The sequence below is a fragment of the Manis pentadactyla genome, chromosome X (assembly GCF_030020395.1).
Source record: "Manis pentadactyla isolate mManPen7 chromosome X, mManPen7.hap1, whole genome shotgun sequence".
NCBI lineage: Eukaryota > Metazoa > Chordata > Mammalia > Pholidota > Manidae > Manis > Manis pentadactyla.
The window spans coordinates 71,508,936-71,581,024 of record NC_080038.1 but is presented as its reverse complement, the minus strand read 5'-3'; the positions used below and the strand labels follow the sequence as shown (position 1 = coordinate 71,581,024).

The window sequence follows — 72,089 nt, the reverse complement described above, 5'->3', positions numbered from 1 at the left end:
CAGAATTACCTAAAGGACTGATAACAGAAGAGAAAGCACTTAATGTCTCTCACCAAAGATAAACATCTTGAGGCCACTTAACAATTCTACACCCCATATCCCTTTGTCATACTCCTGAAAAATCTAATTCACCTATAATACCCCTAATCCCAATCCTTAGGGGTCCTCTTTGAGGTTGCCCACACTCCCCTTTCACTGAGTTTGCACCTCGTTTTGCATTAAATAAACTTCTCCCTGGTCAACTTAAAATGTTTTGTCTCTGCACTTTTCCAGTGGTAAGTGTCTTTGTTACTTTGATATTTCATTCTAATTCTCCAGATTGAAGATCAAATCTTCACTCTCCCTGTCCTATTTTAAGATAAATAAGGATGGGCTGCTGAGAGCTCAGATCTGGGCTTGCAGTTTCCTTTCGTCTGGTGACCTGGATAGACCTGGAGCTTACGGTCATGCTTTTTAGTATCCTGCCTGAAAGTCTCCTTTCTTTGCCTCAAGGAAGTTCACAGAACATAATCTCACTCCATCCAGTGCTCTGTAGCTCCCCCAAATCCTGTGGTGGTAGGGACTTGGTTCTCATGCTGTGCAAATCCAAGCAGACACTGGAAGCAGGTGACATTGCCATAAGGAGGTATCAGGGGATGAACTTCCTTTATTATTCTGTTCTGTCATTCCCTGACACTCTCGCTTTAATGAATTCCTTCCTCACCTTGCACTCTGGCTTCCCTGCATCTCCAAACCGAATTTCTCCCAAAATATTTTGTTGCTGTGACTTGGAGAATGCAGTGTTAAGTCACCCTCACTATCATTTTCTGTTGGGCAGCCCTTTTGAGCAAAAGCGGGCATGGATCAGTCACACTCAAATGCCACAAAGGCAGACTGTAGCTGGAAATCTCCCATGACAGGATAAAGTGGACACAGATTGGGAACAGAAGCATTAGGCTCCCCAACCACCTGCAGGATAACATCTGTGCAACCAGGCACACAGTAAATCACACCCAAGTCCAACCCCTGGCTGACTCCAAATAGGATTTTTTTGCTGCTCAACACCATTTCCTTTCCAGTTTCTTACTGGTTGAGCAGTCTTCTGGCTGCTTGGCACCTTTTCCTTTCTGGTTTTCAATTAGACAAGCTTTCCGGCTGTTTGGCACCCTTTTTTTTCCCACTGTGTGTGTGTGTTTCCATTTGGTTGAGCTTCCCTCTGGCTCCTACAAAGACCTTCTCCTGGCCTTGATTTCCACTGTCTCCATCTCTTGAGATCAACTTAGATCACAGTAAGCCCCCTGAGCCCTAAACTAGGAAGTTGCCACAGGACTTTAGTCCTCTGTCCTGTTATCAGAGATGTCCAAAAACTGGATTCGATTTTCATGTCTTGGGATTATGAGACCTCTGGGATAGACCCTGGGATGCTAAGCTCTCTAACCCATTCATTTCTTCCTAGGTGGGCAACCAGGAGTCCATTCTGACTACCACACCATTGGGCTGTATCCTTTCTCATTGGTCCCAGATATATCCAGAGACACTTAAAAGGAGACAGCTAACATTCTTCTGCCTAAAAATTCCTTTTAACTGCTATTTATTATTCCACCATATAGATATACTATGTTGTATTAATTTAGTCTCTAGTTGATTAATTTTGTTTCTAATTTTTTGCATTAGAAATAATGCTGAGTTCCACCTTCCTGCACATGTGTCCTTAAGTACAGTGCATTTATATAAAATATATAACTGGAATGCAATTTCAGGATCACTAGGGTTAGACATTTCCAATTTTACTCTGTACTAGCAAATTGCTTTCCAAATTGGCTATATAAATTTTGCGTTCCATCATCAATGTATAAAAATACTTTATTCCCCATATGCTAACTGTATTTGATATCTTCAGACTTTTTTCCCAGATTTAATGAGATAAAATTGACATGTCACATTGTGAAAGGATACGTTGCAGAATGTGTTATTGTTATGGTGAGAACATTTAAACTCTACTCTCATAGTAACTTTGTACTGCTAATCTGATATAGCCCCTCCTTTCTCACAACTCTTAAATCCTTATTAGCATCCTTTATGGCCTTCCTTAATGTCATATTCCCTCAGGGTCTGTTTATTGATAATGACAAATCAGGTTAATTTCTACTACAGTTTCTGTAGGATTAATGATTTAAAGGGTTATCCCTCTCAGTTTGACTTCACATTTGAATAGTTCTTGTTGAGGAGAGAGACTAATACTTCTAGGAAGGATGAGTTTCAGTGGTGGGTGTGATTATGTCAGTGGTCTTTTAGACTAACATTTAATCATACCAGTAATGTGCAGTGGGTAGCCAACATACCTGGAGACTAAGGTGTTCTGATTAAATTAGTTCAGATTTGGATTTAACTAAAATCCTTTTTTCTTTGAAAACTTGGAAAAATGAATGAAAATATTTCTTAGCCCACTTAAGATAGCCTGGTGACCATGGTTGAACTTTTGCTGATTTTTCAGGACTTTATAGTCATACTCCTGAGCATCAGTTTCTAGTCAGAACTGCAGATGGCACTGGAGGTAGAAACAAGTAAGCTAATTCTGTTGTGTCCTGAGTACAGGATATACCTAAAAAGTAATTATTCTTTCATTTTCCTATTGCTGAATCATTGATGTCAAATGTGCTGTTTTTATGTTTACTTTAATTACAATTTTACTATACTTGCAATTGTATAGTTTATGTAGTATGGTAACTTTATTTCTCCTGTGTGATTTTATAACGGCTGTTCCTAATAATGACTTGCAGTCAGCACATACTCTATAAGTTTGACACTTCTCAAATGTCTCCTAAAAATGCCAGTGACAAAAATATAGTCATATATTGGAAATTGGCTACAGAAGGACAGTTTAAAATTTGCCATCCAGCATCATCATGTGCTCCTAATACCATCTACTGACACATAATAATTGCTCAATAAATGTGGTTGAAAACTTGAATGAATGAGGTTCACTTTGAATTTACAAGTTAGTGTGATTCCCTCTGGAAATGAATGTTTGAGAAAGGACCATCATGACTCTCTGAATGGATTTTGATGGTGCTATTTGAACAGCATTGTCCCTGGATCCTCATTTGTCCCAAGCAGGATGAAAAAGTGGTGCTCCTCCAAGAGAACTACACATTTATCACAGTACATGCAACAGAAAGTCAGAAGTCTCCATTTCTTCCTTGAGCAATTATGGAGTGTGCTTGGAAGAAATGCATATAAAGGTATCTGAAAGGGGCATATTCATCCAAAGCTAAATGTTCAGCCTGAAGCAGCTGATCAATAGAGAAGGGAAATAATTTTAAAACAGAGTGGCTGGATTAATGTGGTCTGTACAATTATCTGTCACCTGGGAGCTATTTATTTTGAAAAAATTACTTCCATTACTGAAATTGTGTCGTCCCCTGCTTGTGTTTCACCTCAACAGTATATAGAGGTGGATTAGTGCAGATTTATTCTCCCTAGAGCTAAACACAGAGAAGATATGTGAAAGGTTTTCTTCTTCTCTGTGGTTTCTGAAACTTATTGAGGAGAAATTTAGAAGTAGGGAAAGCAGCAGAAGCTTAGCTTAGTTAGCATGTGAAGAAACATGACAACTTTTGGGGTTTGGAATTGCAATAACTTAAAACTGGTGAAAATGTTAAAATCTTACTCCATCCCCCTTCCCCCTATTTTCATGTCTTCTGCCAGCTGCATTTCTTAGTCACTAATTCATGCAGTATGTTTTGCAAGGAACTTTAAAGCAATATTTTCCTTGCTGCTATTCCATACATTTTCAATGATGAACTAAATGATCTATGTAGGAAATATTTACTTTGAGGCTTTGGTTTGGTTCAAAATTGCCAAGTGATCAAACCCAGGCAATGAGTCCACCCATCTCAGCAAAGGAAGCTTTGAGTATAGAATAATGTGCAGAGAAGCTGCTAAAAAATGATTGCAAATTATATTTGCAAATGTAGTGACCTTAATGTTCTCCCTGTCTAAAAACAGGTAGAAAGCTGAATTGTTTCTGAATTTTAATTTTTGTCTTTAATGTCTTCCTCAAAGAGAATACAAGTGAAAGTAGATGTTAAGGTTTATCTTTGCTGGGTCTAGTTCTTTTCTCCAGTTGTTCCCTATAATTCCTCATTTCTTTCTAAAACTTATTCAATTTTATTTTTAGAAAATATCTGTGAACATGAGACCTGAGTTCTGCATTCTTGGTAACCCTACTCTCTCACTGTAGGATGAGAATTTCTGGACCTTTAAAACCCTGTAGCAAATGAGAAGTGGAGTTGTGGATATGTAGGAGTATTTTCTTTTAATCCAGTAATATTTGTATCTTGGAAACTCTACTCTGTATGTGCTCACTTACTCTTGGGCATCTTACAGTGTCATCCACTTATATGATAATTTTTGTTTGAGGAACGTTATGTTTGCTATACTCCCCCCATCAACAAGTCCCCCCCACATATCCAATTACAGTCATTGTCCATCAGCGTAGTAAGATGCTGTAGAATCACTACTTGTCTTCTCTGTGCTGTACAACCCACATCGTGCTCCTGAACACATTATACATGTTAATCATAGTGCCCCTTTTCTTCCCCCCGCTTATCCCTCCCTTCCCAAACCACCTCCCCAGTCCCTTTCCCTTTGGTAACTGTTAGTCCATTCTTCGGTTCTGTGAGTCTGCTGCTGTTTTGCTCCTTCAGATTTTTTCTTTGTTCTCATACTCGACAGATGAGTGAAATAATTTGATACTTGTTTTTCTCTGCCTGGCTTATTTCACTGAGCATAATACCCTCTAGCTCCATCCATGTTGTTGCAAATGGTAGGATTTGTTTTCTTCTTATGGATGAATAATATTCCATTGTATGTATGTCCCACATCTTCTTTATCCATTCATCTACTAATGGACACTTAGGCTGTTTCCATTTATTGGATATTGTAAATACTGCTGCAATAAACATAGGGGTGCATATGTCTTTTTCAAACTGGGCTCCTGCATTATTGGGGTAAATTCCTAGGAGTGGAAATCCTCGGTCAACTGGTATTTCTATTTTGAGATTTTTGAGAAATCTCCATACTGCTTTCCACAATGGTTGAACTAATTCACATTCCCATCAGCAGTGTAGGAGGGTTCCCCTTTCTTCACAACCTCACCAACATATGTTGTTGTTTGAATTTTGCATGGTGGCGATCCTTACTGGTGTGAGGTGATATCTCATTGTGGTTTTAATTTGCATTTCTCGGATGACTAGCGATGTGGAGCATCTTTTCATGAGTCTCTTGGCCATCTGAATTTCCTCTTTGGAGAACTGTCTGTTCAGCTCCTCAGCCCATTTTTTAATTGGATTATTTGCTTTTTCTTTATTGAGGTGCATGAAATCTTTATATATTTTGGATGTCAACCCTTTACGGATCTGCCATTTATGAATATATTCTCCCATACTGTATGATGTCTTTTTCTTCTATTGGTGGTTTTCTTTGCTGTACAGAAGCTTTTCAGCTTGATATAGTCCCACTTGTTCATTTTTGCTTTTGTTTTCCTTGCCCAGGGAGATATGTTCATGAAGAAGTCACTAATGTTTATGTCCAAGAGATTTTTGCCTATGTTTTTCTCTAAGAGTTTTATGGTTACATGACTTACATTCAGGTCTTTAATCAAATTCTAATTTACTTATGTTTAAGGGTTAGACAATTACACAGTTTCATTCTCTTACATGTAGCTGTCCAGTTTTGCAAAACCAGCTGTTGAAGAGGCTGTTATTTCCTCATTGTATGTCCATGGCTCCTTTATCATAAATTAATTGACCATATATGTTTTGGTTAATACCTGGCCTCTCTATTATGTTCCACTGGTCTGTGGTTCTGTTCTTGTGCCAGTACCAAATTGTCTAAATTACTAGTAGAGCTTAAAGTTGGGGAGCAAGATCCCCCCTGCTTTATTCTTCCTTCTCAGGATTGCTTTGGCTATTCAGGGTCTTTTGTCATTCCATATGAATTTTAAAACTATTTGTTCCAGTTCATTGAAGAATGCTGTTGGTATTTTAATAGGGGTTGCATCGAATCTGTAGATTGCTTTAGGCAGTATGGCCATTTTGACCATATTAATTCTTCCTAGCCAAGAGTATGGAATGAGTTTCCATTTGTTAGTGTCCTTTTTAATTTCTCTTAAGAGTGTTTTGTAGTTTTCAGGGTATAGGTCTTTCACTTCCTTGGTTAGGTTTATTCCTAGGTATTTTATTCTTTTTGATGCAATTGTGAATGGAATTGCTTTCCTGTATTCTCTTTCTATTAGTTCATTGTTAGTGTATAGGAAAGCAACAGATTTCTGTGTGTTAATTTTCTATCCTACAAGTTTGCTGAATTCAGATATTTGTTCTAGTAGTTTTGGAGTGGAGTCTTTAGGGTTTTTTATGTACAATATCATGTCATCTGCAAAAAATGACAGTTTGATTTCTTCTTTACCAATTTGGACTCCTTGTATTTCTTTGTTTTGTCTGATTGCCGTGGCTAGGACCTCCAGTACTATGTTGAATAAAAGTGGGAAGAGTAGGCACCCCTGTCTTCTTACAGATTTAGAGGAAAAGCTTTCAGCTTCTCATTGTTAAGTATGATGTTGGCTGTGGGTTTGTCATATATGGCCTTTATTATGCTGAGGTACTTGCCCTCTATATCCATTTTGTTGAGAGTTTTTATCATGAATGGATGTTGAATTTTGTCGAATGCTTTTTTAGCATATATGGAGATGATCATGTGGTTTTTGTCCTTTTTGTTGATGTTGTGGATGATGTTGATGGATTTTCGAATGTTGTACCATCCTTGCATCGCCCAGATGAATGCCACTTGAACATGGCGTGTGATCCACTTGATGTATTTTTAAATTCGGTTTGCTAATATTTTGTTGACTATTTTTGCATCTATGTTCTTCAGAGATATTGGACTCTAATTTTATTTTTTGGTGGGGTCTTTGCCTGGTTTGGGTATAAGAGTGCTGCTGACTTCATAGAATGAGTTTGGTAGTATTCCCTCCTCTTCTATTTTTTGGAAAACTGTAAGGAGAATGTGTATTATGTCTTCTCTATATGTCTGATAAAATTCAACAGTGAATCCATCTGCCCCGGAAGATTTGTTCTTGGGTTGTTTTTTTATTGCCTATTCAATTTCGTTGCTGGTAATTGTTGTGTTTAGATTTTCTGTTTCTTCCTTGGTTATTCTTGGAAGGTTTCATTTTTCTAGGAAGTTGTCCATTCTTCTAGGTTTTCAAGTTTGTTAGCTTATAGATTTTCATAGTATTCTCTACTAATTCTTTGTATTTCTGTGGAGTCCGTCATGATTTTTCCTTTCTCATTTCTGATTCTCTTGTTGTGTGCAGATTCTCTTTTTCTCTTAATAAGTCTGGCTAGGGGTTTATCTATTTTGTTTATTTTCTCAAAGAAAAGGCTCTTGGTTTCATTGATGTTTTTTCTAATGTTTTGCTTTTTTTAATTTTATTTATTTCTTCTCTGATCTTTATTACATCCCTCCTTCTGCTGAGTTTTGGCCTCATTTTTTCTCATTTTTCTAATTCCAATAATTGTGACTTTAGACTATTTATTTGGGATTGTTCTTCCTTCTTTAAATATGCCTGGATTGCTATATGCTTTCCTCTTAGTAGAACCTTTGTTTTGTCCCACAGAAGTTGGGCCTTTTTTCTGTTGTTGTCATTTGTCTCCATATTTTGCTTGATCTCTATCTTAATTTGGTCATAGATCCATTGATTATTTAGGAGCATGTTGTTAATCCTCCATGTGTTTGTGAGGCTTTTTGTTTTCTTTGTACAATTTATTTCTAGTTTTTTATGTTTGTGGTCTGAGAAGCTGGTTGGTAGAATTTCAAACATTTTGAATTTACTGAGGCTCTTTCTGTAGCCTAGTATGTGGTGTATTCTGGAAAATGTTCCATGTGCTCTTGAGTAGAATGTGTATCCTGCTTCTTTTGGGTGTAGATTTCTGTAGATGTCTGTTAGGTCCATCTGTTCTAGTGTGTTGTTCAGGGCCTGTGTGTCCTTACTTATTTTCTGTCTGGTGGTTCTGTCCTTGGCAGTGAGTGATGGGTTGAAGTCTCCTAGAAAAAATGCATTGCATTCTATTTCCTCCTTTAATTCTGTTAGTATTTATTTTACATATGAAGGTGCTACTGTATTGGGTGCATATATATTTATATTGGTTATATCCTCTTGTTGTACTGACCCCTTTAACATTATGTAATGTCTTTCTTTATCTGTTGTTACTTTCTTTGTTTTGAAGTTCTATTTTGTCTGATACAAGTACTGCAACACCTGCTTTTTTCTCCCTATTGTTTGCCAGAATAATATTTTTCCATCCCTTGACTTTTAGTCTTTGTATGTTTTTGGGTTTGAGGAGAGTCTCTTGTAAGCAGCATAAAGATAGTTCTTGCTTTTTCATCCATTCTATTTCTCTGTGTCTTTTGATTGGTGCATTCAGTCCATTTACATTTAGGGTGTTTATTGAAAGATATGTACTTATTGACATTGCAGGCTTTAGATTCGTTGTTACCAAAGGTTCAAGGGTAGCTTCTTTACTATCTAACAGTCTAACTTGACTCACTTATTAAGCTATTATAAACACAGTCTCCTGATTCTTTATTTCTCTCACTTCTTGTTCTTCCTTCTCCATTCTTTATATGTTAGGTGTTTTATTCTGTATTCTTTTGTGTTTTCTTTGATGGCTTTTGTGAGTAGTTGATTTTATTTTTTGCCTTTAGTTAGTATTTGGTTGATCTGCTTTCATTGTTTTTATTTTATTTTCTCTGGTGATATCTGTTTAGCCTTAGGAGTGCTTCCATCTAGAGTAGTCCCTTTAAAATATCCTGTAGAGGTGCTTTGTGGGAGGCAAATTCTCTCAACTTTTGCTTTTCTGGGAATTGTTTAATCCCTCCTTCATATTTAAATGATATTCTTGCCAGATACAGTATTCTTGGTTCAAAGCCTTTCTTTTTCATTGCATTAAATATATCATGCCATTCTCTTCTGGCCTGTAAGGATTCTGTTGAGAAGTCTGATGATAGCTTGATGGGTTTTCCCTTGAAGATGAACTTTTTCCTCTCTCTAGCTGCTATTAAAACTCTGTCGTTGTCCTTGATCTTTGCCATTCTAATTATTATATGTCTTGGTGTTGTCCTCCTTGTATCCCTTGTGTTGGGAGATGTATGGGATTCCGTCGTCTGGGAGACTATGTTCTTCCCCAGTTTGGGGAAGTTTTCAGCAATTATTTCTTCAAATACACTTTCTATCCCTTTTTCTTTCTCTTCTTCGGGTACATCTATAATGCAAATATGGTTCCATTTGGCTTGGTCACACAGTTCTCGTAATATTCTTTCATTCCTGGAGATCCTTTTATCTCTTTCTGCCTCAGCTTCTCTGTATTCCTGTTCTCTGATTTCTATTCCATTAATGGTCTCTTGCACCTCATCCAGTCTGCACTTAAGTCCTTCCAGAGATTTTTTTATTTCTGTATTCTCCCTCCTAACTTGATCCCTTTGCTCTTTCATATTTCTCTGCAAGTCCATCAGTATGGTTATGACCTTTATTTTGAATTCTTTTTAAGGAAGATTGGTTATACCTGTCTCCCCAGACCCTCTCTTGGGAATTGTCTGGGTAATTCTGGAATGGACCAAATTCTTATGCCTTTTCATGGCAATAGAGGTAGTCATAGGCAAGTGGCATGTGTGTCAGCTAGGAGAACAAAGTCTCTTCCTGCTTGCTGGTCACCCTTCTCCTCTCTGCTGTCTGTGTCAGTCACCCTCACTCCTGGAGCAGTGTCTGGGTTAATTTCCTTAACTACCATGGGCGGGGCAGCCCAGAGTCCTGCAGGGAGATGCAGTCATGCCGGGTGTGCTCTCCTGCAAGAACGGCGCCCCTTCACACCCTGCTCCGGCTTCCTCTCCCTGCACGGGACAGCTGTGTGCCAGTGGCAGACCCTGGGTCTGGCCCAGGCAGCTTCACACCTCGAGGAGACCCTGGGCAGCTGTTGTGGGTGCACCCGCTCTCAGGCTGTTCTTCTGCTTTGGTGGGGATGTGCCAGAGGGGGAATGAACAGCAGGCTGTTTATCGCTGTGAGGGGCTTCAGAGCTGCACTGCCTCCCATGGGGCTGGGGCACCTGAAGCTCCTCAGGACTCCTAGCCAGCTGGGCTGAGTGTGCTGGGACTCAGTGATTCCATCCATCTCTGAGGCCCCTGTCCCTTTAAGACTTTCAAAAAGCACTCAGTTTTCTTTTGTCCCAGGGGAAGCCAGCTGCGGGGACCTGCTCACAGATTTTACTTTTCCGTTTCCCTAATATCCATCACTCCATGCAATGTGTGTCTGCACTCCCAGTGCAGATTACTAGGTCTGGTTATTTAGCAATCCTGCACCTCCACTCCCTCCCCGCTCTGACTCCTTTCCTCCCACTGGTGAGCTGTGGTGTGGGGAGTGCTCGGGTCCTGCTGGGCCGCAGCTTGTATCTTACCCCCTTTGTGAGATGCCGAGTTCTCGCAGATGTAGATGTAGCCTGGTTGTTGTACTGCATCCTCTGGTCTGTCTTTTAGGAATAGTTGGATTTGTTATATATTCAAATATATATATGGTTTTGGGAGGAAATGTCCGCTGCCCTACTTTATCTCTTCCTGCCACCATCTTGGATCCTCCCCTCTTATATAATAATTTTATGTAACCCAAACTAAGATAATCCTCCACATCTTCTTGTCTCTTTTGGGGAGAATAAAACACACACAAAAAAACACTTTCAAGTCATTGGTATAGATGTGTATGAAACATACAAAGCTGTTAAGCAGAAAAGTTAATATGAGTGGAGGGAAAATAGGCCAGTAAAGTTCACTAAATGGGACTCAAAGAGGGAACCAGATAAAACTAGAGAGCCAGAAAAAACTTATAGTGTTAATGAATTAATCAGCTAAAGCTCCAAAGGCCGGAAGCAACTTGGAATGTTGGGATATTCTGCAGGTAAAGAAAAGTATATGACTGCAGCCTGTCTTTGTTGTATCAATTAGACTATGTCACTGTAAGATTTATTTTAGCTTGCTAAGAGGCCTAGCTTATTCTTTAATAACCTGTATGCTATTTTAGCTCTTCCTTAAGCTCCTAATCAAGTAATTTGTAACTAGGGTAGGAGACAGACCTCAGAAGTGTAAATAAACGTGTGGAAAAAAATGCTGAAATCTCAAATGAACATAGTCACCCAAATAACTCTGTTCTTATGGAAAAACTCCAAAGGAATTATAAATCACCTGTATACATCACGCTTTATGCTGACCCTTTCACAAAAAAACCCACAAACCCTCAGACTCCAAACCCTTAAGTGCAACAACCTTCCTCTGCAGTTGCTCACACTCACCTTTCTTTGAGTGTGTCACTCTCTGTCCTACTTCAGATAAGTAAAGAGGGGATGCTGAGCACTCTGATTTGGGCTTACAAGTTCTCATAACCTGGGTGACCCAGACAGGACTGCAGCTGTATGATCATGTTCCTTAGTAACCTCTCTGAAATCTCCTTTCTTTACCTTTGGGAAGTTCTCAGAACATAATATCACTCCATCTAGTGCTCTGAAGCCACCCCAAATCTGGTGTGGTAGGGACTTAGTTCTCACAATGTACAGATTCAAGTGGGCACTGAATGCCAGGTGATACTGGCTTCAAGAGTTGAAAAGAGATTATGCCCTTAGGCCAAGCAGCAGTTCAATGAGCTTCCTTTTCCTCCATTTTTCCTTTATTCAGGCTTTATTCAAGTAAGCCTGCCTTTATCTACCTTAACTCCAGCCCACTCCTCTTCTCAAGTGTATTCAAATAAAACTTTTACTCTGCTTCACTACTGTGTCTCTGCCCTTCAATTCTTTTTGGTGGTGTGGACAAGAACTGAGAAAAATTAACTCAATCACCCCCAACAAAGCAAAGGAAAATTTTTCTATAGGAGTGTATTTTCATGAATGCAAAATATGTCACATAAAACAATAGTTGAAATTACAGGTATGAACTTAAAATGGTTGAACCAACTTTCAAGTAAGTGATTTGTTTACTTATTTCTATGGTCTATATGCTAAAGATAAATGTGATATAGGAATGAGGTTCTGTACTGACACAGGGGCCTGGCTTGCAATAAGAGGCATGTGAAAGAAGAAACCAAATAAACTGATTTAAAACAACCAAAGAAAGTTACTGAAGGAGGAATTGGTAAGGTATGCATAGAAAAGACCCTGCCACCTTTGGGAACTGGCTTCAGAAAGCCAATGTTAGGTTGTCATCTTCTTTTAAGATATTTACATTATAGAAGAAAACTCTACTTAAATAAGATAATAATTTATAATAATTCTTTAAGTAGAAAAATAACAATTTTTAAAAGAGCAATAAAAAAAGAATTTGCTGTGGGGAAAAGATGGCAACATGAGAATGAGGGAAAATGAGGCAGAAACCTCCTCCCAAAACCACATATAACATGAAAATACAGCAAATACAACTGATTCTGAAAGAATGACCTGAAGAATGCAGAACAGACTGCCTACATCTGGGTAAAAGTGAAGACCTCTCAGTAAAGGGTAAAGTAGCAAAGCTGCAACCTGGTGGGACCCAAGCCCTCCCTCCACTCCAGTTCAAAGGTGGGAGGAAGAGAAACAGAGTGGGGAAGGAGTAGAAGCCCTGGATTGCTAAACTCCCAGCCCTGGCGATCTGCTCTGGGAGCCCAAAACCATGTTATATGGTGCTCTGGAGATTAATGGGGATTGGAAATCAAAAACAGGAAGTATACTCAGAGAGAATGATATTCCAGTTGCTTGTGTTGAACAGGTATGCACAGCTGGTTGTTCCAGGACAAGAGAAAAGTGAGCACTTTTAAAGACTCCCAAACAGTGAGAGGGACATTAAAGGGGAAAAGATTATGCAAAGAGCTTCCTACTCAGAAAAAAGGGCAGGGGGACAAAATTGTCCCAGCACACTCAGGGCAGCAGGTTGGGAGCTCTCAGGAGCTTCAGATATTCCTTCTCCCTGGTTGGGAACTGCAGCCCTGATGTCCCCACTGTGGTACAAATCCTGCAGTTCCTTCCTCCTGCCAGGCAACAGTCTGCACACCTACTGCCCAACCATCATGCCAGGTCAGCTGAAGGGTGATCCCACCTACGGCAGATACAGTGGAATAATGCAGACGCTCCCTGCATGCTCAGCCATCTTGAACTGGCAGTGAAGGCAGGCACTGCAGCTGGGAAGCAGGAAAGTGCTGTTTCCATGCAGTAAGCATTGCTGCCACTCACCTGTGAACCCAGACAGTGCCCCAGGTGTGAGACAGCTAAAGACAATAGAGCTTATGGACACTGGAGAGCACCACCTACACGATGTGATTACCTCATAGGAATCACTAGAAAAATGAAACCACAAAAAATGGGTAAAAACAAAAAATTCAGCAGATGCCAGAAAGAGGGCTAAGTGAAACTGAAATCACCAATCTCCTAGATAAATATTTCAAAATAAAAATCATAAACATGCCCACGGAGCAACTGAAAAATATTCAGAATCTTAGGAAGGACTTCAAGAAAGAGATAGAAACTTTAAAAAGTACACTATCTACAAAGAAATACACAATGGAGGGATGTAAAAGTAGATTAGATGACATAGAGGAGATGGTAAATGAAATAAAAATTAGAGAACAGGAAATCAAAGAAGCTCAGGAACAGAGAGAAAAATTGATCTCTAGGAATGAAAGAATATTAAGAGAACTGTGTGACAAATCCAAATGGAATAACATTTGCATTATAGGGTACAAGAAAAAAAAGAGAAAAAAAGGGATAGAAAATCTCTTTGAGGAAATAATTGCTGAAAACTTCCCCAGTCTAGCAAAGGAAACAATCTCTTAGGTCATGGAAGAGATCTCCCAACACAAGAAATCCCTGGGATGACAAAACCAATACATATAATAATTGAAATGACAAGGAATAAGGACAAGGACAGAGTATGAAAAGCAGCCAGAGAGAGAAAGAAGATCATGCAAAAGGGAAAACCCATCAGGCTATCATCAGACATTTCATGAGAAACTTACAGGCCAAAGGGGAGTGGCATGATATATTCAATGCAATTTAACAGAAGGCCCTTCATCCAAGAATGCTCTATATGGCAAAATTACCATTTAAATTTGATGCATGTATTAAGAAATTTCCAGATAAGCAAAAGTTGAGAGAATTTACCTCCCCAAAACCATCTTTCCACTGTATTTTAAAGGGACTGCTCTAGATGGAAGTGTTCCTAAGGCTAAATAGATGTCACCAGAGAAAATAAAATCACAGCAAAGAAAGCAGACCAACCAAATACTAACTAAAGGCAAAATATAAAATCAACTATCCACAAAAGCAGTCAAAGGAAACACAAAAGAGTACAGAATAAAACACCTAACATATAAAGAATGGAGGAGGAAGAAGAAGAAGGGAGAGGAATAAAGAATCATCACACTGTGTTTTTAATGGCTTAAAAAGAGAGTTGAGTTAGATGGTTAGATAGCAAAGAAGCTACACTTGAACCTCTGGTAACCACAAATCCAAAGCCTGCAATGGCAATAAGTACATATCTTTCAAAAATCACCCTAATTGTAAATGTACTGAATGCACCAATCCAAAGAAACAGAGTTACAGAATGGATAAAAAAGCAAGACCCATCCATACGCTACATTCAAGAGATTCACTTCAAACCCAAAGGCATACACAGACTAAAAGTAAAGGGATGCAAAGAAATACTTCATAAAAACAATAGGGAGAAAGAGACAGGAATTGCAGTACTTGTATGAGATAAAATAGATTTCAAAACAAAGTAAGAAGAGACAAAGAAGGATATGAAATAATGATAAAGGGGTCAGTTCAACAAAAGGATAAAACCATTATAAATATCTATGCAACCAACATATGAGCACCCTATGTGCAACAAACCTAACAGAATTAAAGGGGGATATAGAATGCAATGCATTCATTATAGGAGACTTCAACACACCACTCTCTCCAAAAGACAGATTAACCAGACAGAAAATAAGGAGACAGAGGCACTGAACAAGATATTAGAGTAAATGGACCTAAAAGACATCTACAGTACACTTGACCCAAAAGCAAAAGGGTACACATTCTTAAGTTCACATGGAACATTTTCTTGAATAGATCACATACTAGGCCACAAAAAGAGCCTCAGTAAATTTTAAAAAATGAAATTGTACCAAAAAGCTTCTCAGATCACAAAGATATGAAACTAGAAATGAATTGTGCAAACAAAAGAAGGCCAACAAATACACCAAGGCTTAACAACATGCTCCTAAATAATCAATGGATCAATGACCAAATTAAAACAGAGATCAAACAATATATAGAGACAAATGAAAACAACAATTCAACACCTTGAAACCTGGGGGATGCAGTGAAAGAAGTTATAAGAGAAAAGTATATAGCAATACAGGCTGACCTCAAGAAAGAAGAACAATCCAAAATGAACAGTCTAAACTTACAATTAATGAAAACAGAAAAAGAAGAACAAATGAGGCCCAAAGTCAGTAGATGGAGGGGCATAACAAATATCAGAGCAGAAATAAATAAAATCGAAAAGAATAAAACAATAGAAAGAATCAATGAAACCAGGAACTGGTTCATCGAGAAAATAAGCATAATAGAATAACCCCTAGACAGACCTATGAAGAAAAATTGAGAGTATACACACATAAAAAGAATTAGAAATAGGAAAGGAAAAATCACTATGGACATCATGTAAATACAAAGAATGATTAGAGAATACTATGAAAAATTGTATGCTAATAAATTGGATAACCTAGAAGAAATGGACAACTTTCTAGAAAAATACAACCCTCCATGACTGAGACAGGAAGAAAGAGAAAATCTGAACAGACCAATTACCAGCAATGAAATTGAATTAGTAATCAGAAAATGATGCAAGAACAAAATCCCAGGACCAAATGATTTCACTGCTGAATTTTATAAGACATTTAGAGAAGACCGAATAGCCAACCTCCTTAAAGTTTTAAAAGTAAGTAGAAGAGGGTATATTTCCAAACTCATTTGATGAATCCAGCACCACTCTAACACCAAAGTCAAAGACACCCCAGAGAGAGAAAATTAAAGACCAATATGCCTGATTAACATATATGCAAAAATACACAGGAAAATATTAGCTAACTGAATTCAAAAACACACCAAAAAGATCATACAGCATGATCAAGTGGGGTTTGTTCCAGAGATGCAAAGATGGTACAATATTCAAAAATCCATCAACATCATCCACTTCATCAACAAAGAGATGGACAAAAATCATATGATCATCACCAGAAATGCAGAAAAAACATTTGACAAAATTCAACATCCATTCATGATAAAAACTCTCAACAAAATGGATATAGAGGGCAAGTACCTCAGCATAATAAAGGCCGTATATGACAAACCCACAGCCAACATGATACTTAGAAAAAAACTGAAAGCTTTACCTTTAATATCAGGATCAATACAAGGATGCCCACTCTCCCCACTTTTATTCAACATAGTACTGGAGGTCCTAGACATGGCAATAAGACAACACAAAGAAATAAAAGGCATCCAGATAGGTAAATTACAAGTTAAACTGTCACTGTTTGCAGACGACATCATACTGTACATAAAAAGCCCTAAAGAATCCACTACAAAACTACTAGAACTAATAACTAAATTTAGCAAAGTTGAAGGATACAAAATTAATACACAGAAATCGGTGGCATTCCTATACATAACAATGAACTAGCAGAGAGAGAAATCAGGAAAACAATTCCATTTACAAGTTCATCTAAAAGAAGCAAATACCTAAGAATAAACCTAACCAAAGAGGCGAAAGTTCTATATCCTGAAATCTTCAAGACACTATTGAAATTAAAGAAAACACCAATAAATGGAAATACATCCCATGCTCATGTATAAGAAGAATTAATATTGTCAAAATGGCCATCCTGCCTAAAGCAATTTGCAGATTCAATGTAATACCTATCCAAACACCAACAGCATTCTTCAATGAACTTGAACAAATAGTTCTGAAATCCATATGAAACCACAAAAGATCCCAAAGAGACAAAGCAATCCCGAGAAGGAAGATTAAAGTTGGGGGGATCTCGCTTCCCAATTTAAATTTCTACTACAAACCATAGTAATCAAGACAATTTGGTACTGCCATAAAAACAGACCTATAGACCAAAGGAACAGACTAGAGATCCCAGATATAAACCCACACATATATGGTCAATTAATATATGATAAAGGAGCCATGTAAATACAATGGGGAAATGGCAGCCTCTTCAATAACTGGTACTGGGAATACTGGACAGCTACATGTAAGAGAATGAAACTGGATTGCTGTCTAACTCCATACACAAAAGTAAACTCAAAATGGATCAAAGACCTGAATGTATGTCATGAAACCATAAAACTCTTAGAAGAAAATGCAGGCAAAAATATCTTGAATGTAAACATGAGCAACTTTTTCCTGAACACATCTCCTTGGGCAAGGGAAATCAAAGCAAAAATGAACAAATGGGACTACATCAAACAAAAAAGCTTCTGTACGGCAAAGTATACCATCAGTAGAACAAAAAGGCTTCTTAGAGTATAGAGAATATATTTATTATTGACACATCCAATGAGGGGTTAATATCCAAAATATATAAAGAACTCACATGCATCAATACCCAAAATGCAAATAACTCAATTAAAAAATTGGCAGAAGATATGAACAGACACTTCTCCAAAGAAGAAATTCAGACGTCCAACAGTCACATGAAAAAATGTTCCACATCACTAATTATCAGGGAAATCCAAATTAAAACCACAATGAGATATCACCTCACAGCAGTTAGGATGGCCAACATCCAAAAGACAAGCAACAAAAAGTGCTGGCGAAGATGAAGAGAAAGGGGAACCCTACTATACTTTTGGTAGGAATGTTCAACCATTGTGGAAAGCAATATGGAGGTTCCTCAGAAAACTAAAAATAAAAATACCATTTGACCCAGGAATTCCACTCCTTGGAATTTACCTGAATATAACAAGATCACAGATTCAAAAAGACATATGCATCCCTATGTTTATCGCAGCACTATTTACAATAGCCAAGAAATGGAAGCAACCTAAGAGTCCATCAGTAGATGAATAGATAAAGAAGATGTGGTACATATACACAAAGGAATATTATTCAGCAATAAGAAGAAAACAAATCCTACCATTTGCAACAACATGTATGAAACTAGAGGTTTATTATGCTCAGCAAAATAAGCCAGGTGGAGAAAGATAAGTACCAAATGATTTCACTCATTTGTGGAGTATAACAACAAAGCAAAACTGAAGAAACAAAACTACAGCAGACTCACAGACTCCAAGAAGGGACTAGCATTTACCAAAGGGTATTGTGTGTGGAGGATTGGTGGGGAGGAAAGGAGAAGTGGATTGAGGGGCATTATGATTAACACACATAATATAGGGGGGTCATCAGGAAGTCAGCATAGCACAGAGACAAGTAGTGACTCTGTATCATCTTACTATGCTGATGGACAATGACTGCAATGGGGTTTGTTAAGGGTATTTGATAATATGGGTGAATATAATAACCATAATGTTGCTCATGTGAAACCTTTATAAGATTGTATATTAATGATGCCTTAATAAAAAAGGAAAATAATAAAAAGTATAAGCTGGGCCTTTTAGCAGGCTAAAGTAAATCTTACAATGGCATGATCTCATTGACACAATGAAGACATGGGTGATGCTGGGATACTTTTCTTTATATGGGGAATATTCAGACATTCCAACCCAAGTTGTTAATAGCCTTGTGAACTTTAACTGATTAACTCATTGACTCTGTGATTCTTTTCTGGCTGTCTAGTTTTAACTGGTTAGCTTTTTGAGTCCCTTCTAGTGGGCTTTTCTGACTTTATTCTCTTTCCACTCCACTCATATCTATTCTTCTTCCTAACAGAATTAATTTATATGCACACTCAAATAAGTATATATCTAGAATAATAGAATACATTATCACTTTTAATTTTGGCAATTAAAAAATCATAAAATATGCTACCCAGTGTCACCCTTATTTCATAAAATAAAATGCATGTTTTTAGAACAAAAAAAATGTGAAGGAGGCATAACTTTAAAATAAAATATGGAATAAATCTAGAGTTATGAAAAAAATATTGCATTATCCAGGAAAAGTTATTTTTATTGATGTTGAAAATCTTATCACAGATTGGTATTTGAAAGAAATACTTTCTGGAAATAGTTTACTAAAAAAATCATTCATGTTTATCTGAAATTACCTTTTAACTAGGCATCATCTATTATTATTTATTATAGAAATCTTGTATCTAATGGATAAAGCAGAGTATTCCCAGATTTTTAGATGCCACCATACTGTACATTACTACTATGAGCACTTGAAGCAATTGTAAAACCTCAGGTTTGGAAAGAACCACATTTCTATTTCTGTTTAATTCCACACGTGACTTGATACAGGGTTCTGTAGAGTTGGTAGTGTCTAAAGAACATCTATTTTAGGCATATGGGTACCTGCATTTTATATAACTGACGTTTTACTTAATATTTTGGCACACCCATATGTCCAGTTTCTCTTCCCAGTCTGAGTCTGCTCCATTAATGCTATTGGTACAAAGGCTTTCCTCAGTAAGTCCTCACTGCAGCCCTTAGAGCAAGCTTTGGGTTGGTATCTGATTTTGGAAAATCGAACTATTTTCCCTGGCATCCTATAAAAATGCACTGGGAGCTCATTATATATGTTGCAACTATCCCAATTTTAAGCTACTGTGAAAGACAAACAGAAGAAGGGGAATATCAACTTGGCTTGTTAAATATCTCTATTTGCATAACATAATTTGTTGTGTAAAATCCATTTATTCTGCTAATGCTCTCAATATATATTTTTTCTTTAAAATGGTGAGAAAGTGTAAGAGTTTTATTTCCATATGAACAACCCAAGATTTTTTATGGTATTAATCTCTATGATATGATTACCTATTGAGTACATTTTAAAAAGAATAGTTTAAACATAAATGTACTAAAAAGTAAATCATTTCAGTTTTTGTGCCTTCTGAGTTTCTCCTATGGCTAACCACAAGGGGTTAAATATCAAATACAAGATCTTTATATGTGAAGATCAAGTAGAAGAATAAATGTATAAAAGGTCTTTGATTAATAAAAATTTACAGTTTTTTGACTTTTTGAAAAGATGATTTATTTGACCACGGGTCTGTTTATTTTGTCAAACATAGTTTCACTGAGTATTGGAATTGGCTAAATATTAAGTAATTCCATATTCTCTCCTGAATTTGGAACTGAGAAAATGGTTCTATTGTTTTCCAAAACAGCTTAGCTCTCTTGATTTGCTGGATCTGGAGAAAAGCTAACAAGAACTCGCCTGCAAGTGTCACTTTAGCAGGAAGGTATTTCAGGGTGGATAGCAACAACTTTTATAAAATTTGGTGTCTTAAGGAAACTGATGGTGCTTGGCAGATATTTTTCCTTTTCACTTTTTCAAGTAGTGCAATTTTTCATCTTCATTACATTTATTTTAAAATATCTTATTTAAAATAATTGACCTTAAATTGCTATATTCATAATAAATATCTGTACTCCATTATCTCTCTACATAAATATCATATACACACACACAACACATACACACACACACAGAATAAACTAAAATTTTCATATCTCAATGGAAATATGAATAATTTTATGCAAAACAGATATAAGCAAAGCATTCTTTTCATAAATTCATGGGTAGTTGCTTTACATCTCTAAACTATTTTCCACTATTACTCATAAAAGAATATTAACCTTAAATGATGGGAGGAAAAGTGACAACCATGTAAAACAGAAATTCAAAATGGAAAAATGTTTCAACAACTTTAAAAGCAGATACTTTCTCAAGTGAAATATGTCCTCTGAAATATTATACAAACCCAAATTCAAGAGAATGTTTTTCAAAGTTAGGTAAAAGTTGAATACAAATTTGGATATTATATTCCACATTTCATTTAAATCAGCCCACTAAGGAAGTCTGTAGCAGTTCTGTTTGTACAGGTTATGGGGACAGGAGCCAAAGTTCTGGGGATTCCACACAGGTATATGACACATTAAATAAATATTTCAAACCTATGTCAAATTCACATGAAGAATATGGGAAGCTAAAGCAATTATGAACTGAGGTTTTGATGTTCTCTTTCTTGTATCATTTTTCTACCTAAAATTAAAATTGGAAACATTGTAATATATACAGTGAGTTCCAAAAACTTGGTGTATAGGAAGCCAGAGCAAATAGTCACTTTGCAAAACTATCTTCTATAGCTTATAAAAGGCATTACTGTGTGCTCTATCCTCTTTTTAAATGTGTTGGACTATTTCGTTATCACCTATAGGTTAGCAACTTTGGAAATACTAAGACTTCTGTGCTAAAATTCCATCTTATTATTAAGTTCATTAATTTATTTATTCAACAAATAGTTATGGAATGTCTACTATGTTCAAAGCAATTGTATTTTGGGAAATAAATGTAAAAAAATATGCCATGTTCTTTGGGTAGGAGACGGTTTTACCTAGTTGGGGGAGAATAAACACAGATTCAAGAAAGATTAAGTCATCATACAAACAAGACATATTATAGGACATGCCAAACAGTACATACTATTGGATATCAGAGATGAGGTAGAGTAGACATCTGGGACTTGTGCAAGATCCCCAAATGGCATGTATATCTGTCATCTTTTATATATAGATAGGTGATACTGGCATCAAGATCATAGGATAGCAGTGGCAATTCATGGATAATAATCATTTTAGGAAGAACAAAAGTGTCTTTGGGAATGATCCAGGACTGAACCCTACAAACTTTACTAAAGCACTGAAAGGGCATAATTATATTTTCAATTGTTAGAATAGTTCAAGATCATCTACTGCTCCTGGATCAAATGGAAATTTGTTCAAATTATAACAACATGGATACTTATTTTATTCCATCTAATCACATTAAGTAAAACCCAAAAAGATGTCAACAGGATTATGGTTCTATTATAGAGACAGCCCTTGAAAGGTACCCTTTGTTAAAACAAATACACAGGTCAATAAAAGCCCATCAGTCATGAGAAATTATATAGTAGACATTTAAAAATGTGCTAGATTATGCACAGAGGCTTATTTTCATACATCAAAATTCACACTTTCAAGTCAGATTGGTTTGGACTATATGCTTTGAATTTTCCTTGGGGATAATTTAGTTTAGGGTTTTAATTAATAGAATATGTGATCTTAGTACTGGAAGGAACCATAAGAAATTATCTGGTCCAGCCTTTCACATTAAAGTAGTCAAAGTTGGACAAACAAGTCAGTTCTTAATGTCCTTGAGGGTTTAACTCTAGATCACCAAGAATAATTAAATGAACTATCATATAAGGACATTATCTATATACTGAAGAGTTTTAGGTATATTTTGTTATTATAGATACTTAAGTTGGCCTTACTTAATCCTTGCAACAGACATAATATAGATACAGTTACTATTTTCATTTTTCATAGGAGGAAAATTAGAATTGGAGAGGTTAAGTACTTAATACAAAATCACAAATCTTCAATCCAGTTTCAAACTGAGGTCTGCCTCCAAGATAATTCTACCACACCAGATCTTACTTTTATTTCCTTGTCCAGAATGATCAAATCATTTTCCAATCTGAATTCTAGGGTAGGGTTAAGGGTGATTAAAAAATTCATGCAGTTTCCATGGACACTCCATAAGGTCGATTGAGCAACCAAAGCTATTAACAATAGATTCTCCAGGATATTTGCTCTAAGAGGACCTCCTAGTCCCAGTCTGAATCTAAAGGTTTGGCTGGAGCAACTCCTTATGGTACTTCCATTTTAATAGAAAAGAGGAAGGAACTGAGCATTTCAGTAAACCAGTTGAGTATAGACAAATCATTAGTAGAGATGGGTGTTTACATAATGACTTATTGACAGAATACATCAGTCTGGCTAAACTGGAGATTTCATGTTGAGAAACAGGGGACAGTAAAATAGGAATTTTAATTAAGCCAGATAGTGTGAGCAGTGGGTGACACACTTTATTTTGTAGATAATGGAGTAACATTAAACATTTTGGGGCAGATCAATGATGTAGTGAAAAAGACTTTTAGAAAAGATAAAGATGGCAGTTAGTTATAAAGTAAACTAGAAGAGAGATTTGGAGGCTAGTGCAATAATGCAAAGGTGAGATGATATGAATTTGGACAAGAATGATGGAAATGGAAATTATAAGAGCTAATGTAGCATTCATTCATATTATTAAAATATGACATATGCATTTGCCATCTCTGTGCCCAGTTAAATTGGGAGCCCTTTGAAGATATTTCATGTCTTATGTTAATCAATCAAAAATGTTCAATTCAATTAATTGAACATCTTAATCCCTTTTGCATGCAAAATATTTTAATAAATTCTGCAGGGGATACAAAACTGAATAGGAGTCCATCAAGGAGCTTCTCTACCATCACTATCATTTAACAAGAGGTATAACTAGCACCTAATCTGGAGCAATCAAACCTTAGTTTCCAAGCTAAGCTCTGAGAAATGGTTGTCTTACACTATAAAGGTAAAACTAAGCAAAGATTTGAATAAAATAATGACATACTATATTGAGGTAGGCAGACATTCAGAACTGGGACAGTCTGATTTTTCACCTCCATGTCCTTATTTTCTAGATCAGATCTGGATATTTGACAAAAACACAATTGCAGGACAGGAAGTTATGCACCCTCCTGAAGATTTAGAAGAGGCAAAAATGGGAAAAGTCAGTGTTTTAAGACAAGTACTAAAAGAAAGAAGAACAGATCCAAGCAAGAAAGAAGAGAATAATTAAGACAGGAAAAACTACTACCCTACTTAGTTCGGTGAAATATGTGCTAAATAGTTCAGGTATTCCTTAACATGTTTGCTGAAATTACAATAGATAAAAACAAGTCTGTGGAACCCTAAAGACCTTCAGGTATTTCGGTAAAGTTAATGTATTCATTTGCATGCACTTTGATTTGGTACATTCAATAACAGTACCTTTTTTCCTAATGAAACTGAATTTTAAAGAGCTCAGATTTCCGACTTGGCAAACATCAGTTAAATGACCCAGGTGAACACTGAGACACTGAACTATTGTTAATTTTGGGAGTATTTAAGTACATGAAAATCATACCTCTTATCAGGATATACTAAAGTATAGGGAGAAGGAAAGGTTGAAGGTGTTCATTTGTCAAAATCACTAAACCAGGATTCTCCGCCTGGGCACAAATGACATTTGGAGTTGGATAACTGCTTTGTCCTGTGCATTGCAGGATTCTAAGGGCATCTCTGACCTTTATACACTAGATGCCAGTGGCACCCGTCTCCAAATCATCAGAGCCAAATATGTCACCAGATATTGCCAAATGTCTTCTGAATAATCCCAGATTAAGAAGTACTGCACTAGGGATTCGGGTTAAAGATGGCAGCATGCATGGGAGGAGAGACAGAGGCTTCCTCCTAAAACTGGATACAATTAGAAAATTTAATCGCCGCAACTAATCCTGAGAGAGCAACAAGAAAGAGGACGGCATCAGACTGCACACACCTGTAGAAAAGAGCAGACCTCAGTGAACCAGGTAATGTACCAGAGCTGTCGCTCTGCTGGACCTGAGCCCCTCCCCCACCACAGCTCACTGGCGGGAGGAAGAGAAACGGAGCAGGGAGGGAGTGGAAGGCTTGGGACTGCTGAATACCTAGCTCTGGAGATCTGCTCTGGGAGCACAAACTTACTTTCATGGTGATTTCATGAGACTCGCATGACTACTGGTTTGAAAAGTTAATACAGTCAGAGTTCCTGGGGAGACTGGGATTCCAGCCACTTGTGGAAAGCAGGGATCCATATCCGGCTACTCTGGGACAAAAACATACCTGTGTGACTGGCCCACTGGCTCAGGCAGTGCAGACAGGCACAGAAGCCAGGAGGTGGGGACCAGCTCTTTCCATCCCCCAGGTACCAGTACCGCTCCCCTGCAACCCCTGACATTGTTTCAGGGGCTGAGCAGCTCCAGAATAGAGCTTCTGGACACTAGAGGGCACCATATACAAATATGAAACACCAAAGGAACCTTGTCCAGAGTAAAATTGTTAATACAACTCCTGAGAAAGATTTAAATGATATGGACCTCATGACTCTTCCTGAAAGGGAGTTCAAAATAAAAATCATCAACATTCTAATGGGGGTACAGAAAGACAGCCAAGAACTCAGGAATGAATTCAGGTCAGAGATCCAATCATTGAAGAACACGACGGAGGGTATTAAAAGCAGGTTGGAAATGGTGGAGGAGACAATAAATAAAACAGAAATTAGAGAAGAGAATACAAAGAAGCTGAGGCACAGAGAGAAAAAAGGATCTCTAAGAATGAAAGAATATTGAGAGAACTGTGTGACAAATCCAAGCAGAACAATATTCGCATTATAGGGATATGAGAAGAAGAAGAAGAGAGAGAAAGGGATAGAAAGTGTCTTTGAGGAGGTAGTTACCGAAAATTTCTCCAATCTGGGGAAGGAGATAGTCTCTCAGGCCATGGAGATCCACAGGTCTCCCAACACAAGGGTCCCAAGGAAGACAACACCAAGACACACAGTAATTAAAATGGTAAAGATCAAGGATAAGGACAGACTGTTAAAAGCAGCCAGAGGCAGAAATAAGATCACATACAAAGGAAAGCCCATCAGACTAACATCAGACTTTTCAGCAGAAACCTTACAGGCCAGAAGGGGTGGCATGATGTATTTAATGCCATGAAGCAGAAGGGCCTGGAACCAAGATTACTTTATCTGGGGAGATTATCATTTAAATTTGAAGGAGGGATTAAACAATTTCCAGATAAGGAAAAGCTGAGAGAGTTTACCTCCCACAAACCATCTCTGCAGTCTATTTTGGAGGGACTGCTATAGATGGAAGTGTTCCTAGGGTTGGACATCTGTCACCAGAGGTAGCAAAACCACAGTAGGGAGGGTGGAGCAGCTGATTGTGAGGCAAATGCAAAATTCAATTGACTATACCCAAAGTCAATCAAGGGACAGACAGAAAGTACAGAATTTAATACCTAATATATAAAGAATGAAGGAGGAAGAAAAAGGAGGAGAAATAGAAAAGAACCTTTAGATTGTATTTGTAACAGCATACTAAGTAAGTTAGACTCTTAGATAGTAAGGAAAGTAACTTGGAACCTTTGGTAACCACGAATCTAAAGTTTGAAATGGTGATAAGTACATACCTATTGATAAACACCCTAAATGTAAATGGACTGAATGCACCAATCAAAAGACACAGAGTAATAGAATGGATAAAAAAGCAAGACCCATCTATATGCTGCTTACAAGAGACTCACCTCAAACCCAAACACATGCAAAGACTAAAAGTCAAGGGATGGAAAAAGATATTTCATGCAAACAATACGGAGAAAAATGCAGGTGTTGTAGTACTAGTATCACACAAAATAGACTTCAAAATAAAGAAAATAACAAGAGATAAAGAAGGACTTTACATAATGAAAAAGGGCTCAGCCCAGCAAGAGGATATAACCATTATAAATATATATTCACCCAACATAGGAGAACCAGCATATGTGAAAAAAATACTAACAGAACTAAAGGAGAAAATAGAAAGCAATGCATTCATTTTAGGAGACTTCAACACACCATTCACTCCAAAGGACAGATCCACCAGACAGAAAATAAGTAAGGACACGGAGGCACTGAACAAAACACTAGAACAGATGGACCTAATAGACATATACAGAACTCTACACACAAAAGCAGCAAGATACACATTCTTCTCAAGTGCACATGGAACATTCTCCAGAATAGACCATATACTACGCCACAAAAAGAGCCTCAGTAAATTCAAAAAGATCGAAATTCTACCAACCAACTTTTCAGACCACAAAGGAATAAAACTAGAAATAAATTGTACAAAGAAAGCAAAAAGGCTCACAAACACATGGAGGCTTAACAACACGCTTCTAAATAGTCAATGGATCAATGACCAAATTAAAATGGAGATCCAGCAATATATGGAAATAAATGACAACAACAACACAAAGACCCTACTTCTGTGGTATGTAGCAAAAGCAGTCTTAAGAGCAAAGTATATAGCAATCCAGGCAAATATAAAGAAGGAAGAACGAACCCAAATGAATAGTCTAACGTCACAATTATCAAAATTGGAAAAAGAAGAATAAATGAGGCCTAAAGTCAGCAGAATGAGGGACATAATAAAGATCAGAGAAGAAATAAACAAAATTGAGAAGAATAAAACAATAGCAAAAATCAATGAAACCAAGAGCTGGTCCTTTGAGAAAATAAGCAAAATAGATAAGCCTCTAGCCAGACATACTAAGAGAAAAAGAGAATCAACATACATCAACAGAATCAGAAAAGAGAAAGGAAACATCATGACGGACCCAACAGAAATACAAAGAATTATTAGACACTACTATGAAAACCTATATGCTAAGAAGCTGCAAAACCTAGGAGAAATGGATAAGTTCCTAGAAAAATAGAACCTTCCAAGACTGACCAAGGAAGAAATGCAAAATCTAAACAAACCAATTACAAGCAAAGAAATTGAAGTGGTAATCAAAAAACTACCCAAGAAAGAAACCACGGGGAAGATGGATTTAACTCGAAATTTTATCAGACAGACAGAGAAGACATAATACCCAATTCTCCTTAAAGTTTTCCAAAAAATAGAAGATAGAATACTCCCAAATTCATTCTGAAGCCAACATCATCCTAATACCAAAACCAGGCAAAGACCCCACCAAAAAAGAAAACTACAGACCAATATCCCTGATGAACGTAGATGCAAAGATACTCAATAAAATATTAGCAAACCTAATTCAAAAATATATCAAAAGAATCACACACCATGACCAAGTGGGATTCATCCCAAGGATCCAAGGATGGTACAACATTCGAAAATCCATCAACATCATGCACCACATAAACAAAAAGAAAGACAAAACCCACATAATCATCTCCATAGATGCTGAAAAAGATTTGACAAAATTCAACATCCATTCATGATAAAAACTCTCAGAAAAATGGGTACAGAGGGCAAGTACCTCAACATAATAAAGGCCATATATGATAAACCCACAGCCAACATCATACTAAACAGTGAGAAGCTGAATGCTTTTCCTCTGAGATCGGGAACTAGGCAGGGATGCCCACTCTCTCCAGTGTTATTTAACATAGTACTGGAGGTCCTAGCCACGGCAATTAGACAAAACAAAGAAATACAAGGAATACAGATTGGTAAAGAAGAAGTTAAACTGTCACTATTTTCTCAATATTGGGCTCCCAGTCACTCAAAACAGATTTAGTTTTTCTAATTTTTCTCCTTAATAGGATTTTCCTTGCACCAGACCTAGTAAAGCATGGCCCCTAAATATATCTGGAAGTTGTCCCTTTATTTTTCAATATCACCATTATCAATGAATTCCACTACTACTCACGTGGAATATAAGAATCCCTCCTACTGGTTTCCTAATACATGTTGTTGTCAAATTAATCTTAAATTGGGTGCTGGGTGTGAAGCCATTGCAGATGAGCTAGGAATTTAAACACATTCCTAGTATCATCAGCGGTGGGTGGAATTACTCTGCTGGTTTTTAGAATTTTTATATCTTACTCCATAGCACAGGAAAAATGTTCCCAACTACAAAAACTGCTCACCACTATTCCCATGGCCAATCATAGTACAATAAAGTAGACTTTCAGTAAATATTTGATGAACAAGTAAATGAGTTAATGAATGAAATGGTATCACAGATGCTAGTAGTAGCCTTATTTTTGTGTGATTTAATTTTTGGTTATTTCAGGTCATTCTAAAAGAGTTGACATCATTACTTGGTGTCCAGTTGCACACCATGTTCCATTCATCCAAAGTTATGATAATTTAGTCATCATCTGGAATGTGAGAACAGGGAAGTCATTTAGAAACTTGAATGGTATGCATTCAGACATGATTAACAATGTGAGCTGGAATCAGCATGCCAGCCAGATCCCCAGTTTCCAAAGACAAGAAAGTGAAAGAAATTGATTCTAAGAAACAAGAAGTTGTTGCTGGGAAGAAAGAGTTTAGGCAATGAGAGTTATTCTTAAGTAGATGGAAATATGTTCACTATTGTTTCAGCCCACTGAGTAAGTGGCAGATTATATTCTAAAAATTCAAAAATCATGCAGGAACTATTCACCCTTCCTGAAATAAACACTAATAATGGGTGTTGCTGCTATTATATATTTCTAATCCAAATTTTACTTAACTTATATTGAAAAGGTAGCAGCAGTATCTGCAAACTTGAGTCCAATCTCCATCACATCTAACCACAGCAAAGGACCTTAGAGTGACATTCATAAAAAGGGGCACGGCATTAACAAACAGGAGATGACCAAATTTTTCCAAATCCAACAGGGAAGTCAAATGTCGATTTATGTAACTATTCCCAGAAGTCTGACTTTTTGCAAGATAACCTATATTCAGATACTGTGAAGTCTTAAGCAGCTCTATAAGCTAAGGAATAGTTGAAATATTAATAAAAATAGATTATCCTTATAACCTTGAAACATGCATATGTTACAGACTAAAATAAGAATCCTAGCATAACTAACCATTTCACCCTCCTATTCCTTTCATAATTTGAAAGGTGTTTCCTCCTGCATTATCCTAAATGATTCTCACAGCAACAAGACTGTAATATTGCATTATTCTACTGAGGAGGAAACTGAGGCCCAAGGAGATGAGAAGACTTACTCAATGTCACATACCCAACAATTAATCATATACTTCCTTGGTTGTTACCAATTTGGTTCTATTCATCTGAAAATGGAAATAATCCCTGCCCCTTCTGCCTGATCACACTTTAGGGAAGGTACACTAAGATAAGACATTATTACCCATCCAGCAACTTGCACTTTGTAGGTAAATGTGTAAGAGCACCCATTTGTTCAGCAATCTGTGTGGTGTGGATCAAAGGAAAAGACTAGTACAGACCCTAGGCTGAGTTGTATCAAACGTGATGGCAAAGGGAAGGTAGCTATAAAGAGAAAGATCCTAAAATGGTGATATTTCTCAGCCTACATTAAATGTTGCTTGATAAGTATTAAATTATATGGCCAGACTTGAGCAAAGAATAAGTAAAAGAACATAAGACACCAGTATCTCTAAGCAAACTCAAACATCTTGTCCTGTGTAAGACACAGTTTCCCCTCTGTACCCCTTCATCTACCTACCTATCTGCAGCCTATCTCAGAAAATGAAGGCTGTCTTTGCAAAGTGCCTACAGTGGAGAGAGGCAATGTGCTTCAGAGTCTAGTAAACCTCAGTGAGAAAAACTACTATCTGAAATTTACTGGAGAGAGAGGTGGTTACTTTAAACATATTCAAGTCCCTTTAATAAGAATATGAGTAGATGAGGGGATTCCCTAGGACAAGCTGGATTATTATATATATTTTTGTAAGTGTTATTGTTTTCACACAACAGACCCCTCTACTGTCTTTCGCAGCAGGACTATTTATAAATTCTTCATCACTATCACCCAGTCACCAACCTGCACAGCATGACTTTCACATGTTGAGGTTCTCTCTCAGTGTCACTAACCAGGGAGAATTGATTGTGAAGAATAGAATTACTATGTTAGTTGCATATGCAAATGTTTCAATAATTATTTCTATCTCAGCTTCTTTAAGATTATATATTTTTCTCACTACAGCTAGGTTAGCATCTGGTCAAATTTTGTATCCGCCACCTACACTTCCACCTTCCTAAATACATACACACACAAGCCTCTGTTTTTCCTCCCTGCAGATTTCACACATGGCTGAAGAGAAACAAACCCTGGGCTGAGACCTGACCCTGGTTTCTCTGCCCTTACAGATTTAAAAGATCTGGATTATTTCAAGGATTCACTATGAGCTTTCCACCATCCTTTGTATCTCATCATGTCCTACTTGCAAAATGGGAAGTTAAGGAGGTACGAGTCCTATAGTTTTGATTTAGTGTTGGTTTAGATTTGGGAAATTAACATTACAAAACAAACGTCAACAAAGAAAAAAGTCATTTGTTGAGAGTATGAATCAAGTAACTAGAAGCAGGTTTCTGAGTTTTCTTTAAAGGAAAGATATTTTAAAGGTACAGAACAGTCATAGAACTGCTTTCAGGGCCTGGTGAGTGCTGAGCCAAGGAAGCTTGGGTTGGTGCCAAGTTACAGCTCCCTGACCTGCGGGAGGCCAGGCCCAAGGTTGGGAAAACAGAATCGGGGTCAGGACTATTGTGCCCCGAATAGAGGCAGAAAGACTTAACAAGACAGGCTTCCTTCCTGTCTTGCTCTTATCGGAGGGAGCAGAGAGTGGATGAAAGCATGCCTGGAGTGCAGGTAAAGCATATCAAAGGCAGGTCAAGCCCCAGTCGACCACGGGCTCCACCGCAGCTTTTCTTTCCCGCTGGCAACCTCCACCCCCATCCCAGCTCTTGGACCCCTCCAGGTCCTCCCTCAGCCCCTCCCTGGTCCAGCCCACAGTCTCCTACCCACTTTGGGACTGCGTCCCAAGTGTCCCCAGATCTGGGCTTGCAGCTGCAAACGCATAGAGGGAAAAAAGTAGGTGCTGTTAGGGCTAGCACAATCTTTCCTCTTCCAACCTGCAGTTCAGGCAGTGATTGGAGCCACGCCTTACCGCTTAGCCCGAAGAAAATCACATGGTGAAAATCGCCTTCAACACACCCACGGCGGCGCAAAAAGAGGAGGTATGGCAAGAAGTGGAGGCGTTCGTAAGCCGCACGGTCCGAGTTCAAATCTTGACAGGCAAGGTAGAGATTCCCATTACACTCTGACTGCTCTGGGGAGAAGGTTTGGAGGGGAAGGAAGGTGTCAGGTGGCAGAGGACAAAATGAAATCTGTTCCACAGCTCCTGTGTTCCCGGGCCTTCTCCTTTGCGTTGCCCATCGGGTTTGCCCCGTTACCCCAGTTCTGTCTAGTCGTGCCACCCTCAGCTTAAAGTACCTCACACCTCTTAGCATCCCCGCGCATTGCGCCACTTTCCGTGGGTTCCAGCCAACGTTGTACATCATGGAGGGATGTTGGAGGGAGTTTGAGGAGAACCCTTAGCACCCGATGTCACTTTCTGCTGGGGAACATGTGGCGGTGGCAGGAGGCTAGGGATCAACGTGAGGCAAGCTGCTACCTGGTGCCCAGCTCTAGGGGTGCATACAGGCGCCACCGGGGCAAAGCAGACATTCAAGGGGAGCAAGGGCAACAGATTTAACTCTCCTATTGATGTGTATGAAGTTCTATGAATCTAAGTCTTTCTAGGATCCCTGAGTGTTGTGGGAGTGGGGTAGGCAAATAGCAGCTTTGACTCAAAGTGTGACGGCTGGGACCAGTGTGTGTCTATACCCGCCGTGTATATTTTCACTTTCTTCCTGGTCATAGAAGGTGCTAAGAATTTGGGAGCTGTCAAAACTGAGGTTGGTCTTAATTAGAATTTGGGATGTTCACTTTGCTCTTTTACTGCAAAAGCCTTGTATATTTTTGTAGTGGATTTTCTAAAGAAAAGACTCTTCTTCCATAAAAATAAATTTTGAGGTATTCCTTTTTCTTTTTAAACACATTTTATTAAGTGATATTCCCTCTACTCACCCTTCCCCCATAGAGAGATAGGAAGCAAATCCAACCTTGTGATTTAAACTTCTAACACGGCCAGGAACTGGGGGAAGGTCTCCCCCCAATATGTTGGTCATTTTTTCTTTAGTTCAATTTCTATTTCCTTTAAACATCTAATATGTCTTAAAGAGTCTGTAAGCTACTCATTTTCCACAGTAAAATCTCAATTTTACAAGGCACAATCTTGTTCTACACATTCTGTGCACTGTTGGGGCTTTCCAAACTACCTTAACTTGTCTTGTTCTCTCTATAAAGTTTGTAACTTTTGTGTCAATGATGTGAAAAGTGCTTTGAGTGAAATGAGAATCCATGTAGTAAAGTTGACTATGTACACAATATGAAATGCTAGTATTCTAATGCAGAATTTTTATCATGGAAACATTCAATATTTACTCCAGCAATGAAACTAGCTTTTGTGTATTATATATTTCAGAACTCAAAAGTAACACCTCCTTGCAATGTTGAGGTTCTGATTAAATGAAAGAAGGTCAAATAATTGTCCTTATTTTTGGTATCATTAATCTACAATTAAATAAGGAACATTATGTTTACTAGACTCCCCCATTCACCAAGTTCCCCCCCACTAACCCCATTACAGTCACTGTCCATCAGTTTATTAAGATGATGTAGAATCACTACGTGTCTTCTCTGTGCTGTACAGCCCTCCCCATGCGTCCCTCCACATTATACATGCTAATCTTAATGCCCCCTTTCTTTTTCCACCTCTTATCCCTCCCTTCCCACCCATGCTCCCCAGTCCCTTTCCCTTTGGTAACTGTTAGTCCATTCTTGGGTTCTGTGATTCTGCTGCTGTTTTGTTCCTTCAGTTTTTTTCTTTGTTCTTATACTCCACATATGAGTGAAATCATTTGGTACTTGTCTTTCTCCGCCTGGCTTATTTCACTGAGCATAATACCCTCTACCTCAATCCATGATGTTGCAAATGGTAGGATTGTTTTCTTCTTACGGCTGAATAATATTCCATTGTATATATGTACCACATCTTCTTTATCCATTCATCTACTGATGGACACTTAGGTTGCTTCCATTTCTTGGCTTTGTAAATAGTGCTGCAATAAACATAGGGGTGCATCTGTCTTTTTCAAACTGGGAAGCTGTATTCTTACAGTGAATTCCTACAAGTGGAATTCCTGGGTAAAATGGTATTTCTATTTTGAACTTTTTGAGGAAACTCTATAGTGCTTTGCACAATGGTTGAACTTACTTACATTCCCACCAGCAGTGTAGGAGGGTTCCCCTTTCTTCACAACCTCATCAACATTTGTTGTTGTTTGTCTTTTGGATGGTGGCGATCCTTACTGGTGTAAGGTAATACCTCATTGTGGTTTTAATTTGCATTTCTCTGATGACTAGCAATGTGGAGCATCTTTTCATGTGTCTGTTAACCATCTGAATTTCCTCTTTGGAGAACTGTCTATTCAGCTCCTCTGCCATTTTTTAATTGGATTATTTGCTTTTTGTTTGTTGAGGTGGGTGAGCTCTTTATATATTTTGGATGTCAACCCTTTATCGGGTCTGTCATTTATTAATATATTCTCCCATACTGTAGGATGCCTTTTTGTTCTATTGATGGTGTCATTTGCTGTACAGAGCTTTTCAGCTTGATATAGTCCCACTTGTTCATTTTTGCTTTTGTTTTTCTTGCCCAGGGAGTTATGTTCATGAAGAAGTCGCTCATGTTTATGTCCAAGAGATTTTTTCCTATGTTTTTTTCTAAGAGTTTTATGGTTTCGTGACTTACATTCAGGTCTTTGATCCATTTTGAATTTACTTTTGTGTATGGGGTTAGCCAGTGATCCAGTTTCATTCTCTTACATGTAGGTGTCCAGTTTTGCCAACACCAGCTTTTGAAGAGGCTGTCATTTCCCCATTGTATGTCCATGGCTCCTTTATCGTATATTAATTGACCATATATGTTTGGGTTAATGTCTGAAGTCTGTATTCTGTTCCACTGGTCTGTAGGTCTGTTCTTGTGCCAGTACCAAATGGTCTTGATTACTGTGGCTTTGTAGTAGAGCTTGAAGTTGGGGAGCGAGATCCCCCACACTTTATTCTTCCTTCTCAGGATTGCTTTGGCTATTCAGGGTCTTTGGTGAATCCATATGAATTTTTGAACTATTTGTTCCAGTTTGTTGAAGAATGCTGTTGGTGATTTGATAGGAATTGCATTGAATTTGTAGATTGCTTTGGGCAGGATGTCCATTTTGACAATATTAATTCTTCCTATATAAGAGCATGGGATGAGTTTCCATTTGTTAGTGTCCTCTTTAATTTCTCTTAAGAGTGTATTGTAGTTTTCAGGATATAGGTCTTTCACTTCCTTGGTTTGGTTTATTCCTGTGTATTTTATTCTTTTTGATGCAATTGTTAATGGAATTGTTTTCCTGATTTCTCTTTCTGTTAGTTCATTGTTAATGTATAGGAAAGCCACAGATTTTTGTATATTAATTTTGTATCCTGCAACTTTGCTGATTTCAGATATTAGTTATAGTAGTTTTGGCGTGTAGTCTTTAGAGTTTCTTATGTACAATATCATGTCATCTGCAAATAGTGACAGTTTGACTTCTTCTTTACAAATCTGGATTCCTTGTATTTCTTTGTTTTGTCTAATTGCTGTGGCTAGGACATCCAGTATTATGTTGAATAACAGTGGCGAGAATGGACATCCCTGTCTTGTTCCCAATCTTAAAGGAAAAGCTTTCAGCTTCTCGCTGTTAAGTATGATCTTGGCTGTGTGTTTATCATATATGGCCTTTATTATGTTGAGGTACTTGCCCTCTATACCCATTTTGTCGAGAGTTTTTAACATGAATGGGTGTTGAATTTTGTCGAATGCTTTTTCAGAGTCTATGGATATGTTCATGTGATTTTTGTCCTTCTTTTTGTTTATGTGGTGGATGATGTTGATGGATTTTCAAATGTTGTACCATCCTTGCATCCCTGAGATGAATCCCACTTGGTCATCATGTATGATCCTGTTGATGTATTTTTGAATTCCATTTGCTAAAATTTTGTTGAATATTTTTGCATCTATTTTCATCAGGGATATTGGTCTGTAATTTTCTTTTTTGGTGGGGTCTTTGCCTGGTTTTGGTATTAGGGTGATGCTGGCTTCATAGAATGAGTTCGGTAGTATTCCCTCCTCTTCTATTTTTTGGAAAACTTTAAGTAGAATGGGTATCATGTCTTCTCTGCATGTCTGATAAAATTCTGTGGTAAATCCATCCAACCTGGGGGTTTTGCTCTTGGGTAGTTTTTTGATTACAGCTTCAATTTTGTTGCTGGTAATTGGTCTGTTTAGATTTTCTGTTCCTTCCTTGGTCATTCTTAGAAGTTTGTATTTTTCTAGGAACTTGTCCATTTCTTCTAGGTTTTCCAGCTTTTTAGTATATAGCTTTTCATAGTATTCTCTAATAATTCTTTTTATTTCTGTGGGGTCTGTCATGATATTTTCTGTCGTGTTTCTGATTCTGTTGATGTGTGCTGATTCTCTTTTTCTGTTAATAAGTATGGCTAGGGGCTTATCTACTCTGTTTGTTTTCTCAAATAACCAGCTCTTGGTTTCATTGATTTTTTTCTATTGTTTTATTCTTCTCAATTTTATTTATTTCTTCTCTGATCTTTATTATGTCCCTCCTTCTGCTGACTTTAGGCCTCATTTGTTCTTCTTTTTCCAATTTCAATAACAGTGACTTTAGACTATTCATTTGGGATTGTTCTTCCTTCTTTAACTATGCCTGGATTGCTATATACTTTCCTCTTAGAACTGCTTTTGCTGCATACCACAGAAGTAGAGTCTTTGTGCTGTTGTTGTCATTTGTCTCCACATATTGCTTGATCTCTATTTTAATTTGGTCTTGATCCACTGATTATTTAGGAGCATTTTGTTAAGCCTCCATGGGTTTGTGAGCCTTTTTGCTTTTTTTGTACAATTTATTTCTACTTTTATCCCTTGTGGTCCGAGAAGTTGGTTGGTAGAATTTCAATCTTGAATTTACTGAGGCTCCTTTTGTGGCCTAATATGTGGTCTCTTCTGGAAAATGTTCCATGTGTACTTGAGAAGAATGTGTATCCTGCTGCTTTTGGGTGTAGAGTTCTGTATATGTCTACTAGGTCCATCTGTTCTAGTGTGTTGTTCAGTGCCTCTGTGTCCTTACTTATTTTCTGTCTGGTGGATCTGTCCTTTGGAGTGAGTGGTGTGCTGAAGTCTCCAAAAATGAATGCACTGCATTCTATTTCCTCCTTTAATTCTGTTAGTATTTGTTTCATATATGTTGGTGCTCCAGTATCAGGTGCAAATGTATTTATAATGGTTATATCCTCTTTTTGGACTGAGCCCTTTATCATTATGTAATGTCCTTCTTTATCTCTTGTTACTTTCTTTGTTTTGATGTCTATTTTGTCTGATATAAGTACTGCAACACCTGCTTTTTTCTCCCTGTTGTTTACATGAAATATCTTTTTTCATCCCTTGACTTTTAGTCTGTGTATGTCTTTGGGTTTGAGGTTTGTCTCTTGTAAGCAGCATATAGATGGTTCTTGATTTTTTATCCATTCTATTACTCTGTGTCTTTTGATCAGTGCATTCAATCCATTTACATTTAGGGTTATTATTGAAAGATATGTACTTATTTCCATTGCAGGCTTTAGTTTCGTGGTTACCAAAGGTTCAAGGTTAGCTTCTTTACTATCTAACTCTCTAACTTAACTCGCTTATTGAGCTATTATAAATACAGTCTGATTATTCTTTATTTCTCTCCCTTCTTACTCGTCCTCCTCCATTCTTTATATGTTAGGTGTTTTATTTTGTGCTCTTTTGTGTTTCCTTTGACTGCTTTTGTGAGTAGTTGATTTTGTTTTTTGCCTTTAGTTAGTATTTGGTTGGTCTGCTTTATTTGTTGTGATTTTATTTTCTCTGGTGACATATATTTAGCCTTAGGTGTGCTTCCATCTAGAACAGTCCCTACAAAATACCCTGTAGGGGCAGTTTGTGGGAGGCAAATTCCCTCAACTTTTGCTTGTCTGGGAATTGTTTAATCCCTCCTTCATATTAAAATGATAATCATGCTGGATATAGTATTCTTGATTCAAGGCCCTCTGTTTCATTGCATTAAATATATCATGCCATTCTCTTCTTTCCTGTAGGGTTTTTGTTGAGAAGTCTGATGATAGCCTGATGGGTTTTCCTTTATAGGTGACCTTTTTTCTCTTTCTGGCTGCCTTTAATACTCTGTCCTTGTCCTTGGTCTTTGCTATTTTAATTATTATGTGTCTTGGTGTTGTCCTCCTTGGGTCCCTTCTGTTGGGAGATCTGTGGGCTTTCATGGTCTGAGAGACTATGTCCTCCCCCAGTTTGAGGAAGTTTTCAGCAATTATTTTTTCACAGACACTTTCTATCCTTTTTTCTCTTTTTTTCTTCTAGTACCCCTATAATGCGGATATTGTTCTGTTTGGATTGGTCACACCATTCTTGTAATAGTCTTTCATTTCTGGAAATCCTTTTGTCTCTCTCTGCCTCAGCTTCTCTGTATTCCTGTTCTCTGATTTCTATTCCGTTTATGACCTCTTTCACCTCATCCAGTCTGCTCTTAAGTCCTTCCAGAGATTGTTTTATTTCTGTATTCTCCCTCCCAACTTTATCCGTTAGCTATTGCGTATTTCTCTGCACATCCATCAGCATGGTTCTGACCTTTATTTTGAATTCTTTTTCAGGAAGATTGGTTAAATCTATCTCCCCAGGTTCCTTCTCTGGGTTTGTCAAGGATATTCTTGTCTGGATCAAATTCTTCTTCCTTTTCATGGTGATAGAGTTAGTCATGTGCTGTTGGCGTGTGTGTCAGCTGGGAGAACAAAGTCCCTTGCTTGGCGGTTGCCTTCCTCTCCTGGGAGAATGGCGACCCCTAGTGGCTTGTGCTGGACAGCTGCATGCCAATGGGGCCTCTGAGTCAGGCCCGGGAGCCTGAGGAGGCTGCGGGTGGTTGCTGTGGGGGCAGCCACTGTCAGGCTGCTTCCCTGATATGGCGGGGCTGCACCAGAGCGGGAATGGATGGGAGGCTGTTTATCGCTGTGAGGAGCCTCAGAGCTGCCTTGCCTCCCAGAGGGTTAGGGCACCCGGAGTTCCCTGGGATTCCCAGCTGCTGAGCTGTGTGTGCCGGGACGCTTCCATCCTGCTGTGAGGCGCCTGTCCCTTTAAAACTTTAAAAAAGCACTCGCTTTTCTTTTGTCCCAGGGGCGCTGGCTGTGGCGACCCACTTGCCAGTTTTACTGTTCCGGTTCCCTAATATCCAGCACACCACACACTGTGTATCTGCGCTCCCGGTGCGGATGACTAGGGCTGGGTATTTAGCAGTCTTGGGCTCCCTCTCCCTCCCCTCTCTGACTCCTTTCCTCCCACAGGGGAGCTGGAGTGGGGGCGGGCACTCAGGTCCCACTGGGCCACGGGTTGTATCTTATCCCCTTCATGAGGTGCTGAGTTCTCGCATATGTAGATGTAGCCTGGCTGTTGTGCTGTATCTTCTGGTTTCTCTTTTAGGAATAGTTGTATTTGTTGTATTTTCAAAAATATATATGGTTTTGGGAGGAGATTTCCACTGCCCTACTCATGCCACCATCTTGGCTCCTCCCTCTACTTTTTTTGTAAGGAAAACATCGCCACATATTTGGGAAGTCTAATTAGATGCCAGTAATTAAATAAAGCCAAACAGTATTCCTTTTTTTTCCTCTCAATACCAAAAACTTCATGACTTGTGGTTGGATTCAGTTAATATGCAAACAATACTTCAGCCAGGCCTGTGGTGTGCTAAGGAGTAAACAAAAATGAACATTTTCATTATAATTATATTTCTTATTAAGTGCTGGAGAAGCTCCCATAGGATTCTAACCTGACCATTAGAGAACACCAATTTAATAACACTCGACATTTTGTGATGTAATGATCAGCTCATCAGAGATTGAGTAAAACAGAATAGTAAGTCCAAGGTTGTATACAATGACCTTAAAATACAGTTCAGAGAGAAATTAGCATGGTAAGTGATGGCCCCCACCATCCTGAAGTCCAGCAAATTTAAATGAAAAAAGTTCCTAGGAAATTTTTATGAAATTGATACTCCAATACTTAGGCCTTGGTTAATAATAAACTCCCTGAATTATTAGAAGGAGAGAGCAAATTGCAATGCACATTGCTCTTCTTATATCTCAGTGGCAAGAAAAAGAGTAATCCATTCCTTGCAGAATTTCAAATTAAGTCATTTTACGACTTACAGGCAAGTCACTTCATCTTTCTGGATCTCAATTTAATCATGTAAAATATAATTTCTAGACATCTAACTTTAAATTACAGTGATTCACAATTATAATTTATGGATCTGTTTTTGTAATGATAGTCATGTGTATTTTAATAAAAGTGACTTAAAATTTATGAAAATTATTGGGATAAGGAAAAGCTTTCATAGTTTATAGAGTACTAACAGAAGATTTGAACTTAAATAAATTCATCTAAGGAAATATCAAATTTCTTTGAATTTTAAAGAAAAGTCATTTTTTTGACAAACCATTTATCAAATGATTTCTTCTCTTTAGAATCCATGCATTTGTTTCCACCAAATTACTGAAGGTTAGGTAGGTCCAATAAACCTTATATTATAGTAGTTGTCAAGGAAAAGAGCCAATGGCCTGAAAGACTAAAGCAGTTCTGTTTACACAACAGTGTGAATGATTTACTCTCTGATTACCAGAGACTAGATTTGCTGACTTCATTTTATTCTACCCTTGAGTAGTAATGCTACTTAGGGCATATTGTGACATAGAAGAATGGTCTCAAGCCCTTGGTCCACTACCCTGAGAAAAGTACTGAGTTAATCAATTGTTTGCTTTGGATTTTTCTTTTCAATTCCTAAGCAAAGTATGAATTTAACAGAATTTTACTGTCACTGTTATACACACAGCTTTTGTGCCTAGCAATTGCAACTGCTGTACTTTAAAATACAGTGTTTTGCCCCAAACTTGAAAACATTATTTCATTAATGCAACGCACAGCTCTAGAACATTGGGTGACATTAAGAAGCCTAATTTCTCATTAAAGTTAAGAACATTATGAAACATATCTTGCCTTCAATATTTTAATTTCTAAAATAGGGGAAAATAGCACATAGCTGCTTTACAGAACTCCTTAATATAAAACTTAACTTTAAAAAGAGCCTTTTGAAAATCAGCTAATAAATCAAAATATATTAATTCACCTTTAAGCTGGAAAACAAGTTGATTTAAAAAAATAATAAAGAAACATAATTATATTCCAAAAAGTTAATGATTATATCACTGTACAAGTCCAAAAAGTAATGACCTCATTTATTCAGATAACCTCATTTAAAAGAAGATAACTTATTGCATAAATGGTTATTTTCAGGTGATTCTAAAAGTGTTATTTTGAAATAACTTCACATCTATATTTGGGTTTGGAAATGCCAGAAGAAACGTTAATCTAATTGGAGATTTTCATATCTAGTAAACATCAGAAATTCTCTTGAAATTATTTTAGACTAGGATGACTTAATAACACCTTTTAAAAATACCTTGGGTTCCAAGGGAGGTAAATTGTACACAAAACCAACTATGTGTCTAAAAGTACAATCTGGTTTTTGTTTTTGCTTTTTAATAAATAGGAGCTTGGAGTTGCCACCCAGGAAAAAGAAGGCTCCTCTTGGAGATGCATGCTTACTCTCTTAGGCCTTTTATTCATCTTGGCAGGACTTATTGTTGGTGGAGCCTGCATTTACAAATACTTCATGCCCAAGGTAATAATAATTACAATTCTTATCATTTGGATTAGTAATTGCTATACATTTAGTAGCAATTTAAATAATTCTGTGGTGGTTACCAGAGAAGTGAAGATTTAGGGAAAGTTTTCTAATTACCTTTCAGTATATAAAATTGATTTGTCTTCATGCTGATAACTATAATCAGCAATCCTCATCTTGACAAAGGGTACAATGACTTGATTTGAGTGTGAGAAATGATTCAAATGTCATATAGTCAGTATTAAAAGGTTTTAATTCTCCTTTTAATATTTTAAAGTACCGTCTCCCATGGAGAGAAGTGCTTCTTTGATTCTGAGGACCCTGAAAAATCCCTTAAGGGAGAACTCTGCTTCCTGCCTGAGACTGAGGAGGCTGACATTCGTGAGGATGACAACATTGCAATCATTGATGTGCCTGTCCCCAGTTACTCTGATAGTGACCCTGCAGACATTATTCATGACTTTGAAAAGGTGGGTCTCTTATTTTTAAAGGTATTCTTAAATTTTCTTTTTTTTATTAGTTCATTGGTATTAAATTTGTCCATAAATGTGCATCTTTTTGCTGCAAAACCTTTTTCATTCTTTTGTTATTGAATATATGTTAGTTGATTTTGAAAGGCTGTAGCTGCTTGTTCTAACAGTAGTTGGAAAATCTTCAGTGTTGATCCTCTGTACATCACACCTAACTTTTTCTCTCTCCTCAACAGGGCAGGACTGCTTATCTAGACTTTCTGTCAGGGAACTGCTATCTGATGCCCCTCAATACCTCCATTGTTATGGCTCTGAAGACTCTGGTGGCACTCTTTGGCAAACTGGCAGTATGTATTCTGGAAGTCAAATTTTTGTATAAGCATTTGCTCCCTCATTTAAGAAAAAATGATTTCAGCCAAAACTTTTTATTTCATTGAAGTAATTTTGAAATAAAAAGTATGACGTGAACCTAAACTACTCTAAAAAATAAAGTCTATTAAATAAGCATATCTATTGTAGGTAAGGGTTTAAATAGTGTTTTTAAGAATTTCTCATTTCAGTCTTTTTATAGAGTGGCAAATACCTGCCTCACACGTATGTGGTTCATGAAGATCTGGTTGCTGTGGAAGAGATCTGTGATGTTAGTAAGCTTGGCATCTTTATTTACCAACTTTGCAACAACCGCAAGTCCTTCTGCCTTCGTCAAAGAGATATTTTGCTGGGTAGGCAATTTATTTCTTACTTCATTCTTTGTTATTGGGATAGTCAAGAAGAGTGGAGGTGGAGTACCAGGGAAGAGTGGAGAGCAAATATAGATATATTTTCATTTATGTAAAAAGGTAAAAGCCACTTTTTGTTCATTTCCTCATAGGTTTCAACAAATGTGCCATTGATAAGTGCTGGAAGATTAGACACTTCCCCAATGAATTTCTGTTGAGACAAAGACCTGTCAAGAGTGACAAGCAACAGAAAAAGAGCATCCTTAGTAATATGAAGTCAGAGATTTATAATATGACTTTAAAATTAAAGTGTGTGGTATACTCAAGATATTTAATCATGCATTTATTTACTCAATTGCTTATACTAAAAAAAGGATAAAAGAATTAATCACTGCAAGCAGCCAATTTTTAGTTTAATTGGCATTACTTGTTTGAAACTGGAGTTATTTTTGTTTTCCTTTTAAATTTATAGGGTTTAGATTTCTGAAAGGAGCATGAATATAACAGTTAACATTCCAGCAATAAATTCTATCCTTTGTGGGTTTTTTTGAAGTAACCTCTTCATTAAACCATATGGTAGAACATGTCTTTAATTTAAAATATTTAAAATTGTTTTTGATCTTTTCTTGTAAAGCATGTCAAGTCTCGACTTTGTTTTGTTTTGTTTTTCATTTCGTGCAACTTTCCTGAATTTAGAACTTACATAATTGCATTTCTGTTAGGTGTTCTTTAATAGATCTGACTTATATGTGAAAAATTTCCGTAAAGAAGTCATTTTCACTAATGCAGTGATTCTTCCTCACTGATATCTGTATTGTGAAATCCACAGAACTGTACAACTTGTGGGGAATTTAGGTTGTGTGAATTCTACAACCTTATAAAAAATTTTACTGTGTTCAGTTTCTCACTTGAGGTATACTTAATATGAATAATTAATATTACTTATTTAGCATTGGTATACCTCCAATAGATCTAATATTATGAACATAACTCTACCCTTACTCCCACCTCCACACATTTATATTTTATATCATATTTTACTCCTTTTGATATTTTATCAATTACTTCTTATAAATACCCCATAACTGGCTTACATTTAAATTCAGCTACCTGTTAACAGCCTACAGGCCTGTAGCAATTTCAAACCTTTAATGTGCTTTTTTGTCATAAAAAACTTAACCATGTACAGCTGTAAAAAGTCACTAAGAACTGACCTTGATAAGATGTTGATAACCTTAAATAATTTCACATGCTGTGACCTCTACTTACTTATCTAAGTATAAACTCTTATAGAAAGGGGCCCAGTACTTTAGACTCTTTCTCTTTTGCTAAAAATTGTTCCTGATATCACTGATCACCTGCTGGTGATTATTGAGTAATTTCAAGGCAAAGCTGTACCCAGTTAAATCCATAGCCCTAAATACATTTTTTTAAGAAAATTAATTAACTAAATATATAACTTCAAGAATTAGAAATAAACCACTAACAGAGTTTACAATGGGAAAAATACAATAATTAGAAAATAATAGCACTTGAAAAGTCAGAATGAGAAAAAAAGAATGAAAATATTCAGAAAGAATTTGATAAAAATAGACATTCCTTATTTAAAAATATCTTTGTATTGTGACAGTTGGTAAATACACTTACCATAGCAAGCATTTCTCAATGAATGTGTTATTGAGTCACTATGTCTTATACCTGAAAGCAATAAAATATTTTATATCAACTACACTTCAGTTAAAAAAATGTATAAAATTAGGAAATGGGAGATACATTTTCTGAAAATTTATGTTAAGTAGTCATCATCTGACTAAGGGTAAAATACAAGAAAGGATTCTATTGAAGCTATGCAATGTTTTAGACATTTTGATTGATGAAATATTATGTAAGTCAAATGGTAAGTTAATTTTTAAGGAGATCCAAATTATGTTTATTAACACATGGAAAATTTTTATATAAAACACTAGTGGATTAATTGAAAACTTTAAAAATCCTTAAGAACATTCAGTATAATATAAACAAAAGCTAATGGCTTTTCTTTATATCATCAACAATCAATTAAAAAGGTAATACAAGTAGGTAAAAAATGTTTTCCTCATAATAGCAACAGGGACACAAAATAAAACTAATCAAGAAAATTACAGAATTATGAAGAATACCAGTAAACAATTAAAAGATACAAAAGAAGAGTTGAGTAAATGAAGAGGCAATAAAGAACTTTACAAATAGATAAATTGTTCCCTATTAAAAATGTATTTTTTAACCCATCTCAATATAAATTTCAAAATAACTGTTTTTTGGAACTTGACAAAATTATTTGAAGGTTCACCTGGAAGTATAAATAGATGAGAATAGCTAAAGAAAAATATTTTTAAAAAGGCTAATTGGGAGAGGGGCGGAAGATGGCGGCGTGAGTAGAGCAGCGGAAATCTCCTCCCAAAACAACATATATCTATGAAAATATAACAAAGACAACCCTTCCTAGAATAAAGACCAGAGGATACAGGACAATATCCAGACCACATCCGCACCTGAGAGAACCCAGCGCCTTGCGAAGGGGGTAAGATACAAGCCCCGGCCCCGCGGGAGCTGAGCGCCCCTCCCCCCAGCTCCCGGCGGGAGAAGAGCAGGCAGAGCGGGAGGGAGACGGAGCCCAGGACTGCTGAACACCCAGCCCCAGCCATCCGGGCCAGAGTGCAGGGCGCTCGATACTAGGAAAACAGGGCAGCAAGAACAGTGAGCGGGCACTGGAGGCTGGGCGCCAAAGGACATAAGAAAAGCACGCGACCATTTTTTTTTTTTTTGCTTTTTTGCTGTTTTGTTTTGGTGAGCGCTTTTTGGAAGTCTTAAAGGGATAGGGACCCAAATACTAGGGAAACAGGGCAGAAAGACCAGTGAGCAGAGGCCTGAGGCTGGCACCAGAGAATAAAGATAAACGAATGATCACCTTTATTTTTTTTTAACTAAAAACCTTTTTTTTTTTTTTAATTTAAAAATTTTTTTCTTTTTTTTTTTTTTTTGATGGTAGTTGTTTTGTTTTGGCGGGTGCTTTTTGGAAGTCTTAAAGGGGCAGGGCGGGTCACTTAATCCAGAGGTAGGGAATCCGGGATCTCTGGGCACCCTAACCCCTGGGCTGCAGGGAGCAGGGAGGCCCCTTACGGAGATAAATAGCCTCCCAGCAGCTCCTGCTCCAACGCGACTCCACCATTTTGGAGTAGCTGCCCGAGCCAGGCCACGCCTACAGCAACAGCGGAGATTACCTCCATAGCAGCCGGGCAGGAAGCAGAAACCCTGTCTGCGCGCAGCTGCACAGCACAAGCCACTAGAGGTCGCTGTTCTCCCAGGAGAGGAAGGACACAAACCAACAAGAAAGGAAGTCCTTCCAGCCGTCACTCGTCCCAGTTCTGCAGACTATTCCTATCACCATGAAAAGGCAAAGCTACAGGCAGACAAAGATCACAGAGACAACACCAGAGAAGGAGACAGACCTAACCAGTCTTCCTGAAAAAGAATTCAAAATAAGAATCATAAACATGCTGACAGAGATGCAGAGAAATACGCAAGAGAAATGGGATGAAGTCCGGAAGGAGATCACAGATGCCAGAAAGGAGATCGCAGAAATGAAACAAACTCTGGAAGGGTTTATAAGCAGAATGGATAGAATGCAAGAGGCCATTGATGGAATTGAAATCAGAGAACAGGAACGCATAGAAGCTGACATAGAGAGAGACAAAAGGATCTCCAGGAATGAAACAATATTAAGAGAACTGTGTGATCAATCCAAAAGGAACAATATCCGTATTATAGGGGTTCCAGAAGAAGAAGAGAGAGGAAAAGAGATGGAAAGTATCTTAGAAGAAATAATTGCTGAAAACTTCCCCACACTAGGGGAGGAAATAATCAAACAGACAACGGAAATACACAGAACCCCCAACAAAAAGAATCCAAGGAGGACAACACCAAGACACATAATAATTAAATGGCAAAGATCAAGGACAAGGAAAGAGTTCTAAAGGCAGTTAGAGAGAAAAAGGTCACCTATAAAGGAAAACCCATTAGGCTAACATCAGACTTCTCGACAGAAACCCTACAGGCCAGAAGAGAATGGCATGATATATTTAATGCAATGAAACAGAAGGGCCTTGTACCAAGTATACTGTATCCAGCACGACTATCATTCAAATATGATGGTGGGATTAAACAATTCCCAGACAAACAAAAGCTGAGGGAATTTGCTTTCCACAAACCACCTCTACAGAACATCTTACAGGGACTGCTCTAGATGGGAGCACAGCACAAAACACCCAACATATGAAGAATCGAGGAGGAGGAAAAAGAAGGGAGAGAAGAAAAGAATCTCCAGACAGTGTATATAACAGCTCAATAAGCGAGCTAAGTTAGGCAGTAAGATACTAAAGAGGCTAACCTTGAACCTTTGGTAACCACGAATTTAAAGCCTGCAATGGCAATAAGTACATATCTTTCAATAGTCACCCTAAATGTTAATGGGTTGAATGCACCAATCAAAAGACACAGAGTAACAGAATGGATAAAAAAGCAAGACCCATCTATATGCTGCTTACAAGAAACTCACCTCAAACCCAAAGACATGTACAGACTAAAAGTCAAGGGATGGAAAAACATATTTCAAGCAAACAACAGTGAGAAGAAAGCAGGGGTTGCAGTACTAATATCAGACAAAATAGACTTCAAAACAAAGAAAGTAACAAGAGATAAAGAAGGACACTACATAATGATAAAGGTCTCAGTCAAACAAGTGGATATAACCATTCTAAATATATATGCATCCAACACAGGAGCACCAGCATATGTGAAACAAATACTAACAGAACTAAAGGGGGATATAGACTGCAATGCATTCATTCTAGGAGACTTCAACACACCACTCACCCCAAAGGATAGATCCACTGGGCAGAAAATAAGTAAGGACACGGAAGCACTGAACAACACAGTAGAGCAGATGGACCTAATAGACATCTATAGAACTCTACATCCAAAAGCAACAGGACATACATTCTTCTCAAGTGCACATGGAACATTCTCCAGAATAGACCACATACTAGGCCACAAAAAGAGCCTCAGAAAATTCCAAAAGATTGAAATCCTACCAACCAACTTTTCAGACCACAAAGGCATAAAACTAGAAATAAACTGTACAAAGAAAGCAAAGAGGATCACAAACACATGGAGGCTTAACAACACGCTCCTAAATAATCAATGGATCAATGACCAAATCAAAATGGAGATTCAGCAATATATGGAAACAAATGACAACAACAACACTAAGCCCCAACTTCTGTGGGACACAGCAAAAGCAGTCTTAAGAGGAAAGTATATAGCAATCCAAGCATATTTAAAAAAGGAAGAGCAATCCCAAATGAATAGTCTAATGTCACAATTATCAAAATTGGAAAAAGAAGAACAGATGAGGCCTAAGGTCAGCAGAAGGAGGGACATAATAAAGATCAGAGAAGAAATAAATAAAATTGAGAAGAATAAAACAATAGCAAAAATCAATGAAACCAAGAGCTGGTTCTTTGAGAAAATAAACAAAATAGATAAGCCTCTAGCCAGACTTATTAAGAAGAAAAGAGAGTCAACACAAATCAACAGTATCAGAAACGAGAAAGGAAAAATCACGATGGACCCCACGGAAATGCAAAGAATTATTGGAGTATACTATGAAAACTTATATGCTAACAAGCTGGGAAACCTAGGAGAAATGGACAACTTCCTAGAAAAATATAACCTTTCAAGATTGACCCAGGAAGAAACATAAAATCTAAACAGACCAATTACCAGCAACAAAACTGAAGCGGTAATCAAAAAACTACCAAAGAACAAAACCCCCGGGCGAGATGGATTTACCTCGGAATTTTATCAGACATACAGGGAAGACATAATACCCACTCTCCTTAAAGATTTCCAAAAAGTAGAGGAGGAGGGGATACTCCCAAACTCATTCTATGAAGCTAACATCACCCTAATACCAAAACCAGGCAAAGACCCCACCAAAAAAGAAAACTACAGACCAATATCCCTGATGAACGTAGATGCAAAAATACTCAACAAAATATTAGCAAACCGAATTCAAAAATACATCAAAAGGATCATACACCATGACCAAGTGGGATTCATCCCAGGGATGCAAGGATGGTACAACATTCGAAAATCCATCAACATCATCCACCACATCAACAAAAAGAAAGACAAAAACCACATTATCATCTCCATAGATGCTGAAAAAGAATTTGACAAAGTTCAACATCCGTTCATGTTAAAAACTCTCAGCAAAATTGGAATAGAGGGCAAGTACCTCAACATAATAAAGGCCATCTATGATAAACCCACAGCCAACATTATACTGAACAGTGAGAAGCTGAAAGCATTTCCTCTGAGATCGGGAACTAGACAGGAATGCCCACTCTCTCCACTGTTATTTAACATAGTACTGGAGGTCCTAGCCACTGCAATCAGACAAAATAAAGAAATACAAGGAATCCAGATTGGTAAAGAAGAAGTTAAACTGTCACTATTTGCAGATGACATGATACTGTACATAAAAAACACTAAAGAATCCACCCCAAAACTACTAGAACTGATATCGGAATACAGCAAAGCTGCAGGATACAAAATCAACACACAGAAATCTGTGGCTTTCCTATACACTAACAGTGAACCAACAGAAAATCAGGAAAACAACTCCATTCACAATTGCATCAAAAAAAATAAAATACCTAGGAATAAACCTAACCAAAGAAGTGAAAGACTTATACTCTGAAAACTACAAGTCACTCTTAAGAGAAATTAAAGGGGACACTAACAGATGGAAACTCATCCCATGCTCGTGGCTAGGAAGAATTAATATCGTCAAAATGACCATCCTGCCCAAAGCAATATACAGATTTGATGCAATCCCTATGAAACTACCAGCAACATTCTTCAATGAACTGGAACAAATAATTCAAAAATTCATATGGAAACACCAAAGACCCCGAATAGCCAAAGCAATCCTGAGAAAGAAGAATAAAGTAGGGGGGATCTCACTCCCCAACTTCAAGCTCTACTATAAAGCCATAGTAATCAAGACAATTTGGTACTGGCACAAGAGCAGAGCGACAGACCAATGGAACAGACTAGAGAATCCAGACATTAACCCAGACATATATAGTCAATTAATATTTGATAAAGGAGCCATGGACATACAATGGCGAAATGACAGTCTCTTCAACAGGTGTTGCTGGCAAAACTGAACAGCTACATGTAGGAGAATGAAACTGGACCATTGTCTAACCCCATATACAAAAGTAAACTCAAAATGGATCAAAGACCTGAATGTAAGCCATGAAACCATTAAACTCTTGGAAGAAAACATAGGCGAAAACCTCTTAGACATAAACATGAGTGACCTCTTCTTGAACATATCTCCCCGGGCAAGGAAAACAACATCAAAAATGAACTAGTGGGACTATATTAAGCTGAAAAGCTTCTGTACAGCAAAAGACACCATCAATAAAAAAAAAGGAACCATACAGTATGGGAGAATATATTTGAAATGACAGATCAGATAAAGGCTTGACGTCCAGAATATATAAAGAGCTCACACGCCTCAACAAACAAAAAACAAATAACCCAATTAAAAAATGGGCAGAGGAACTGAACAGACAGTTCTCCAAAAAAGAAATACAGATGGCCAACAGACACATGAAAAGATGCTCCACATCACTAATTATCAGAGAAATGCAAATTAAAACTACAATGAGGTATCACCTCACACAAGTAAGGATGGCTTCCATCCAAAAGACAAACAACAACAAATGTTGGCGAGGCTGTGGAGAAAGGGGAACCCTCCTACACTGCTGGTGGGAATGTAAGTTAGTTCAACCATTGTGGAAAGCAGTATGGAGGTACATCAAAATGCTCAAAACAGACTTACCATTTGACCCAGGAATTCCACTCCTAGGAATTTACCCTAAGAACACAGCAATCAAGTTTGAGAAAGACAGATGCACCCCTATGTTTATTGCAGCACTATTTACAATAGCCAAGAATTGGAATCAAACTAAATGTCCATCAATAGATGAATGGATAAAGAAGATGTGGTACATATACACAATGAAATACTTCTCAGCCGTAAGAAAAGGGCAAATCCAATCATTTGCAGCAGCATGGATGGAGCTGGAGGGTAATATGCTCAGTGAAACAAGCCAAGTGGAGAAAGAGAAATAACAAATGATTTCACTTATCTGTGGAATATAAGAACAAAGGAAAAACTGAAGGAACAAAACAGCAGCAGAATCACAGAACTCAAGAATGGACTAACAGGTACCAAAGGGAAAGGGACAGGGGAGGATGAGTGGGTAGGGTTGGATAAGGGGGGGGAGAAGTAGGGGGGTATTAAGATTAACATGCATGGGGGGGTAGGAGAAAAGGGAGGGCTGTACAACACAGAGAAGGCAAGTAAGATTCTACAACATTTTGCTATGCTGATGGACAGTGACGGTAAAGGGGTTTATAGGGGAGACCTGGTATAGGGGAGAGCCTAGTAAACATAATATTCGTCATGTAAGTGTAGATTAGTGATACCAAAAACAAAGCAAAAAAAAAAAAAGGCAGTTCCTGTGTGGTAACCTCCAATGAGTTCTACACAAGGGTATAAAGGGCATATAAAAGTGTAGGCAAAGGGTCTGTTTGCGTCTATACAGATGATCAAAGCCTAATTGGGCTATCCCGAAAATGAACTAAGATACGATATGAAAGAGAACTTCCAACATCAGCACTCTCTGGAAGACTCATGCTAGAAGATGATCACCAAAAAACCCCAACAAAGATCCACGCACTGCTACAGCTGTAGATGCACTCATCCCACCAGTTCCTGGACTTGCCATGGGAATGAGGAAGGAGATATCTAAGCTGGCCTGTGCATACAGTAAAACAACAAATTTGACTGGATCTATACTGTTGGAACTCAACCAAGAATTAGGAGAAGTGCAAATTGTAGCGCTCCAAAATCTTACAACTACAGACTATTTACTGTTAAAAGAACATAAGGGATGTGAACATTCCCCAGGAAAGGGTTGTTTTAATTTGTCGGATTTCTCTCAGACTGTTCAAGTTCAGTTGGACAATATCCACCATATCATAGATAAGTTTTCACAAATGCCTAAGGTGCCTAACTGGTTTTCTTGGTTTCACTGGAGATGGCTAGTAATTAGATATGCTTTGGTTATGTAACTATACTCCTATTATGTTAATATGTGTGTGCAATTTAAGTAGTAGCTTAAAACCTATACATGCTGAAGTACTCTACAAGAAGATATATGTCAAAGAAATAATCAATCTTCCCATGTTTTCTTCCGCCTGCTACTTCTATAGCTTTTCTTCTTCCTTCCTAATTACAACCCTTAAATAGAATTCGTGCCTCATATCAAATTTACCGAGTATCATAATTCTTCCAAATGGTAAAGATACCTCAAGACATGCTGGGCATAGAAGCCACAGGGCATAAATATGCAAAGAAGTAAAAAGCTAACCTTTTCAAACAATAAGGCTTCCCTCTCACTTACCAACTTCACATTTCCCTGTATGGCCCCGGAAGATGACTGGTTAGCCAGAGACGGGTAAGATTCCTAAAGGGAGGAACAACCTAAGACAGGCACAGTCACAGGGGGGCCATCAGGTGAGAAATTGGGGATCAATAGAGGTGAGGCTTAGAACCTCACCCCCCCTGTTCTGAGAGAAATCTTCTGCATACGTGGATGTTTTATTGTCCTTGTCTAGCTTGGATTAACACATAGTCTACAGGCACACACCTGATCATCTACATTTGCTCTCTTACAACACTAAACTATGTTTTCTACCTTTATCTTGTATCTACCTACCACTTCAGCATTTTATTAAAAATAATAATAATAAAGAGAGAAATGTGGTATCCACATTTAAATCAAGTATAAAAACCAAATGAGTATTCATATTTGAACTGACTGTTTATAGTTCATAATGCATGAGCAAAACCGAAAGTTTCTGTGATGACTGCCCTTGTACTGTTCACTATGTAACAAATTCATTATGTAAGAATTTTTTCTCCATGTAAGAACTTGTTTGTTATGCCTCAGAAGATTGGAGACTGACGAAAATTAGGCTTTGGGTGGATTAATGATTGTGCATTGAGCATTGACTCCCCTATACAGAATTTTATTGTCGTTAACAATCATTTGATCAATAAATATGAGAGATGCCCTCACAAAAAAAAAAAAAGGACAGACTTCCAATGGTAAAATAAATAAGTAACCGGGATGTAATGTATAGCATAAGGAATATAGTCAAGATATTGTAACAGCTTGGTAGGGTGATAGCTGGAACCTAGAATTATGTATATAAATGTTTTATCACTGTGTTGTACACTTGAAACTAATGTAATGTAATACTGTGCGTCAACTACCCTTCAATAAAGAATAATTATCTAAAAAAAATGGCTAATTGGAAGCAGGGTTTTCTTGAATGAACAACTATTAAGCCATGACCAAATTTCCAATAATTTTAAATGCAACATCCGCTCAAGGTAGAGAATATAATAACAAGAAAGAGATCTAGTATGTAAGTAGAGGATCATAAAGGAAGTTTCATGCACTGAGATGCATTGTTTGTCAAATGATGTTGGTAGAAGTGATTAAATGAAAAAATGTCCTAGTCACTACATATGAAATAGGAGGCCAGCAACCTCCCAAGTGCAACTTCCAAATTTTCACCCCCAGTAAACATTCTGAAAAATAGAAAACCCTCAGAAACAAAAGTATAACTGAATGAAAACCTGATGCTGGGATCTATAAGGAATTGATATGTGACAGACTAACTCTCCCATCATTTATCCCTCACTCAGATCCCAGGATCTGTATTAACAAGAAAAGTAGACAGTCATCTAAGAAATGATGTTTGGGGCTTCATACCTTATACTACATTTCTCTTCTATTCCTACACCCACCTCCACATGATTATTGATTCAGTTGCTTCATTCATTCATTCACTCACTTGTCACACACTGTTCTGGGCATTGGGGATGTGTACATTTGTGAGCAATATAGACATGAACACTGCCAGTATTGAGTATCTAATCTCCTGGAAGGAAAAAATACGTTTAAAAAAATAATTGCACCATATCGTTATGAAGAAAACTTATAGACTGTTTATGAGAGTTTATAACAGGGGATGCTAAACTTGAACCACTAATGAAGTCTTAGAATGTAAAATTTGAGCTGAGAGCTGAAAAATGAGTAGTGTAAATGAAGTAAATAAAAGGAGAATATGTCAGACTGATGAAAGTGGGAGCTACATCCCTAAACTAGGAAGGAGTTCGGTTGTGAAGTGAAAGAGAATCTAGAGCACATTGAGTAAAAAAAATTGTATGGAAAGTAATTGGAAAAATAGTACAGATCATATAGGTCCCTGTAGGCTATGTCAAAAATTTGTCATTCTTATAGTAATAGGAAACCAATGAAAGGTATTAATCAAGATCAAAGAAGGGAAAAGATCAGTATTTTAAAAAGATCAAATTGCCTATGATGAGGAAAATACAGGAGGACAAAAGAGGAGGAAGTAAAACCTGTTAGGAGGCTACTTCATTTGTCTGAGAAAAATATGGTAATGAACTGGACTAGGAAAGTGACAATGATGAATAACAGAAATAGAGGAAATCAAGATATATTCCTGGGATAATATTGACAAAATAGTTATAGATCATCTATGCAGAGTAAGGAGTATTAAGGGATCTTGTCATTGATGAATCCCAGGTTTCTGGCTTATACACTGTGATGATACATAATATAACTTGGCCCTGCAGATTGCAGAACTCACTAAAAGTAGATATGGGGAAATTGATATTTGATGTATCTCAGGGTCTTGGAAGAAAATAATTGTCACTCTTAAACAAGAAAAAGAAAACATATCAGTAAAGAGACAATTTATTAAAAGTGCAAGAAAGGTTAACAGAAATCAATGCCTTGATGAAGGTCACTAAGACTAGCAACACTGAAGAACACTTTTGACCCCCAGTTTTGAAGACAGAAGGATAAGGAATGCTTTCCAGAACCTGGAAAGTCTAGTTAGCTATTGGTGAGATCTTTCTCTAACAGGAGCTTAGCCTTTGTTAAAACACACAACCAATTTGCCCTTTAATCTCTTGCTGGTGTCCTCCATGGGTCAAATTCAGCTACAAGCCAGAGGAAAGGAATGCATTGATTCAGTCAATAAAGGTAAACCTTCTGGTTACAAGCAGAATGGGTAAAAGTGAAAACTGGCTCTGGAAAACAAGGCAGGGAATGTCCAATGCAGCCCATTGCCTTCTCTCCTGAGTATCCACTCTTAATTTTTATTTAGGTAAATGTTGATGTCCCAATGTCTTGCCAATGGGTTTCAGACCCAGGCAAGTTGGCTATGGATTCAATGTGACCAAAGAAATTGACAGCAGAAAGCTCTTTGGGGTGAAAGGTTTTATTACCCGGCTTGTTCTTCGGCGATAGGTCGAGCACTAGTGTCTCTGCCTCCATCCAGAGCACTGGGCCAAGCTCTCTATATAGCACAATAATGGCTTATTGCCTAAATGTGTGGAAGCAGTAGCCTAGCAACAGGCCAGTTACATCATCAGGTGGTTTAAGTTCAGTGAGGATCCTGGTCATAGGAACCCCAACTTCCCCACACTCCACCCCTCCAGAATTCTCACCTTATAATCTACATGCTTTCAATATTCCACAATGGTCCCTGTGCGAGAAAGCTGGAGCACTGTAACTGCATTCCACAATAGCAACAGAGAATAACAACTTAGAGATAATAAAAATTAAGATAGAGCAAGATTTTGATACAGTTAACAAAAACTATAGTAATCCTCAAGCCAGAGGAGGTTCCTAATAACAAGAATTATAATAACCCTCAAGCCAGAGGAAGTTCTCAATCCATAAAGACTTTAGGGGTGATAAGACATGTTTTAATGCCACCAACATAGGCAAATCTTGTCCATCAGTTAGGATGCAAGCAAGAGAGTGATCCTGTGATAGGACTGTAAAAGGAAGGGGGTCCCTTCCAGACCTAGTATACCATACTTTTATTCCTTTCCCTGTGGGGGTTACTGAAGAGTCTATATATAGTGCTACTGAAAGTGAATACACTGGCCATAATGATAAAACAAAACTCCCTGGTAAGATGCTCCTACCTTCTGGCCATGCAGGATATACTACTATGAACTTTGGCAGCCACTCTGCTGTTAGTCCAGGAATACACAGAAGGCCAACTTCCAGGCCTTGTCCCCAAGCTGCCAGGAGAGCCAGCCATCATTGGTCCATGTGTCAAAAGGTCCAATGCCACGTCCACTCAATGGAGTCTCTGGGGTTCAGTGCAGTTGATGCTGGCAGCAAGATGTTATTCTGGTGGCCAAACCTCGGCTTCAGTGATTCTTCCTTGGTTTGTGCTTTCAGTTGTATAGGGGACGCAGCCATATGTGTTAACATGTCTACAGGGCTCAGGGCTCCCTTTTGGGGTTTCTCATTCAAACGCTGTAGCATGGTCCATAAGCAAACTGACTACCCCTGCAGACCATTGGTATGTGAATTTAGTCTGGATTTTAACAAGCCACTGTACCTATCATGCCTGCTGCAGTAGGATTGTATGGCACATGAAACTTCCATTTGATTCCCAGCTGTCGCACCCATTCCTACAGTGTATATCTAGTAAAAATGGGTGCCCTTACCACTCTCAATTACCTGTGGTTGGCCATAGGCAGCAAAGAGACTCTCCAGGCCTCTTTTGGTCATCGGCTGGTCTGCACAATGGATAGGAAAAGCAACCAGAAGTCCAGTAGCTGTGTCTACATAAGTCGTCCCATACCGATATCCTTCTGACAAAGGTAGAGGCCCAGTATAGTCTATCTGCCCCCTGATGAGCAGTATAGGCCCCTTAGCTATTGTCCCATATTGCTGTGGAACTCGGTGTAAGTCCCTTTTGGAGCACATGACACACTCCTGCCGGGCTCTACTAACTTCCTCGAAGGTCAAAGGCAAGCCCCACCAATGGGATACAGCCCACATTGTCTTTTGCCCTACATGCAACAAACGCTGATGTAGCCATTGGTCTACATCAGAGGCAGGCTTTCTTTCATGCCCACATATCTGGGCCAATTTATCTGCTTCATCATTTCCTGGGGATGCCAGTGGCAAATGACCTGTCGCATGGTATACTGTAATTATTTTAGTCTGACCACAGGCCCGTAAGTCTTGCCATAATTCTTGCCCCCAAAGGGGTTGGTGACCAACCAGCCAGTTGGCACGGTACCAGGTTGGTAGCCACAGGGTCAAGCCCTGATAGACAGCCCATCTATCAGTACAGATAACTATAGGGGAGGGCTCCTGGCTGATCACAAGCCACACAGCCCACAACTCTGCCCATTGGCTGCTCGTCCCCTTAACCGTCTTCCATCTATATTGTCTCAGTCTTAGGATGGAAAGCTATGGCCCTCCATTTTGGGGGATGCCCATGGCTAGAGCCATCTGTGTACCATGCATCTTCGGGTATAGAGAATCTTCCCTCCTGATAGCGACTCTCTGCTACTAATGGTTCAAAAGGAAGTTCTTCCTGTTTTTCACGAGTATTTGTCACTGGCCCCAACAAGCATTGGAGTTCTTCACTCAAGGGGCTACTAGAGAGGGCACTACACTGCTGTTGGTAAGCACCCCACTTGGCTAGTGTGGGTGTTTGTGCCACACCACTCCTTGGCTTTTGAATCCAGTCTCATACCAACCCAAAGATGGAATAGGTGGTTATTACCTTTATCAGGGCCATTCTAGTGATGGGTTCTGTAGCCAGCAAGGTGTGATACACAGCAGCCAGTTTTTTCTATCAAAGTGTTTCATACCTCTGGCCCTTTCCAGAGTTGTGACAAGAATCCAATGGGTTGGAGAGTTCATTCAAGCTGCTGCCAGAGACCTGAGCCACAACCGTCTTCAGTGACATGAACATCTAGCTCACAGGGCCTTGATGGGTCTATCACACTCAAAGCCTGCACGGCCCTGACTGCCCGTTTTTCTGTAGTAAAGGCAGATGCACATGTCTCATCCCAGTCCCACCTGACGCCCTTTCATACCAACTGGTATAAGGGCTTCAGAATTTGTGCCAAGTGAGGAATAAACACTCTCCAGTAGCCTAAAAGACATAGAAACTCCTGTAGCAATGCTACAGTTGTGCGGGTAGGAAAGGCCTGGACTTTGTAACTGCTTCTGGTATAACTTTGGTCTTAATGGCTGGAACTGCTGTTCTGGTTTCAGCTGTTGCCATAGCTCTAGTAAGATCCTATTTAACTTACCATCTAATTTCCTCCCATCTGCTCCTGCCTGTATTAAATCAACCCACATCTGGGTCTTCGTAACCTTCATAAAGCCTTGTAATTTCTTCTTGTGAGTAACAGGTCTTATCTGTTTCTGGATTCTCATTGCATCAGCCTTTCCAAAGTCTGCTACTGTACATGTCACCTCGCTTATGGGATGCCCTAAGTGAGGGGAAAGAATGGCCACTAGAGACCCAAAGAGGGATGTAGGAGCCCTTTGAGGTACAATATTTCTCATCCCAGTAGTGAAAATCTCTTCATCTGGGCCATAATTCTCTGGACTATAAATGGCATTTCTTATGCCTAGCTCTCGTAGCACCTGTTGGAGTTCAGCATATGTCTGTCCTCTAACAGGAGAGGATGGCAGATCACCTGGATTGGGCCACACAGCAGGAAATGCAGCCATAAGCCAATCGAGGAGGAAGTGACTCCCTGGGTGCTGATGCGCATTTTGTAATTGCTGCCTCAAGGCAGGCTGCACTGTCAGGGAAGACAACTTTCCCATCTCTGATCCCAACAGAGCAATTCCATCCACCCCTAAGTCTCACAGACGCAGAAGCCAAGCTGATATTGACTCTGAGGGTTTCTGCCTAAACCAGGAGCCCAAATCCACCAGCTCACCTGAGTATAGGGGCGGAACATAGAGTGCTCCATGACCTGGGGAGGGGGCTGCTCCTATCCTTGGGGGAAGTTTCAGCTGCTGGTCTTTACTTTCTTTACAACCACAGGGCATGCTTTCAATACAGGAGGTGCCAGTGCCTCTGGCATCACCCCTTCATCCTTCTCCAGCTCCTCCATTTCTGGGGCTGATGGCACCTTTCTCTCCCCTCCCCCGAGTGTCTCCTCTGCTACAACCTTTACATTTTCTACTGTGCCTTGTAGAAATACTACCTCAGTCTTCAGAAAGACCCTTACCTTCAGCTCAATGCTTCACAGCTGGCGTTCTCATACCACCTCCGCCTGTGCTTCCTTCAGGAGTTTGTCTTTTTTGTTGATGGCCTCTTCCTCCTTCAGAAAACCTGGCAGCACTGCCATCTCATATTCAATAGCACCTTGCTGCCGGTGCTCTCATATCAATGCTGTCTCTTTCTTCAGGGAATCCACAGAGGTTTCAGCTCACATTCTCATGCCACCTCCTCTCACCTGTCTGGCCAATGGGTTTCAGCCCTGGGCAAGATCGCTATGGATTCAGTGTGACCAAAGAAAATGACAGCAAAACGTTCTTGGGGTGAAAGGGTTATTCCCAAATTTATTCTCAGGGTGGCAGGCCAGTCACTAAAATCCCATTCACTCAGAGTGAGTCTGCATGCAGCAAGTCAGTCTCTGCCTCTGGGCCCCTCTGTCCACACAGCCATCCTGCACAGCCATCCTCCAGGCCACTCTGTACAGCCGTCCCACACAGCTGTCCTCTGGGCCTCTGTACTCAGTGCTGCCAACACTCCAGCCTCTGCTCTGCTCTCCTGCAGCCTTGCAGCCCTGCCACCATGTCGCGCCCAGCGCACTGGGTGGAGCTCTTTTCACAGAGTCAACAGACATGTATTGCCCACTGGTGTGCAGTGATAGTCAACCAGGGCCAGGTGAGAATCATGGACACAGGAACTCTCATTTTATCCACACTTCACCCCTCCATGATTCTCTCCTCTTAGTCTATGGGCCCTTAGTCCTCTGCAATGGTCCCTGTTCAAGGAAGCTCAAACATTGTTCTCCAGCCTGTCCAGCATGAAGGCTTGCAGACACACAGGCCAGACTCATGGCTCTGTCTCTTACCTCTGCCTCTTTGGTCTTAATGGCTGGAACCGCTGCACTGGTTTCAGTTGTTGCCATAGATTCAGTAAGATCCTATTTGGCTTCCTACCTAATTTCCTTCCATCTACTCCTACCTACATCAAATCAATCCACATCTCGGTCCTCATAACCCTCATGGGGCCCCTCAAATTACTCCTGTAAGTAACAGGTCTTATTTCTTTCTGGGTTCTCATTGCTTCAGCTACTGTACGTGTCACCTCACATTTTGTAATCGCTGCCTCAAGGCAGGCTGCACTGTCAGGGAAGACAGCTTTCCCATCTCTGCTCCTGACAGAACAATTCCATCCACCCCTAAGTCTCAAGCCACTGGCTCAGCCTGAGTATACGGGCAGACCATAGAGTGCTCCATGATCTGGGAAGGGGGCTGCTCCTCTCCTTGGGGAACTTTTGGCTGCTGCGTCATTATTTTCTTTTCAATCACTGGGTGTGCTTTCAATACAGGAGGGCCCAGTGCCTCCAGCACCACCCCTTCATCCTTCCCCAGCTCCTCCATTTCTGGGACTGATGGCACCTTTTTCTCCAATCCCCCAAGTGCCTCCTCTGCTACAGTGGCTCACAACAATGCCAGCTCAGTCTTCGGAAGGTCTCTTACCTTCAGTTCAATGCTTTGCAGCTGACGGTCTCATGCCACTTCCACGTGTGCTCCCGTCAGGAGTTCTTTTCTCTTGGACTCTTCTTCCTTCAGAACACCTGGCAGCGCTACCATCTCGTTTCCAATGGCACCGTGCTGCCAGTGCTCTCATGCTGCCTCCTCCCACATCAATGCCATCTCCTTCTTCAGGGAATTCACAGAAGTTTGCAGCTCGTGTTCTTATGCCACCATTTCTTCGATCTCCTCTGTAGACTTTTTTAATACTATGAGAAGCAGCCAACCCACAGTCCCTGCTGCCTCCCAGGCACTCTGCTTCACAAAGGATCTGCTTACTATACCAATAGCCACCCCTACTGCCTCAGGTGTCACCTCCACTTGCCTCCAGTCCTGGGGTAGGGCCCAGTCCCCTAGGATGCAAGCCAGCTCAGACCACATACCCATTGGGGAACGATCCACTCTTTCCCCATTCACAGGGGCAGCCCGCTGAAGCACCCCTCCCATAAGGTCAACCTATCTTTTTCCTTGGTCAACAATGAACCCTGACAACTTTCTCCAATTGTCTTGCCAATGGGTTTCAGCCCTAGGCAAGTTTGCTATGGATTCATAGTGACCAAAGAAAATGACACCAAAACATTCTTGGGATGAAAGGGTTATACCCAACTTTTTTCTCACAGTGACAGAGCAGTCAGTAAAATACCATTCACTCAGAGCGAGTCTGCATGCAGCAAGCCAGTCTCTGCCTCTGGGCCCCTCTGTCCACACAGCTGTCCCTTGGGCTTCTCTACACATTCGTCCCACACAGCCATCCTCTGGGCCTCTGTCCTCAGCACTGCCACTACTCCACCCTCTGCTCTGCTCTCCTGCAGCCTTGCATAACCATGTCGCACCCAGAGCATTGGGTGGAGCTCTTTTTTTAGAGTCAACAGCCATGTATTGCCCACAGGTGTGCAGTGAGCTAGTCAACCAGGGCCAGGTGAGAATTCTGGCCACAGGAACTCTCATTTTATCCACATTGCCTCAATGCCATTTCCTACCTCAGAGAATCCACAGAAGTTTTCAGCTCATGTTCTCGTTCTGCCATTTCTTTGGTCTCCTCTGCAGACTTTTTTAATACTATGAGAAGCAGCCAACCTACAGTCCCCACTGCCTCATGGGCACTCTTCTTCTCAAAGGATCTGCTTACTATACCAAGGCCAACCCTACTGCCTCAGGTGTCACCTCCACTTGCCTCCAGTCCTGGGATAGGGCCCAGTCCCCTAGGATGCAAGCCAGCTCAGACCACATACCCATTGGGGGATGATCCACTCTTTCCTCATTCACAGGGACAGCCCACTGAAGCACCCCTCCCATAAGCGCAGCTTGTCTTTTTCCTTGGTCAACAGTGAGTCCTACCAACTATGCCAATTGTCTTGCCAATGGGTTTCAGTCCCAGGCAAGTTCACTATGGATTCAATGTGACCAAAGAAATTGACAGCAGAACGCTCTTTGGGGTGAAAGGGTTTATTACGCGGCTTGTTCTCCGGTGGTAGATCGAACTCTAGCCTCTCTGCCTCCACCCGGAGCACTGGGCCGAGCTCTCTATATAGCACAACAATACCTTATTACCTAAAGGTGTGGAAGTGGTAGCCTAGCAACAGGCCAGTTACATCATCAGGTAGTTTAAGTTCAGTGAGGATCCTGGCCATAGAAACCCCAACTTCCCCACATCCCAACAGAGAGAACACACAAATTTCCATTGGCTACTATCTAACTGCAGAATAGTGTCAATTCAATTACATTTCCACTGTGAAATAAAGTGCTAGTTACTCCCATTACTCTAAAGCCATGGGTGTATGAAGGAGAGAAAAAGGAAGAAAGTAAAGCATAGCTTCTTCAGCCCCTGATTTTCTAGTTGCTTATGAGTCCTAAGTTAATAACCATAGGTTTTTCTTCTTCCACAACAAATTATTTGTCTTCCTTTGCCCTCTGCATCATCTTGGATGGGTGTGTTTTGTTTTTCCTGTGGAAAATCTCAAACCTTTATCTCTTTAGGTTCTACGTCTTTGACAGTCCTATATTTGTTGGATTTTCTCATTGATAAGAGCTATTTGGTAGGAAAGTAAGAAAAGCACCTCAGTGAATCCATTGGATTCCAGTAATACTCCTCCTTATTTTTATTGTATAGTAACAACACAATTTCTCCTTGGTAATCAGAATCAATCACCCCAGCCAGTAGTGATACTTTCTGTGCCTGTTAGTCATGAGGATTCTCAAATGGCTAAGAATCAGGCTTAGCTGCCACTTCAATGAAACCATGACTCTGTTCCCTGGTGGAAACATTTTACCCTTGATTAGCAGGACTTTTAACCCCACCAAACCCAACATTGTAGCAACAGGAAGTAAAAATCCTTCAACACATTGTTAGATATAATAGAGGGGCAATTGCCATCTCCCCCATTGGTTCCTGGCTATGGGGAAGAGGACATCATTTATTGACTGCTGCTTTAAGATTGCTATCTCTCAACTGACACAATCACTGAATCTTCAGGATGGCATTCTTCATATCCAATTTTCAGAATTGCATAAATAAGATAATATTAATTTTATGATAAGCAGCTTGGGTTTTATAGTCTCTTGGTGTCCCATTGAAGGCATTCAGTCTCTACTAGGCCTGTTAAGATGACAAAAGTGATATTTCAAATTGAGAATAGTTTGCCAGAAGAGGATATAGCCTTACTCCAGAATTTTAGGAGTTGGGACTGTGATTATCCTAGAGTATTTTTGTTTGCCACAGAAAATTCCAATACCATTGTGTGTGCAGATCCTAAGGCCCAAATAGCAGAGCATCTTAAACTGGAACCCAAATATATTTTACAGTGTTTTCTTGATATACAGCATGCCCAAAACTAACAACCCCCATGTATCACCTGGTAAATGAGTTGAAATAACAAGCCCACGTACGATGTATGTTGCCTCAAAAATCCTCAAAGGTTTACCAACCATTGTATCTCTTTCTTTGTTAAATAGTTCAAGGCACAGTAATTGTTTCCCTCTTTAGAGAGGATATCCTGAGAGACCCAAGCCACTGAACCCTTAGAATACACCAAAGATGTGACAGGCCTCTGAACATACATGTGTATTACTATGACACCTATAATTTTTGTTACTTTCTGCATACCAGGTCCACTCAGCATTACATCATCAATGTAATGATGACTAGCATGGTGATTTACAGAGGGTATCAACATAATCATGGTCACTTCTGACCAGACTTTAACAGAGAACAGAAGGGATTATATTGCCTTAATATAAGAAAGTGAATGCCACATGAAGGAAAACTGCTTCTGATTTTCATTACTAACAGAAATGTATGAGAAAGGGATTTGCCATAGAATGGCCTAATATTAACTGAAAATATCTGTGTTGATCTGTTTCAATAAAGACATCACATCCAGTGCTGAAGGTGGAATTAGCCTTATGACTGGATAACTTTTGCAGTAATTCCAAGTCATTCTCCAAGACACATCTGGCTTTTGGTCCCTGTCAAAATTGAATGGCAGGAAATATCATTTTTGAATGTTTGAGTTCTTTAATGATAATACTAAACTCTACAATTCCTTTCCCTTTTGGTTTACTCTCTTGGCAAGTTGTAATGAGAATTGAGGTATGAAAAGTTCTAGTGTTTCCCCTTTGCCCTTTCCTATGATGATAGCTCTTACTCCATGAATCATGGAACCAATATAGGATTATTCTATCTATCCAATAACTTTCAGAAAATATGGTTATTTCTTCTTTATTCAGCCATCCTGGTAAATGGACTTGGATGCCTCTGGACAGGTATTGGATGAACAGTAAAAGTATGTAACCATGGTTCCATCTCAGCATTATCCACAAAAAGCACCCAGCTTTCCTCAAGCAAAATCTTCCAACTATGTGAATAGGGTTGGGTATGAAAAATAGGTACAAGGCTGCAAACCCCACAATGGTCACTCAAGTTAGGTTGCTGTACAAATAACTCAAAGTTTTTCTGCCTAAATGCATCTTAATAGGCTGCCTGTTTCATGCATAAGAATGCCATGACTGATTAATCATTACCAGAGAATCTTCAGAGTCAAAATACTTTGATCTTGAGAGATGAAATACTGTGGTTTATCTAATATATCAATTACTTTCACCTTGTCCATGATGGTTAAGAAAGGCCACCTGGGCTAGACCACTCCAGTACTAATTATTCTTAATGCCTTGGTGAGGGATATAATATATACATTCCAACATTTCAATCTCCCTGAGTCTTTAGAGTCCTTTTCTATAGTATACCAAAGAAGTTCTGGCATTTCAACCTCATTGACTAGAAACCATTATTGAGTTCAAATTCCAATTTGGCCAACCTAGGAGAAAATCAACACCATTCTTCAGGGCTCAAGTTAATAAATTAAATCTCCAAATCTAACGGACTGCATGCATACCCATGAATTTGGCCTGATTAAGTCTTGTATTTTTTCCTCCTTTGTCTATCCTGAGGATAAAATCTAATATATACATCCATATTTCTTATGATACACACTGTCAAGTTTCACAAATTGACCTTAAATATGCATGTAATTATTTCCTTACTGGGAACAGAAGTCCTACATGTCACACCAAAGAGTTATAACAAAATATAACACAGATGGAAGGGTAAAAGAGAAAGCTTGACTAAGTTTACTTACTTACAAGAAGAGACCATTAGAAAGTCACAGGTTGGAAATACAAGAAAGAAGGAGAAATAAGTGAAGCTAGGTCCTTGAGAAACTGGTGATGAAAGGAATACAAAATACAAGTAAAGAGATTAATTTTAAAGAGAGGACTCCTCCATTCAGGTAAAGAAGAAAAGATTGTTGGCAAAGCTTGACTTTGATACTTCCATATTTTAGGATAATTAATTTCATATTTTAAATCCCAGGATAATGATAAGGTTTGAGAGTGTGATCAAAGGAGTAGATGACTGAAGTGGAGTGGATGTAAAGGTCTCTGGTGATGAAGAAATTAAGAACCAAGAGGCAAGTAAAATGGATGTGTATTCCACATGGTTGTTGATGCAGCTGAGAATAATGACAGCCACTGAGATAGAGAGGCAGGTACCAACATTTTCAATAAACCTAACCTTTCAACTAAATGAACTTGAAAAATAACAAACATAGCCCAAAGTTAGTAGAAGAAGGACATAATAAAGATTGGAGCAGAAATAAATGAAATAAAAACTAAGAAAACAATTTTAAAAATTCAGTGAAACTAAGAGCTGATTCTTTAAGATAAAAACTTGGCAAACGTTTAGCCACACTTATCAAGCAAAAAAGGGAGGACTCAAACAAAAATTAGAAATAAAACAAGACATGTTAGAACTGACAAAACAGAAATTCAAAGAATTATGAGAATTCTATGAAAAATTATAGACCAACAAATTTGACAACTTAAAAGATATGGATAAACTCCTAAAAACATAAAATCTTCCAAAACTTATCCCAGAAGAAATAGAAAACCTGAACCAATAAATCACTACTAACAAAATTGAATTGGTAATTAAAAAAACACTCTGAACAAAAAAGCTCAGAAACAGATGGCTTCATGAATTAATCCTATCAAACATCTAAAGAAGAGCCAATATGTGTCCTTCTTAAACTTTTCCAAAAAAATAGATGAGGAAGGAACACTTTCAAATTCATTCTATGAAGCCAGAATTATCCTAATACCAAAACCAAAGACACTACAAAAGAAAATTACAGACAAATATTCCTGATGAACATAGATGCAAAAATCCTCAGTAAAATGCTAGCAAACTGAATTCAAATGTACATCAAAAGGATCATTTGCCATGGCCAACTGGTATTTATTACAGGGATGCCAGAATGGTTCAATATCCACAAATCAATATACTATATTAACAAAAGGAAGGATAAAAACCACATGCTCACCTCAAAAGATGCTGAAAAAGCTTTTGACAAAGTTCAACACCCATTCATGATAAAAACTCTGAACAAAATGGGCATAGAGGGAGCATAACTCCACATAATAAATACCATATATGACAAACAAATAGCTAACATTGTACTCAATGGCAAAAGGCTGATCCGGAACAAGACAGGGATGTCCGCTCTCACTTTTATCCATCATTGTACGGAAGTCCTAGCCACACTAATCAGAACAAGAAATAAAAGGCATGCAACTAGGTAAGGAAGAAATAAAACTCTCACTGTTTGCAGATAGCATGATACTATACAGAGAAAACCCTGAAGACTCCTCCAAGAAACTATTAGAACTAATAAATTAATTCAGTAGTTGTAAGATATAACATCAATGTACAGAAATCTGCTGCATTTCTATATATTTAAATAACAAACTAGAAAGAGAAATTACAAAAATAATCCCATTTATAATTGCACCAAAACAGTAAAATACATAGGACTACAAGGATTTCACCTGTACTGAGAAAACTAAAAGATATTAATGAAATAAATAGATATAAAAAAGGAAAGATATCCCATGCTCATGGATAGGAAGAGTTAATATTATCAAAATGGCCATCCTGCCCAAAGTAATTTACAGATTCAATGCAATTTCCATCAAAATACCAATGACATTTTTCAGTGAATTAGAGTTAATAATCCTAAAATTTGTATGGAAGCACAGTAAACCCCAAAGAGCAAAAGAAAGAAATCTGGGGTATCACAATCCCTTATTTCAAAAGCTTGGGGAAGAAGAAATCTGGTGGTATCACACTCCCTTATTTCAAAATATACTACAAAGCTACTGCAATCAAAACAGTAAGGTACTGGCACAAGAATAGACACATAGATCAATGAAAAACAATAGCCCAGAAATATACCAACTTTTCTATGTTTAATTAATATATGACAAAGGAGGGAAAAATATGCAATGGAGAAAAACAGTCTCTTCAATAAATGATGTTGGGAAAATAGGACAACTACATACAAAAGAATGAAACTGGATCACTGTATTTCACCATACACAAAAATAAACTCAAGATGGATTAAGAACTTAAATGTAAGACCTGGAACCATATAAATTCCAGAAGAAAACATAGGCAGTAAACTCTTGAATATCAATCTCAGTAATGTTTTTCAGGATATGTCTCCCCAAGCAAAGGAAAGAAAAGCAAATATAACCAAGTGGGACTACATTGATCTAAATAGCTTCTGCACAGCAGAGGGAGCCATCAACAAAATGTAACGATAATTTGCTATATGGGAGAATACATTTGTAAATGATACATCAGTAAGGAGTTAATATTCAAAATATAAAAAGGACACATGCAACTCAATACCAAAGAAAAAAATTCAAAAATGGGCAGAGGCATACACTGCTCATGGAATTTCTAAATGGTGCAGCCACTATGGAAAGCAGCATGGATATTACTCAAAATATTAAAAACAGAAATACCGTACAACCCAGCAATTCCATTTCAGGGACTCTAACTGAAGAAAATGAAATAATTAATTTGAAAAGTTATATGCACCCATGTATTTATTGCAGTATTACTTAAAATAGCCAAGATATAGAAGCAGCCCAAGTATCCATTAATAGATAAATGGATACAGAAAATGTGGTACATATATGCAATAGGACATTATTCAGCCATAAAAGAGAAAGAAATGTTGCTATTTGCAACAACATGGATGGACCTAGACGGTATTATACTAAATTAAAGAAGTCATTCAGAGAAAGATGAGTACCATATAGTTTCACTGTATGTGGAATCTGAAAAACAAAACAGAAATAGACTCCTGAACATAGACTGTACATTTGATTACTATGAAAGACAAGGGAATAAGTAAAAGGGATAAATAAACAAAATCAAGCTTGGGATAGAAGTAATATGGGTTTATCACACTCCCTGATTTTAAAATATACTATAAAGCTACTGTGACCAAAACAGTAAGGTACTGTTAGGTACAAAACTTAAAATTATATCATAATATAATCACAGGGATGGGTAATATAGCATAGGGAACATAGCTCATAATATTGTAATTTCTTTTGTGATTACATTCAACATGGTAAGCATTTAATGTATATATTTGTTCATTCATTAAGTCATTGGCCTGAAACCAGTAAATTATACATTATACAGTGATTCAACAAAAAATATTATTAAAGGCAGAGCCAAAATGGCGGCATGAGTAGAGCAGTGGAAATCTCCTCCCAAAACCACATATATTTTTGAAAATACGACAAATACAACTCTCCCTAAAAGAGAGACCAGAAGACACAGGACAACAGCCAGGCTACATCCACACATGTGAGAACACAGTCTCTCACAAAGGGGGTAAAATACAAGCCCCATCCTGGCGGGATCCAAGTGCCCCTCACCCCAGCTCCCAGCGAGAGGAGAGGAGTCAGAGAAGGGAGGGAAAGAGATCCAAGGACTGCTAAACACCCAGCCCTAGTCATCCACACCAGAGCGCAGACACAGAGAGTGCGTGGGGTGCTGAAAACTAGGGAAACAGGACAGTAAGACATGTGAGCAGGTCCCTGCAGCTGGCACCCCAGGAACAAAGAAAAGCGAGGGCTTTTTGAAAGTCTTAAAGGGATAGGGACCCCACTGCTGGACGGGAGCATCCCAAAACACGTAGCCCAGCAGCTGGGGAATCCCGGGGAATTCTGGGCACCCTAACCCCCTGTGCAGCAGGGTGACTTGGAGGTCCCTCATGGAGATAAACAGCCTCCTGGCCATTTCACCTCCGACAAGGCAAAGCCATATCGGAGCTGCAGCCTGAAGCAGGCCATGCCCACAGCAATTGCGGAGCTAAATTACAAAGTGGCTGGGCAAGAATCAGAGGCCCAGTCTGCATGCAGTTGCCCAGCACAAGCCGCTAGAAGTCACTGATCTCCAAGGAGAGGAAGGCCACAAACCAACAAGAAGGGACATTCTCCCAGCCATCACTCGCCCCAGCCCCGCAAACAATCTCTATTGCCATGAAAAGGCAAAATCTGAGAGAGACAAAAATCACAAAGACAACACCTGAAAAGGAGACAAACCTAACAAGTCTCCCTGAAAAAGAATTCAAAATAAAAATCATAAACATGCTGAAAAAGCTGCAGAGAAATATGCAAGAGCTAACGGATGAAGTCCAGAGAGAGATTACAGACTTCCGGAGGGAGATTACAAAAGTGAAACAACCTCTGGAAGCATTTATAAGCAGAATGGACTAGATGTAAGAGGCCATTGATGGAATAGAAACCAGAGAACAGGAATGCATAGAAGCTGATGCAGAGAGAGATAAAAGGATCTCCAGGAATGAAACAATATTAACAGAAATGTGTGACCAATCCAAAAGGAACAATATCCGTATTATAGGGGTACCCGAAGAAGAAGAGAGAGAAAAAGGGATAGACAGTATCTTTGAAGAAATAATTCCTGAGAACATCCCCAAAATGGGGGAGGAAATAGTTGCTCAGACTACGGAGGCACACAGAACTCCCAAGAGACGGGATCCAAAGAGGACAACACAAAGACACATAATAATTAAAATGACAAAGATCAAGGACAAGGACAGAGTATTAAAGGCAGCCAGAGAGAAAATAAAAGGTCACCTACAAAGGAAAACCCATCAGGCTATCATCAGACTTCTCAACAGAAACCTTACAGGCCAGAAGAGAATGGCATTATATATTTAATGCAATGAAACAGAGGGCCTTGAAACAAGGATACTGTATCCAGCACGATTGTCATTTAAATATGAAGGAGGGATTAAACAATTCCCAGACAAGCAAAAGTTGAGGGAATTTGCCACCCACAAACCACCTCTACAGGGTATTTTAGAGGGACTGCTCTAGATGGGAGCACTCCTAAAAAGAGCACAGAACAAAACCCTCAACATATGAAGAATGAAGGAGGAGGAATAGAAAGGGAGAGAAATGATCATCAAACTGCGTTTATAATAACTCAATAAGTGAGTTAAGTTAGACAGTAAGGTAGTAAAGAAGCTAACCTTGAACCTTCGGTAAACACGAATCTAAAGCCGGCAATGGCAAAAAGTACATATCTTTCAATAATCACCTAAATGTAAATGGACTGAATGCACCAATCAAAAGACACAGAGTAATAGAATGGATAAAAAAGCAAGACCCATCTATATGCAGCTTACAAGAGACTCACCTCAAACCCAAAGACATGCACAGATTAAAATTCAGGGGATGGAAAAAGATATTTCAGGCAAACAATAGGGAGAAAAAAGCCGGTGTTGCAATACAAGTATAAGAAAAAATAGTCTTCAAAACAATGAAAGTAACAAGAGATAAAGAAGGACACGACATAATGATGAAGGGCGCAGTCCAACAAGAGGATATAACCATTATAAACATATCTGCACCCAAGACAGGAGCACCAATATATGTGAAACAAATACTAACAGAATTAAAGGAGGAAACAGAATGCAATGCATTCATTTTGGGAGACTTTAACACACCACTCACTCCAAAGGACAGATTCACAAGACAGAAAATAAGTTAAGGACACAGAGGCACTGAATAACACACTAGAACAGATGGGCCTAATAGACATCTATAGAACTCTACATCCAAAACCAACAGGAAACCCATTCTTCTCAAGTGCACATGGAATATTCTCCAGAATAGACCACATACTAGGCCACAAAAAGAGCCACAGTAAATTCCAAAAGACTAAAATCCTACCAACCAACTTTTCAGACCACAAAGGTATAAAACTAGAAATAAATTCTACAAAGAAAGGAAAAGGCTCACAAACACATGGAGGCTTAACAACATGCTGTTAAATAATCAATGGATCAACGACCAAATTAAAATGGAGATCCAGCAGTATATGGAAACAAGTGACAGCAACAACACAAAGCCCCAACTTCTGTGGGACGCAGCAAAAGCAGTCTTAAGAGGAAAGTATATGGAAATCCAGGCATATTTAAAGAAGGAAGAACAATCCAAAATGAATAGTCTAATGTCACAATTATGGAAATTGGAAAAAGAAGAACAAATGAGGCCTAAGGTCAGCAGATGGAGGGACATAATAAAGATCAGAGAAGAAATAAATAAAATCGAGAAAAATAAAGCAATAGAAAAAAAATCAATGAAACCAAGAGCTCATTCTTCTAGAAAATAAATAAAATAGATAAGCCTCTAGCCAGACTTATTAAAAGGAAAAGAGAGTCAACAAACATGAACAGAATCAGAAACGAGAAAGGAAAAATCATGACAGACCCCACAGAAATACAAAGCATTATTAGAGAATACTATGAAAACCTATATGCTAACAAGCTGGAAAACCTAGGAGAAATGGACAACTTCCTAGAAAAATACAACCTTCCAAGACTGACCCAGAAAGAAACAGAAAATCTAAACACACCAATTACCAGCAACAAATTGAAGCAGTAATCAAAAAACTACCCAAGAACAAAACCCCCAGGCCAGATGGATTTACCTCAGAATTTTATCAGACATACAGAGAAGACATAATACCCATTCTCCTTAAAGTTTTCCAAAAAATAGAA

At 38.5% G+C, this 72,089-nt stretch overlaps 1 protein-coding gene across 1 annotated transcript; it reads left to right on the top strand.

Annotated features, from left to right (window-relative positions):
• The first annotated feature begins 31,836 nt into the window (after nt 1-31,836).
• Nucleotides 31,837-43,045, top strand: ITM2A (integral membrane protein 2A). Its single transcript, XM_057495359.1, is given in 8 exon segments — nt 31,837-31,947; nt 41,482-41,613; nt 41,741-41,781; nt 41,894-42,086; nt 42,323-42,433; nt 42,658-42,808; nt 42,958-43,014; nt 43,017-43,045. Coding segments are annotated over 8 exon segments (825 nt in total).
• Nucleotides 43,046-72,089: the final 29,044 nt, after the last annotated feature.